The sequence below is a fragment of the Lycium barbarum genome, chromosome 6 (assembly GCF_019175385.1).
Source record: "Lycium barbarum isolate Lr01 chromosome 6, ASM1917538v2, whole genome shotgun sequence".
NCBI classification, from domain to species: Eukaryota; Viridiplantae; Streptophyta; class Magnoliopsida; order Solanales; family Solanaceae; genus Lycium; species Lycium barbarum.
In genome coordinates this window covers 11,046,087-11,118,175 of record NC_083342.1, presented here as the reverse complement: position 1 = coordinate 11,118,175, position 72,089 = coordinate 11,046,087, and the positions used below count along the sequence as shown (strand labels likewise).

Genomic DNA, 72,089 nt, shown 5'->3' with positions numbered 1-72,089 from the left:
GAGGTTCCATTGATTATTCTTTTAGTATATATGTGTATATATATTTTGGGCACGACGGGGTCCTGTCCAGTCCCTATGTTTAGCACTCCAGTAGAGGCTCGTAGATACGCAGTGTGGGTAGTACGGTCTCACAAGTTCCTCATTGTATATATATATATTATTTGATAGCCGAAGTGCCCATGTATATAGCGTAAAAATGTTTGAAATGAAAATAGTCTTTCTATGATTATGAGCTTAAGATATATGAATGAAAGCAGATGAGTAATAGAATGAGTGGTACTCGGCGGTTAGCCCCGGGTACCCGTCATGGCCCTAGTCGGGTCGTGACAACCCCGTTGTGTTGTGACTTGATTGTTCTATCGTTGTTGGCTTAATGTCGCATGTTGATAGTAGATATTGGGAACTGTTGTTCTATTGTAATTGTGACATTGTAGTACCTTACTTGTTGATGTCGAAACGAGGATATAGTTCTATATAACTTGTGTAGTCTTTCATGATATTGTTGGTGTATCTATGTTTGGTACTTGTGATATTGATTTGATTATTGATGTTGATACATACATTGCACGCATTCTCATCCTTCATGATATACTGTTGATACACTGTTGGTACTTGATGAAACACTGTGATAAGCTAGGCTCAGTTTGGATCAGAGTGATGTGAGAGTCTGATATCCGATGTTTATCCCGGAATCGTGGATTGAGTGACTGCATGGACTCCACGGGTCCCTCGGGGTTAGGGCTGCTCAAAACTGAACCGTAACCGATAACCCAACCGTATAATTGGCTTATTGGCTTTTTAGTATTGGATTACCGGATTAACGGTTGGTGAACGGATTAAGATCTTACAGTTAATTGTTTATCGGTGCGGGGGCGGATTACTCAATTTCCTTATCGGGTTAACCGTTAACCCGTTAAGAATTATTATATTTATTTTTTAGTCCTAGATATATAAAATATCTACCGTAAACCCTAATGCTAAAGCCCCATTCACTATTTTATTCACTTGCTTAGGAAATAACTGCCACTAGATAAACATTATTCGGTCTCCTGCAATATACTTGAAATTAATTTCAGCTTAAAAGAAGAGTGCTAAATTGTTCTAATTGAACTTTGTCATTTAAGGTGGTGATTCTTTTGTTTGGTCCTCCTTATACAGGAAGAACCATGATTGTTAAGGTTGGGGGCACTGGAGCTCGTATAAATTTCATCAATATTTTAATTTCCAATATTTTTCAAATTTGCATCAATATTTCATTGTCTTTTAGATTTAGCCGATACACCGTCCGTTAACCGCCCGATAGTTGCTAATCCGATATCGAACCAACTGATATCTTATCGGTTGGCTAGCGGATTAGTACATTTAAAAGCCGATAACTGATAAGCCGAACCATTAACATAATTAACTGCGCGATACGCCCGATAAGCAGCCCTACCCACGGTGGTGCTGATGAAAATCCTTCGTGGGCAAAGATCCAAAGTCTTGTCTGTCTGTTGGGCAAAGATCCGAGATGAGTAACACTTAGACTTCGCGAGTCACCTTGGGTTATCCTATCGAGACGTGGAGGTATTCCGTCCGGAGTACATGTGTACACAGCATTTCATGGCATTGCATTTGCATTTGCATTCATACATTATTGCATTGCATTACATTATGGCTTATATTGTGATGATCCGGTGCTTTACTTGTGATGTTGGTTTCGGATTGGTCATATTATGACTTGGCACACTTGGGTTTAGATGCTCTACCTAGGCGATGACGTGTACTTGGCTCCGATTATGTTTGACTTATACCTGTGGATTTATTTGCTTATCTTGCTTTATTGGCTGAATTATGTTAGCTATACTTAGTCGGCTTATGATACCTACCAGTACAGTGGTTTTGTACTGACCTACACTTGCAGCATTCTTTTATGAGTGCAGAGTTCTAGGTTGGGTCTTCTTCCGTCTCCCTAGTCGCTATCAGGACTGCTTCGAGTCTGCAGGGTACGAGATGTCCGCTGCCTTAAAGACTCCTCCTTATTTATGTCTTACTTTTCCATTCTGAGACATATACAGATTTGATGTATTATTATATTTTCAGACTTGTATATTTCAAATTCTAGATGCTCTTGTATGGCTTAGACCAAACCCTGGGTGTATTTTTTTATTTCCGCTTCTTTTATATTATTATCGCAAGACTTACGTTATTTACCCTCTTCCGCTAAATTGATTTATTTACTTACGCCTTTATTATCGTTGTGTTGAGGGTTCGCTTACCGAAGTGGAAAAGGTAAGTGCCCGCACGGCCTAGCCAAATTTGGTCGTGACAATAAATTGGACTATTAATTGATCATTTCAATTATAGCCATTCCATGCGCAATTTTCAGAATTTATGACAATTAAATACTCAATTAATTATGATAAATTCTAATAAATAGATTAAACAAGAATTGAGGGGTAAAATGATTAATTTGTTTAATTAACCAGATTCCTTACATTAAACAGAGTAAAATACTTGCAAATTGACATTTTAGCAATTTAGACAATTAAGTAGATAATTGTGGTAAATTTATGAAATGTGTAAATTAATTTATAAATGATTTATAATATTTATAGAAATTATCTTACCAATTAAGAATGGTAAAATATTGTTCGAACAATTTTATAAAATCATTTTGGCTTCTAAAAATACATGTTTCACTCTATTTGATATCCACAGACTATGAGTGACTAAATTTAATTATGGGATGTCAAAAATTAGGTGTCAACAGTTTGTTCTTGTTTAGTTTTTCGTTGTGTTGGCTCTGTAGATGCGTTGAAAATCACATGTGGTATCAGAGCCTCCCTTTAACTATTTATTAAGTGCTTAATATGTTAACTCGATATATGAGGGTTCAAATTCTTGTATGACTGAGTTGCTGGTCTTTGGTGTTATATGGTCTTGTCTACGCTTTCCAAAAAATAGTTCAGAAGGGTTAAATGAAAGCATGGTAGAAATAACTTTTATTGGTGATACACTGTTCCATGTTATTTGCTAAGATTTTTGGTCATATTACTATGATTATCACTAATAAAGGATTATCTTATTATAATATGTGGACCAAGAGGGAGCATGTGAGAATAGTTCTTTTTAGAGTATTTAATATGGCTCACATATTATGGTAATAAATTATTTACCTTGCCTTTCAAGTAAATAATATATATATATATATAAATATATATATATATAGTAGATAATATTTTTTATGCATATCCGGAAGATACCTTGATGGAAGGAAACGATTTATTAGGAGTCCCTAGGGCAATCATATTTTATGGAAAAGTCCCTAGGGTTAAAGGTTTGTCCTAAGAGTCCTTAGCCTATCTATAAATATGATTGTGATTCCATCAGTCCAGCATCCCTTTTGTGATAGGCATAGAGTTTTTACCATTCTTTTTAGGGTTATAAATGTTTAGTTTTCCGTTGCATTGGCTCTGTGTGTACGTTTAAAATCAACAGTTATAACTCCTTAGGGTATCGACTTAATTGATTTGATTTTATCTTAAGCAAAAAAACCAAACCAAGTTAGATCAAGAACACCCCCAGATGTGAGTAAGTATTTACCTTTTTCTAAGAAAAACAATCAATGAATTAAAATACATCGGCATACATGATAAATATATTAAGTGAATTCTTGATATTCATTGGCGATTAAGCCTTCTGAAAGGATAATTCTTGCAATGAAAATATTAACATGATTTCACAAAGCATTTAACAACTTTCTAAGATTTATTTGGATAAACCAATTAAGTTTTTCTCAATTTTTCAAAATGGAAGCCTTGAGTTAAACATGAAAAATTCGAAAAATAGGACGTAAAGGTCATGAGGCAATTCGCAGGATGCCCTTATTTTATGGTGCTCTTTAATATTTTCCCATCAAATTGGTGGTCTTTAATTTTTGCCCTTTGTTAGAACTCTTTGGTTTCGGGTTCGAACCCCCGCTCAGTCAAAAAAATTTTAAAAAAAATCTAAAGGTAGAGTTTGGATTCGCAGGCAGAGTTTGAAACTCTCCCTTAAGGTAGCATTTGGAGTCAAACCCTACCTGATCAGGCAGAGATTGTAGTCAAACTCAAACTCTGCCTGATGAGGGATAGTTCTGAGGAGTTTTGCCTTCACGCATGCTAATACTCTACCTTAAGGCAGAGTTTTGCCTTATACCTGAAGGTAAAACTCTGCCTTAAGGCCTAAATTTGGCTCGAATAGGCCTAATTTTGCTACAAAACTTTGCCTTGTAAAATTGTCTTTTTTTTTATTTTTTTATCCTGAGCCGGGGTTCGAACCCCAAACCTCATGGTATTAGGCGAAAGGGACAGAAACTAAAGACCACCAATTTGAGAGGGTAAAAATTAAAGACTAGTGCATTTGAACGGCACTCTGCACAAAAAAAAAAAAAAAAAAGAAGGTCGTGGGAATAGAACCATAGGCTGGTGTAATGAATAATTATCACTTTTGGGGACCCGTTTGGCCATGAATAATTATCACTTTATTCGGAATTTTATTCAGACCATATTGGACATAAAATTGCTACTCTCTTTCGAAATTTAAGTTGAACTCTGGAATATTTTGGAATTTGAAAAATTCCAAACATCTGTTGTCACATCTTTCACTCTAAATCACACACAAAAATTTATTATTTTTTCAAGTTGTTTTTATGTCCAAACACAACTCCAATTTTCAAATATTATTTTTAAACTTTTCTTTCAAATACTTCTTTTCAAATTTCACATTTAAACACTACTAAAAAACTGGCAAAATTCGACGGACAAAAAACCGACGACTGTGTCGCTTTGAAAAATCGACGGAAAACCGACGCAGTGCGTCGGTTTTGTGTATTTCTAATTTTATTTTTATTTTTTTAATTAAAAATCCGACGAACAACGTCAGTTTTTTCTGCAAAATTTTGAAATTATATTTCCGCCAAATGTTTTTTACAAAAACCGACGTCCCACGTCGGTTTTATTAAAAAAAATTAATTAATTTTTTAAAAATATATGAAATAATTTATAATTCATTTTGTTTTGTAAAATATTAATAAACTAATTTTTTATAAAGAAACCGACGAACTACGTCGGTTTTTAATTATTTTTTTTGGTCAAAGGCTAGTCAACATTTTAAAAAAACCGACGGACCGCGTCAGTTTTTCCATCGGTTTTTTTGTTTTTGACATCAGGTTTGGCATATCATTTGCCATCTTCCCCAAAACAAAACCCACTTCTCTCTAAAATAAAAAACCCTAACCCGCCGCCCATCCCCCTCTGTCCACGCCTGCCACCTGCTGCTAGCCGCCACCCACCCGCCGCTACCTACGCAGCCCAATCCCACCTACCACAGCCCCGTTTTTAACTTGTAAGTTGAGGTAGTTTCTTTTAAATTAGGGCTTTTAAAATTCTTTCAATTTTAGTTCTATTTGTAGATTTTAGGCGTCATGTTAGTCTATTTAGCTTTGTTAAACATCATTTGTAATGTTATTAATGTTGAATTTGTGAAAAAATGTAAACTTTATTTGACTAGTTTACTTTTTTTTTTTTTTTTTTTTTTGGGATTGTGCTTTTTGTTAGAATCCATAAGTTAGTAGAATTTTTATTGAGCATTCAAAATTAGAATTGGTTGAGATTGTGTTTTCCAAAGTTAGAATTGTTAAGTTATAGTATTTCTATAACCTCAAAACTAAAGTGTAGACTTTATTTGATTAGATTTACTTTTCAATTTTTGGAATTGGTTGGGATTGTGTTTTTCAAAGTTATATTAAAGTTAAAATTCATAAGTTATTAAAGTTGGAATTGTTATTGAGAATTCGAAGTTAGAATTGTGCTTTTCAAGATTAGAATGTTAAGTTAAAATATTTCTATAACCTCAAAACTAAAATGTAGACTTTATTTGGCTAGATTTACTTTTCAATTTTTAGAATTGGTTGGGATTGTGCTTTTCAAAGTTATATTGAAGTTATAATCCGTAAGTTGTTAAAGTTAGAATCCATAAGTTATTAAAGTTAGAATTGTTATTGAGAATTGAAAGTTAGAATTAGTTGGTGTTGTGCTTTCTTAAATTATTGTTAAATTTGTGAAAAAATGTAAACTTTATTTGACTAGTTTACTTTTCATATATATATATATATATATATATATATATATATATATATATATATATATATATATATATATATATATATATATGCTTGAGATTGTGCTATTTTTTATGTTCATTGTCAATGTATTTGTGTTAGAATTGGTTAGGATTGGTTAGGATTGTGCTTTTTCAAGTTATATTAAAGTTAGAATCCATAAGTTATTAAAGTTAGAATTGTTATTGAGAAGTCAAAGTTAGAATTGGTTGTGATTGTGCTTTTCAAAGTTAGAATTGTTAAGTCATAATATTTCTATAACCTCTAAACTAAAATGTAGACTTTATTTAACTAGATTTACTTTTCAATTTTTAGAATTAAAGTTAGACTCCATAAGTTATTAAAGTTAGAATTGTTATTGAGAATTCAAAGTTAGAATTGGTTGGGACTGTGCTTTTAAAAGTTATATTAAAGTTAGAATCCATAAGTTATTAAAGTTAGAATTGTTATTGAGAATTCAAAGTTAGAACTGGTTGAGATTGTGCTTTTAAAAATTATTGATGTTGAATTTGTGAAAAAATGTAAACTTTATTTGACTAGTTTACTTTTCATATATATATATATATATATATATATATATATATATATATATATATATATATATATATATATATATATATATATATGCTTGAGATTGTGCTATTTTTTATGTTCATTTTCAATGTATTTGTGTTAGCTTAGTTAGAATTGGTTGGGATTGTGCTTTTCCAAGTTATATTAAAGTTAGAATCCATAAGTTTTTAAAGTTAGAATTGTTATTGAGAATTCAAAGTTAAAATTGGCTGTGATTGTGCTTTTCAAAGTTAGAATTGTTAAGTCATAATATTTATATAACCTCAAAACTAAAATGTAGACTTTATTTGGCTACATTTACTTTTCACTTTTTAGAATTGGTTGGGATTGTGCTTTTCAAAGTTATATTGAAGTTATAATCCATAAGTTGTTAAAGTTAGAATCCATAAGTTATTAAAGTTAGAATTGTTATTGACAATTGAAAGTTAGAATTGGTTGGGATTGTGCTTTTAAAAGTTATATTAAAGTTAGAATCCATAGGTTATTAAAGTTAGATTTGTTATTGAGAATTCAAAGTTAGAATTGGTTGGGATTGTGCTTTTAAAAGTTATATTAAAGTTAGAATCCATAAGTTGTTAAAGTTAGAATTGTTATTGAGAATTCAAAGTTAGAATTGGTTGGGATTGTGTTTTCTTAAGTTATATTTTAAGTTAGAATTCTTAAGTTAATATATATTTTTATAACCTCAATAATTTGTGGGGTATATTTTTGTAGATGGATCGTATGTGGATGTATAATATAAATAATAGTGATCATGTGGGTGTACACGATGAATTTGTTGACAAGTTTACACACATACAATGTCACTTCACCCTTTTAAAATGAAGGGGTAATTAGGTGTAATTATTTATTGAGCCTGGTGTGGAATCACCATCATTACACATTCATTCTTGGTGCTTGTTCTCGTTGCCGGAGTAAGAAGTATTTGAAACCGGAAGCGGTTAGGGTTCATTTATATAGTCGTGGGGCTTATGTTTTAGTTTGGATTTCATAATGGACTTATGTTTTATGCTTTATGGACTTATGTTAAAACTATGTAGAACTAGTTAATGGTACTTTTGGTTGGACATTTAAATATTTTTGAACTTTGAAGGTCTATTTAGATCGTATTTAATGTGTTTAGATAGTGTTTGATGTGTTTGATTGTTACTTAGGGTGATTTTATGTGTTGTAGCTCTTTTAGAATTGATTTGGAGCATTTTAATGCTAGTTTTGAGCAGCTTTTGGTACTGGTTTTTGAGCAAGTGTGGCTGCAGAAAATGCAGCAATTGCATGCATGAAATTTTCCAGAAAACCGACTCAATCCATCGGTTTTCCGGAAATTAATTCTTAAAATTTTCAAGAAAACCGACGCACAGTGTCGGTTTTTTATTTAAAAAAAAAAAAAAAAAACCGACACACTGCATCGATTTTTTCATAAAATTTATATTTTTTTTTATTTAAGAGAAAAAATCAGAAATTAAAAAAACCGACTCAGTCCGTCGGTTTTTTAATTTTTTTAAATTATTGGATAAAAACCGACGGACCACGTAAGCGACACAGTCTGTCGCGAAAAATTTACGCGGGCTGTCGGTTTTCAAAAAGCGAGGCTATGTAAACCGACGGACCGTAAAGGGTCGATTTCCCGTCGGTTTCATTGAAAAAACCGACGCGGTCCGTCGGTTTTTGGCAGTTTTTTAATAGTGTTTTTATGTCCAAACACCAACTTAGATAAAGAGTCTGATGAGTTAGGCATGAAATATCATATCTTGAACAGTTTAGGGTCTTCACACCTAAATAAATACACAAACATAAATTCTTCCAAATGGTAATTAGACAATTTGATTTCATCAATTATTTTGGAAATGGCAATAGAGCAGGGCAAAATATTAATGAGACGGAGCAAGACATGTGAATTACATTCAAATTTTAATATTAAACGAAGCATGATAGGGCGGGTTCAAACTTGAAGAAGGGGCGAGGTAGAGGGCAAAATTTTGAAAAGAATGTTAAAAACGGGACAGAGCAAGAGCTTGTTTGGATGGGCTTATATATAACTTATGGCTTATAAGCATAAGCCATAAGTTAGGAATAATAACTATGGATTTGACTTAAAAATAAGTGGATAAAAACACGTTTTTATCTTACCCAAAACACTACAAAAGTGTTTAAAGCTATTTGGACGTCAAAACACCTGAAATAAGCCAATCCAAGCAGGCTCTAAGACTTTCTTCTTCCACCCGCCCGCCCTATTTACATTCCCACTCGTCATGATGTAACGGCTGCTAACACTACCGGACAGTACAAGATGGCAACTTTTTTTTTCTATTAGCTTATCTTTTCCTTTTGACATAATATTTGGAGGGGGGGACCTTAATTAGGGGGTATAAGATAATGTTTTTCCAACAATTATTAGAATAGTGAATTATTTGACAAAGGTTGTCTTATTAACATTTTTTTTAATTAATTATTTGGTCTTATTAACATATTAATAACTTTGAGCAGTTGTTTCATTTGTATATGGTTGTCTTATTAACATATTAACATGTTAAAAAAGCACACGGAAGCGTTGAAAACGATATCATACAAGTTGTGATCTATAAAAAGAGGAGGTACTATAAGGTGTGTTAAATAAATTAAATTGAACGCATTAAAAAACGAATTAAATTAATAAAAATGTGCGGATTAATAAACCGAAGCATTCAAAACTATCATACAAGTTGTGTTGTGATTTAGAGAGTTAAGTAGGCGGATTGAGCTACATTAAACTGGTGACACAACTAAGAAATTACTATTTTCCCATTGAAATATGTTTAGTAGCTATTCCCTCTGAATGTCGGTTGGTAAAACCTAAGTAGTAGTATTTTCACATTGAAAATTATGAAGTGATCCATCATTTCAATGAGAACTTGTTTCTCATCATGTGTATTCCCAATGAGCTAGGTTGGTGCGATAGAGGTGGAAAATCATGTTTTATAACACGAATTCCCACTTAATGTTGGTGGGCAAAACCTTTATTTCTGGTAGTGTGAAAATTGACTTGATAATTGGCAGGTCATTAAACTGTCAAGGTTATTTGAAATGAGATGAGTTAGGTCAAGACGAGTGAAAAATGGGTTGTACCCAAGACATGCAGTTCGCTCAACTGTAGCCTTATCAGATTTTATTTCTTAAAATTAATTTATTTAGTTACCAAATAAAACTAATAAAACTATATACTATATATATATATATATATATATATATATATATATATAGTTCTCCTATATATCCTTGTCAAAAAAATAGCTATGCACAAATTAACTGGGCTTTTTGGTCTTTTCACTCATCCAACTTTTTTCTACCCAACCCACCGGGCTTTTCTCCCTCAGCAAGAAAAGATATCCAATTTTACTTCATTGCAAATGCTTTCCGAAAAATAGTTCAAATAGGTTAAATGAAAGGATGGTAGAAATTACTTTTATTGGTGATACACTGTTTCATGTTATTTGCTAAGATTTTGGTCATATTACTATGATTATCACTCATAAAGGATTATATTATTATAATATGTGAACCAAGTGGGAGAATGTAAGAATAAATTTTCTTTTAGAGTATATAAGAATAAATTTTCATTTAGAGTATTTAATGTGACCCACATATTATGGTATAAATTATTTACCTTATCTTCAAGTAAATAATATATATAGCAGATAATATTTTTGTTATTCATATCCGGAAGATACCTTGACAGAAGGAAACGATTTATTAGGAGTCCATAGGGCAATCATATTTTAAGGAGAAGTCCCTAAGGTTAAAGGTTTGTCCAAAGAGCCCTTAGCTTACCTATAAATATGCTTGTGATCCCATCAGTTCAGCATCCCTTTTGTGATAGGCATAGAGTTTTTACCATTCTTTTCATGGTTATAAATGTTTAGTTTTCCATTGCGTTGGCTTTGTGTATACGTTTAAAATCAACAATTATAACTCCTTAAGATATCAACTTAATTGATTTGATTTTATCTTAAGCAAAAAAACCGAACCAAGCTAGATCAAGAACACCCCTAGATGTGAGTAAGTATTTACCTTTTCCTAAGAAAAACAATCAATGAATTAAAATACATCGGCATACATGATAAATATATTAAGTGAATTCTTGATATTCATTGGCGATTAAGCCTTTTGAAAGGATAATTCTTGCAATGAAAATATTAACATGATTTCACAAAGCATTTAACAACTTTCTAAGTTTGATTTGGATAAACTAATTAAGTTTTTCTCACTTTTTCAAAATGGAAGCCTTGAGTTAAACACGAAAAATTCGAAAAATAGGACGGAAAGGTTATTTTGGGATGGTCTTTAATTTTTGCCCATTAAATTGGTGGTCTTTAATTTTTGTCCTTCGTTAGAACCTTTTGGTTTCGGGTTCGAACCCCCGTTCTGTCCAAAATTTTAAAAAACAAAATCGCAAGGTAGAGTTTGGATTCACAGGCAGAGTTTAAAACTCTCGCTTGAGGTAGAGTTGGCAGTTAAACTCTCCCTGATCAGGCAGAGTTTGCAGTCAAACTCAAACTCTGCCTGATCAGGAAGAGTTTTGAGGCAAACTCTCCTTAAGGCCTAACTATGGCTCGAACAGACCTAACTTTGCTATAAAATTCTGCCTTGTGAAATTGTCTTCTTTTTTTTAACTGATCCGGCGTTCGAACCTCAAACCTCATGGTATTAAACGAAAGGAGCAAGAACTAATGATCACCAATTTGAGGGGCAAAAATTAAAGACCGGTGCATTTGAAGGGCACTCTGCACAAAAAAAAAAAGGTCATGGGAATAGAACCCATAATGTAATGAATAATTATCACTTTGGGGACCGGGCCATGAATAGTTATCACTTTTTTTGGAATTTTATTCTGGTCATGTTGGACATAAAATTGCTACTCTTTTTCGAAATTTAACTTGAACTCTGGAATATTTTGGAATTTGAAAATTTTCAAACATCTATTGTCACATCTTTCACTCTAAATCACACACAAAAATTCATTATTTTTTCAAGTTGTATTCATGTTCAAACACAACTCTAATTTTCAAATATTACTTTTTACAGTTTTCTTTGAAATTTCACATTTTATGTCCAAACACCAACTTAGATAAAGAGTATGATGATTTAGGCATATCATATCTTGAATCGTTTAGATTCTTTACACCTAAATAAATACACAAACATAAATTATTCCAAATAGTAGTTAGACTATTTGATTTCATCAATTATTTTAGAATTGGCAATGGGACCTGGTGCAATAGAGCAGGGCAAAATATTAATGAGACGGAGCAAGACATGTGAATTACATTCAAATTTTAATATGTAACGAAGCATGATAGGGCGGGTTCAAACTTGAAGAAGGGACGAGGTAGAGGGCAATGTTTTTTGAAAAGAATGTTAAAAACGGGACAGAGCGGATTAAGAGCTTGTTTGGATGGGCTTATATATAACTTATTGCTTATAAGCATAAGTCATAAGTTAGGAATAATAACTATGGATTTTGCTTAAAAATAAGTGGGTAAAAACACGTTTTTGTCTTACCCAAAACACTACAAAAGTGTTTTAAAATTATTTTGACTTAAAAACACCTAAAATAAGTCAATCCAAACAGGCTCTAAGACTTTCTTCTTCGTCCCACCCGCCCTCTTTACATCCCTACTCGTCATGATGTAACGGCTGCTAACACTAGCAGACAGCACGAGATGGCAATTTTTTTTTCTATTACCTTATCTTTTCCTTTTGACACAACATAATTGTTTTGGGGGGGGGGGGGGGGGGGGGGCGCTTAATTAGGGGGTATAAGATAATGTTTTTCCAACAATTATTAGAACATTGAATTATTTGGCAAAGGTTGTCTTATTAACATATTAATAACTTTGAGCAGTTGTTTCATTTGTATATGGTTGTCTTATTAACATATTAACATGTTAAAAAAGCACACGGAAGCGTTGAAAACGATATCATACAAGTTGTGATCTATAAAAAGAGGAGGTACTATAAGGGTGTGTTAAATAAATTAAATTGAACGCATTAAAAAACGAATTAAATTAATAAAAATGTGCGGATTAATAAACCGAAGCATTGAAAACTATCATACAAGTTGTGTGGTGATTTGGAGTGTTAAGTAGGCGGATTGAGCTACATTAAACCGGTGACACTACTAAGAAATCACTATTTTTCCATTGAAATATGTTAAGTAGCAATTCCCTCTAAATGTCGGTTGATAAAACCTAAGTAGTAGTATTTTCACATTGAAAATTATGAAGTGTTCCAGCATTTTAATGAGAACCTATTTCTCATCATGTGTATTCCCAATGAGCTAGTTTGGTGGGATAGAGGTGGAAAATCATGTTTTTTAATACGAATTCCCACTGAATGTTGGTGGGCAAAACCTATATTTTGGTAGTGTGAAAATTGACTTGATAATTGGCAGGTCATTAAACTGTCTAAAGGTTATTTGAAATGAGTTGAGTTGGGTCAAGACGAGAGGAAAATGGGTCGTATCCTAGACATGCAGTTCGCTCAACAGTAGTCTTATCAGATTTTATTTCTTTTTATTTCTTATAATTTATTTATTTAGTTACCAAATAAAACTAGCAAACCCCATATATATATATATATATATATATATATATATATATATATATATATTGTAACATAAAGTCTAATCCGATGACAAAGTCTATATTTATATTCAAGTCTCTTACCCATATTTTATCCATTTTATAACTAGGTTTATAAAATTCTGAACAAGTGTTGATAAAGCTAATGTATGCCTTATGAACATAATGTTTATATATATTATGAGTTCCATCCATTTGCATGGCTGCAACTGGTTTGTCTAGAACTTTTATTAAATTTGGTGGAACTATTCGTTTATTTATTATACATTTAGTACATCCCGAATCTACTAATGCTAATGTCTCTATTTCATAGTCATCTATTTTAATTCTTGCAAGTATTTTTATTGTTCCTAATTTTTTATCTTCATTACATACTAGGGCTCCATGGTCTTCTATACTCATTAGTTCAGCTGTTGAATCTTCTGGTATTGTTCTTAGCGGTTGTATATTAGATAAACCTAAAGGAGGTAGTAAATTTGATACCAAACTTAGAAGGGGGTAGTAAATTTTTCAATATTTAGACATATAAGAAAAAAAATAAGAAAATACATATAAGAAAATACATAACAGACATATAAGAAAAAAAATGAAGATTACCTAGTACCTTTTGTCCGTAAATGTCAGTTCTCAGACAGCAGACAAGGGAAAAGGCAAAATGAAACTCTTGAAACAAGCAAGACTGTTAGAACAAAGACTACAAGCAGTTAAGTTCGTTTCTATACACATGATACATCCTTCTATAAAACATGTTGTATTCTATGTCCTATTGACCATTTTAAATTAGTTGTTCTTGAAAATTGTCCTATGTTGTATAAAGTCTTTGGATTTTTGATACCATTCTGTACTACTCTCCCTATTATGTAAATTATTTTGTGATTATATGAATATTATGTTTAAGTAATTTCCTTGTCATCATTATATCTTTAATAGAATCCAAAACTTCTATCCAGGTCTAGATAGAATTTGACTATAGCTTCAGAGTCTGTTCTTACCAATATCTCTGGTTTATGTTGTAATCCATGGTAGACCTAGATGTGGAAGACTTTAAAGTACAAATAAAATAATTATTTAATTTAGGAGTAATAAGAAGATCTACTTCTAAACATAGATGTGCAGCATTTATGGTAAGAAATCATAGACTTAAGAATATACCCAGAAAAGAAATATAGAGCATTAAAAGATCATAGTATTATAAAGTGTAATTTCAGTAACGGAGACCATATATTACATAGTGAAGACAAACAATTGAACACATTAGTAGATTTAGTCATAAATTTTAGTGAAAAAATACAAGAAAATAATAAAGACATTACTAGAATAATAGAGGTGGTAGAAGCATCCCAGACTAAGCAAAAGAAAACTTTCGAAAAATTAGAACAAAATCTCGATTACTTAAAAACACAAGAATTAGAATTAGAAAAGAAAGTCCAGACTCTAGTTAACAAATTTAATCTAGAAAAATTACCTACAAAGAAGGAAATAGAAAAGTTAGTTAAAGTTGATAAACAATAGACTCTTACAAAGTCAGATTAACGAAGAGACAATCTCTGCTATAACGTGGGAATTACAAGGTATAAGTGAAGATATAGAAAGACATACAACTAGTATAGAGTACCAGAAGAAAGTTTGTAAAAAATAAAAATTCCGTTAGGGTAATAAATAAGGCTAGAAAAATAGATACATTAAAAAATCTAGAATACTTAAAAAATACCAATGATTGATAGCTAAATCCCATTAATGGAATCTAGTGCGTCTAGTTCTAGTCCATTTCAAAAAACAACAGGAGAACAATACACAGTAGACACGAGCACAGGAAATGTACCTAGAAGAAGAGTTTTTAGAACAGCAGGAGAACCTATAGACAATATAAAACCATCAGGGAAAAGAATGCCTATAGAAGAACCTATTATTCTCCAAGAAGGAGGTAATAAAGGAAAAATATTAAATATAGCAGCTCATGATCCACAAAGATGGAATTCAGTAATAGATCTTTGGAAAGGAATAGTAGTAGCAGACTATATAAAAACTTATAATGATACAGATGCTGAAACTATGTATAAATACTTAGAGACATTTTTAGGAGAATCAGCTAAAGTTCTATGGGAAGTGTAAGAGTCTATTGTTTATTAGTGACGATAATGTTTCTGAATTTATTATTTCTAAATACACACTTAAGGCTTTTTCTACTAATGGAATTTAGCTATCAATCATTGGTATTTTATATATATATATATATATATATATATATATATATATATATATATATATATATATATATATATATATATATATATATGAAGGTTGTAAGATAGCATCAACCCATTTTTTAGTTCTCATATATATCCCTGTCAATAAAATAGCTATGTACAAATTAACTGGGCTTTTTAGTCTTTTCACTCATCCAACTTTTTTCTACCCAATCCACTCCCTCAGCAAGAAAAGAAATCCAATTGTACTTCACCGCAAATGCTTTCCGAAAAATAGTTCAAATAGGTTAAATGAAAGAATGGTAGAAATAACTTTTATTGGTGATACACTGTTCCATGTTATTTGCTAAGATTTTGGTCATATTACTATGATTATCACTCATAAAGGATTATATTATTATAATATATGGATCAAGTGGGAGAATGTAAGAATAAATTTTCTTTTAGAGTATTTAATGTGACCCACATATTATGGTATAAATTACTTACCTTATCTTCCAAGTAAATAATATATATAGCAGATAATATTTTTGTTATGCATATCTGGAAGATAACTTGATGGAAGGAAACGATTTATTAGGAGTTCATAGGGTTTGTCCGAAGAGTCCTTAGCTTACCTATAAATATGTTTGTGACCCCATCAATTCAGCATTCCTTTTGTGATAGGCATAGAGTTTTTACCATTCTTTTCATGGTTATAAATGTTTAGTTTTCCATTGCGTTGGCTCTGTGTTTACGTTTAAAATCAACAGTTATAACTCCTTAAGATATCGACTTAATGGATTTGATTTTATCTTAAGCGAAAAAACAAACCAAACTAGATCAAGAACACCCTAGATGTGAGTAAGTATTTACCTTTTTCTAAGAAAAACAATCAATGAATTAAAATACATCGGCATACATGATAAATATATTAAGTGAATTCTTGATATTCATTGGCGGTGAAGCCTTCTGAAAGGATAATTCTTGCGATGAAAATATTAACATGATTTCACAAAGCATTTGACAACTTTCTAAGATTGATTTGGATAAACTAATTAATTAAGTTTTTCTCACTTTTTCAAAATGGAAGCCTTGAGTTAAACACGAAAAATTCGAAAAATAGGACGGAAAGGTCATGAGGCAATTCACAGGAATACCCTTATTTTGGGATGGTCTTTAATTTTTGCCCATTAAATTGGTGGTCTTCAATTTTTGTCCTTCGTTAGAACCTTTTGGTTTCGGGTTCGAATCCCTACTCAGTCAAAAATTAAAAAACAAATTGCAAGGTAGAGTTTGGATTCACAGGCAGAGTTTGAAACTCTCGCTTGAGGTAGAGTTGGCAGTCAAACTCTCCCTGATCAGGTAGAGTTTGCAATCGAACTCAAACTCTATCTGATCAGGAAGAGTTTTGAGGCAAACTCTCCTTAAGGCCTAACTTTGCTATAAATTTCTGCCTTGCGAAATTGTCTTTTTTTTTTTTACTGAGCCGGGGTTCGAACCCCAAACCTCATGGTATTAGGCGAAAGGGGCAAAAACTAATGACCACCAATTTGAGGGGCAAAAATTAAAGACCGGTGCACTTGAAGGGCACTCTGCACAAAAAAATGAAGGTCATGGGAATAGAACCCATAGTGTAATGAAACATTATCACTTTGGGGACCTGGCCATGAATAATTATCACTTTTTTTGGAATTTTATTCCGGTCATGTTGGTCATAAAATTGCTACTCTTTTTTGAAATTTAACTTGAACTCTGGAGTATTTTGGAATTTGAAAAATTCCAAACACCTATTGTCACATCTTTCACTCTAAATCACACAAAAATTCATTATTTTTTCAAGTTGTATTCATGTTCAAACACAACTCTAATTTTCAAATATTACTTTTTAAAGTTTTCTTTGAAATTTCACATTTTATGTCCAAGCACCAACTTAGATAAAGAGTCTGATGAGTTAGGCATATCATATCTTGAACCGTTTAGATTCTTTACACCTAAATAAATACATAAACATGAATTATTCCAAATGGTAATTAGACTATTTGATTTCATCAATTATTTAGAAATGGCAATGGGACATGGTGTTATAGAGCAGGGAAAAATATTAATGAGACGGAGCAAGACATGTGAATTACATTTAAATTTTAATATTTAACGAAGCATGATAGGGCGGGTTCAAACTTGAAGAAGGGGCGAGGTAGATGACAATTCTTTTTGAAAATAAGTGGACAAAAACAACTTGTTTTTTCTTACCCAAAACACTACAAAAGTCTTTAAAAATTATTTTGACTTAAAAACGCCTGAAATAAGCCAAGCCAAACAGGCTCTAAGACTTTCTTCTTCCTCCCACCCCACCCTATTTACATCCCTACTCGTCATGATGTAACGGCTGCTAACACTAGCAGTCAGTACGAGATGACAATTTTTTTTTTGATATTTCCTTATCTTTTCCTTTTGACATAACATAATTGGTTTGTGGGGTGGGGTGGGGGGGCAGGGCGGGGGGTGACCTTAATTAGGGGGTATAAGATAATGTTTTTCCAACAATTATTAGAACAGTGAATTATTTGGCAAAGGTTGTCTTATTAACATATTCATAACTTTGAGCGGTTGTTTCACTGGTGAAAGGTGAGCATGCAGTTAAAAAAGCACACGGAAGCGTTGAAAATGATATCATACATGTTGGGATCTATAAAAAGAGGAGGTACTATAAGGGTGTGTTAAATAAATTAAATTGAACGCACTAAAAAATGAATTAAATTAATAAAAATGAGCGGATTAATAAACCGAAGCATTGAAAACTATCATACAAGTTGTTTCGTGATTTAGAGTGTTAAGTAGGCGGATTGAGCTACATTCAACGGGTGATACTACTAAAAAATCAGTATTTTCCCACTCAAATATGTTTAGTAGCTATTCTTCTGAATGTCAGTTGGTAAAACCTAAATAGTAGTGTTTTCTCATTGAAAAAAATTATGAAGTGTTCCAGCATTTTAATGAGAACCTCTTTCTCATCATGTGTATTCCCAATGAGCTGGTTTGGTGGGATTGAGATGGAAAATCATGTTTTATAACACAAATTCCCACTGAATGTTGGTGGCGAAAACCTGTATTTCTGGTTGTGTGAAAATTGACTTGATAATTGGCAGGTCATTAAACTGTCTAAAGGTTATTTGAAATGAGATGAGTCGGGTCAAGATGAGCGAAAAAATGAGTCGTATCCCAGACATAGTTCGCTCAACTGTAGTCTTATCAGATTTTGTTTCTTTTTATTTCTTATAATTAATTTATTAGTTACCAAATAAAACTAATAAAACTTTTTATATATATATAGGGTTTTGCTATCCTACAACATGAAGGTTGTCGGATAGCATCCTACTCATTGTTTTTGTTTTCATATATATCCCTATCAACAAAATAGCTATGCACAAATTAAATGGGCTTTTTAGTCTTTTCACTCATCCAACTTTTTTTTGGCCAACCCAGCGAGCGTGCGTTTCTCCCTCAGGAAGAAAAGAAATCCAATTTTACTTCACTGTAAATGCTTACAGGCGTTTCTCCCTCAAGAAAAAATTTAGTGTCTCAATTTTTGTTGATTTTCTTACAGGCTTGAACCATTAAATTATTCTCAAGAATAAATGTATTGAAAAAACAAAAAAACAAATCAGACCCATAGTGGTTAAAACTCAAAAGTGAGTATTAATTGAACTTATAATCTTGTAGCAACTTCGTTGTTGATGTTCTTCTTAATATGCATTGTCCTCTCTTTTGGGTTTTCAAAACAAATGAAAGAAGCCATGAATGTGACTTGTTCCACCAAAATGATTTACTAAATCATCACTAATAATATTTTATTATCGTCTTAAAACACACTGATTGCTGGAAGATTTTATTGTAAAACATTATTTACAGCTTATATGTTTAAGTTTGCAATTATGTTTAAGAAATTGAAGTTGAGAAAGAGGGAGAAGGCGTTTATGAAAATGGTAGAAGTATTTGCAGTGAAGTAAAATTGGATTTCTTTTCTTCCCGAGGGAGAAACGCCCTGTGGGTGTTGTAAAAATAATTTGCATATCTCAAAAAAGAAATACTTTTACTAATATCTATTTTCATTATTTTCAATATTAAGTTAATGGCTCTTTAATATGCTAATAATTTGGTAATACTATAATGTTGGTTTTGAAGCTTAACAGACCATTTGATTGGTCATTGAATTCAAAGTCTTGCAAAATATAACAGATGATTTAAATTGTTTTGAATGACCTTTACTGTGCCTTGAATGATCATTACTATGCTTTTAAGTATTGGACGTTTTCAACATTATTAAGATGGCTGTATTTTACCGCTTGGTTGGTTCTTCTACCATTATATATAGTTTCAACTAATTTGTGAGGATAGGATATGAGATAAAAAAGAAAAATTTCTTCTTCCTATAATTTATTATGCTGGATTTTCTATTTTATGAAATCTTTGTTAGTTTCTGGCTCCTAGTTTTGTGCTAGAAGAGCTTGTTGAATCTTGGGGGATATACCCATACCGGGTGAACTATCCTTAAGGATAATGTCTTCAGACATGCCTCAAGCTTGCAAGAGTCCCTTACAGTATTCATGATCAAGTATTTTTCGTAAGATTTCCAATAATCTGAAGGATATTTCTTGCTCTATTCTTATGGAAAATTTATAGATGATAACTTAGTACAATCTGTCTAAATTCCAAACATGTTTCTGAATGTTAATCGTACATAGATCTGTGTGGTTGTTGAAGTCATTGGGGAAGAATAATATATTTATTTAGGCCCACTTTATGCTAAAGGCTCATAGACGCATTCTTTCATGATTTATAATTAACAAAGGAGCTTCACATTTATTTTCTTCTTCTACTACTACTACTACTATGTTTCCAAAACGTGAAGTGGTTAGATGGAACATTATAATTTCCTGATATAGTCAAAACGGGTTTCAAGAAAATTACCGCACTTGTATAATTAAATGGTTCCTCAAGCTATCAAGGAGAATTCATGTACTTTGTCCTCTATATTAAGCATATGTGCTAACGCAGGTTTTTACAAATTAAAGGAGGAGTTGAGATTCATAGTAGAATAGTTGTTTTGGGATTTAGTATGAACGTATATATTGCCAGTGCACTTGTTAATATGTATATACAAATGCTCCTTATAGATTTTGCTTTCAAATTGTTCTATGACTTACCTGAATTTCGTTTCACGTGGAATTCATGAATTGGGTCGGTCCAGTGAGCTTTTAAGGTTGAAAGTGAAAATGTGAGAATTAGTGTGGATGATTAAGACTTGTGACCTCGAAAATTTAATCTTCAATGAAAATATATATTATTTTTTGTGTGGCAAAATAAGCCATCTATGCACTAAATGGATGAAGATTCAGAGAAATGATAATCCCGCTAAGCGAAAATAAATTTGAGTAAGTGGATGATATAATTATTGTGGTCATTTCTCAAGCACATCTTATGGCTAATGTGAGAGATTGGGTGTTAGACTTTGATGCTATTAAACATATTTGTGCTAACATAATTTTGTGTTATACACACAAGTTGAAGAAGAAGAAGAAAGATTTAGTTGTGGTAGTGAGTCTAGAACTACTCAAATTATTTGAATGGAAAAGTTCTTCTTAAACTCACATCTGAAAAACATTAACATTAACTGAGGTGGTACATGTTTCTAATATCTGAACCAATTTAGTTTCTATGAGATTATTAGAAAAAAAAATGTTGTGTGAAAATTTTATTTGAGTTTGATAAGGTATTAATAAAAATCAAGGTTTTGTCGGCGATAAATATATATTATAACCATTTTTTATCTGTGCATAGTATTTTTCAGAGAAGAAAATGCTAGTGTGCATTTTCCACCTCTGTAGGCTGAAATTGATTGCATGGTTCTTGGCATATATTTTAATGTCATGATTGATATCTTATAGGGGCTATGATATTCATCAGAAAAAGAAAATAAAAATGCTTTGAATTCTAGTGATTTAAGTGTAGATCAATTCTATTTATGTTGTCGGTGAGGTTTGTACTGACCTTGTTTTGCCTTGTTAATGGTGTCTCATAGGAAAAAAAAAAATAAAGAGTTGTTTCTGAAAATATAACTATAGTTTTTAGGTTGCTTATATTTCTGTGATGAAGATATTATTGTTGTCTTTTTTTTAGGTTGCTTATATTTCTGTGATGAAGATATTATTGTTGTCTTTTTGTTAGACTTGAATAAACTTTTGATATGTTTTAGTGTATAAATTTGTGTATCACATACAAAATGTGAATACCTTACAAGAATTTTCTTTTGTGAATTTTGAAAAAATTATCCCCTTAGACTTTATATTTGAAAGTGTGAGGGTGTCGTGTAATGTTATGCTATTCGATTTGAAAAATAATGAGAGATACCATAGTTATGGTACTAAATATAGTGACTAGAAGGATACAACAATGCTAAGTGGATCTCAAATTAAGATGAGATCAAATCAATAGGTGGTTATATTATTACCTCTAGTTGGGGTGCCATAACATGAGAATTGGATTAACAAAACTTGTTTTGCAGTTTGCAGGTAATGAGGCTAAGTGTTTAAGAATCATAGCGAGGATTGAGGTTGAAACAAAACCAATATGTCTAAAAATTGTGGTTGCCAAGCAGCATTAGCTGTAGTGAGAAAATAAATATTTCATTGGCAAAACGAGACACATTCGGTTGAGAAATAAAGTGACAAGACAGCTGTTGTGAGATGAAATTATTTATGTAAATAAATTATGCGAAGTCAGAGGTGAACTTTATCAATTCACGGACTATAAGAAACATCGAAGGGAATGGATTCTTAAGTCAATGTGAGAAGATCAACAATGATGGCAACCCAACCTATATGATTGGAGATCCCATGAATTAGGTTTATATGGGTAATAACAAGTTATTAGTTGATCAAGTGTGCACTATAAAAATTATGTCCCTTCCTATGGTGTGTGAATATAGTGCAGTTCTGCAAGGCAAAGTGAGGCTGAGTTGTAAACTCTTAATCCATTACCATATCCTTTATAGGTGGTGTATTGCTCTGCAGAGTACACTTGATGGGTGGACCTATATGAGTGTGGAGTGGTGCCGCTCCTATGAAATTGTGACGGATTTCTAGAGCACTCATGAATACCAGGACATGCGCATGGCCTGTTAGCGCAAAACTGCGATAACGATAAAGATTGTGCGAGTATAATGTGATAGAATAAGACCATGGGCTTACAAAAGAATTTTTGGTTCATAGAAGGTATAAACTCCGCCCGTGTGAGCTCGCTCACATTGCCGGTCCCAAGCCCGGATAAAGGAGGAGGGTTGTCGAGGGTCAATCGGAAACAGCCTCCCTACCCAGGTAGGGGTAAGGCTGCGTACATCTTACCCTCCCCAGACCCCACTATTGTGGGATTACACTGGGTAGTGACCAAGACCAAGAAGGTATAAACTTCACCAATTATTCTGTAAGTTTAATCTTATTTTATCTAGGTCTAGTTCATATCTACGAGACACCAGATTCGACGCATTATGCTCATATGTGAAAACCCAACAAAACTTCTCATTTTATCTATTCCAAAACTTCTTATTTGATTTTATTCCTTATTATTCTTTTTGAGATAGTGGGGGATTGTTGTAAAAATAATTTGAATATCTCAAAAAAGAAATACTTTTACTAATATCTATTTTCATTATTTTTAATATTAAGTTAATGGCTCTTTAATATGCTAATAATTTGGTAATACTATAACGTTGGTTTTAAAGCTTAACAGACCATTTGATTGGTCATTGAATTCAAAGTCTTGCAAAATATAACAGATGATTTAAATTGTTTTGAATGGCCTTTACTGTGCCTTGAATGATCATTACTATGCTTTTAAGTATTGAACGTTTTCAACATTATTAAGATGGCTGTATTTTACCATTTAGTTGGTTCTTCTACCATTATATATAGTTTCAACTATTTTGTGAGCATAGGATATGAGATAAAAAAGAAATGCTGGGTTTTCTATTTTATGAAATCTTTGTTAGTTTCTGGCTTCTAGTTTTATACTAGAAGAGCTTGTTGAATCCTGGGGGATAGACCCATACCGGGTGAAATATCCTTAAGGACAGTGTCTTTGGACATGCCTCAAGCTTTCAAGAGTTCCTTACAATGTTCATGATCAAGTATTTTTTGTAAGATTTCCAACAGTGGGGTGCCAGAAAAAAGTTGGATGAGTGAAAAGACTAAAAAGCCCATTTAATTTGTTCATAGCTATTTTGCTGACAGGGATATGTATGAAAACTAAAAAATGGGTAGGATGCTATCCTATAACCTTCATGTTGTGGGATAGCAAAACCTCATATATATATATATATATGTTGACACCCAATTTTGTCCCTCCTTTATTCCAATTTATTTCCTCGGGCTTCTAAATTTACTAACGAGCTAAACACTTTATTTTCACTATTATTTTTATTGCTACTACTATTAATATCGTTGCTTTCATTTTCACTATTTTACTATAAACATTACTAGCGTTACTTTATCACAAATTTCAAAATGGTTCGTCATCATTTTATTTTCAGATTTTGTATTCGGTAAATTAATTATACTTTATCAAGTCCTTTATTTTCTACATATTAATCACTAATTATCATAGTATATATTGTACTAGTTATTAAATTAGAAGCCCAAAAATAATTAAAATAGAGGAGGAAGGATCAATATTTTTCAGCCAATTAATCAGTTCACCCGACCCGATCAGTAACTTACATTAATAGCTACCTTTTAGTAGCTTGTAACAAGAAATAGCTATAAAATTGTTATTTACTAAGCGTAGCTGGTTTTTCAGTTAAAACGCGTGTATTTCATTTTTTTTTTAAATATAGTGAAATACACGGAAATACAAAATCCGGCAGAGTTCGTATTTTTGAAATACACTGAAATACAAAATCTGGCAAAGTAAAAATAGGCTGTATTTATGGAACAGATTCTCTTCTTTCATTTTAAATGGTAAGTCAAATTAAATCAACCATGTATCACGCATAACTGTTGAAGTTCCATAACAACCCACGTTTCTCTCTCCAAATTACTCCATTCCAAACTTTTAGAAATACTTCCAAATACATAAAAATATACACTGAAATACAATGAAATATGGCTGATTGTTTAAGAAATATAAAATTGTAGTATGCGTATATACATTGGAATATAATGAAATATATCAGAAACTGTTTCACAAATTAGAAATACGTTGAAATACAACGAAATATACTGAAACAGTACACTGAAATATACTGAAACGTTTTATCAAACACTTGGTGAGCATGAAGCTCCACAACTCTCATTGGTGGAGTATGCATTGGATTCATGCCGGAGGGGCGGTAGAATCGCGCCGTTATCAATGAGAGAAGAGATTCAACATTGTGAAACAACACAGAAAGTACTGATTTTAATGGGCTTCCGACCTAGCTTTGAGTTTTCGTGGTGGCGGTCATGGTGGTATTTTCCCGAAGATGAAGACGATGGTGTGGTTCCAGACTTGGAGGTTTCTGGTACTTCTTTCTTTTTCTTTGTCTTTGTTTGTAATTTTTCCTAATTTCTTTGATTCAAGCTGATTGATGGGTCTTTTATCACCAGAAATTCATCGGTAAAGGGATTGGTCTGAGCCGGCAAGTTCAGGCAACAAATTATTCAAATTCTAAAATTCAAGTTTAGATTTTTCTTGCTCCAATCCCACTGGAAATGGCTCCAATCCCTCTTTCCGGTGGTCGACTTTTTTGGCTCAGGCACCTGGAACTGCCATTGGCCACCACAAGAGCAGGTGGAAGATGAAATTTTGGGAATGGATCGGACCGGGTTATCAATGAGAGGCTAATGTAACGCAACGTCGTCGTTTCTTATCATCTTCTCATCGTCCCAACCAAAAAGTTGCAAACTTTCAACCCATTTTCTCAAAATTGGAGCAGAGAGTCTTACAGCAAAAAATGGCTGTTCAACCTCTCTCCACTTCAAAAGGCATCAACCATCTTAATTACGGAATACCCACTTCATATCTCTCCATAAAAAACACATTCGAACCAAAATATTTGCCACCACAAGAGCAGGTGGTCGACTTTTTTGGCTCAGGCACCTGGAACTGCCATTGGCCACCACAAGAGCAGGTGGAAGATGAAATTTTGGGAATGGATAGGACCGGGTTATCAACATTGTGAAACAACACAGACCTAACTTCCGTTCCCGTTAGAAAACAAAATTGCGTAAGAGACCTTCATTTGGGTATTGATTAATGATAAAATTGAGAGAAAAAAAAACATGGAGGGTCGAATAAAATCTCTTCTTTCATAGGGATTTGTGTAAAGAGAAAAGATCTGGGGCAGGAGAGGGAACGGAGAGAGAGAAAGAGAAGGGTGAGGGAGAAATAGATTTGAGAGGTGAGAGAAAACCAATTTAAAAGAGAAATTTGTGAAATACAGGACACTAGTTATGATGTGTAATTTAAGAAAATATTTTAGTTATGAACAATAAATAAAATAAAAGGTAGTTACTATTCATAAATAGGTTTTAGAAGTGGCTATGATAAGTAAATTGTTATATCCCGTATTTTTTAACGTCAGATTATTTGCTGAGGTGGGGCCCACACATCGAGATTTTTTTGGGACATCTGAAAAGTCATATGAATCACATATGTGAAGTTAAACACAACTCAAGAAGGACCCTTGGGCCAAATCAAAGTGGAAGTCCTCCAAACGAATATTTTTAAGAAAACGTTTTCGGGTGATCTGATTTCTAGGGGCAAAAACGGTATTATAAGTTTGGAATTTGGAAAATACCAAGAAATAGAAGTTGTAGATAATTGAATTAGCTTTCCAACCATAGGTCGTGGGTTCCAAGGTGACATCGGTACAAGGAGATATGGACGTTTTAAGGTCGAAAGGTCAGTGGGCTAGGCCCAACTCGGGATCAACCGAGTTGGCCCAAAAAAATAAAAAACGAATTAAGGCCCAAAGGAGAGGGGTGGCCGGCCATCTTATGGCCCAAGCCCACAAAATTAATAAATTTCCCATGTGATAATTAATATAAAGGATCATTAAATTGTCTTGAAACATTTAGAAGTTTCAAGACAATTGAGAAAGAGAGAAACAAGAGAAAGAAGAGCAAGAATAAGAAGGCCATTTTCGGCCAAGCTCTAGACCAAAAAAAAAAAAAAAAAAAATTCAAAAATCATTTTCTACCAATTAAAGGGCCCTTTACAACTTGGTGTAATTATTTTGGAAGAAAGAGCACTTGTTTCTTCAAGTTGACAACTTGGTCAAGTGAAGAAGATTGTAGAAAAAGGAAAGAATTAATCCCTTTTTATTATGTTATGAAGGTTGGTTTATGTTGTAGTATGTAGAAATGAGTAGAATTTATGAAAATATGGAAGTTTACAAAGTGGGTGTGCATATATGTAAGTGGACATATATGTATATTGTTGTATAAATAATATGAGTTGAATTTTATGTTGTATTCTAGTTGTGGTTATGGTGAAATTTATATTGGAAATGGAAGAAAATGGTTCAAGTTGGCATGGAAAATTATTGGGAATAGTTATAGGAAATTATATGATTTTAATGAAGTTTTTATGTAATTATAGAAGTGGAGTTTTAAATGTGAATTATTATGTTAGTTGGTGAATTTGGAAGGATAATAGTCCATATTGGCATGAAAGATTGGTTGTTAAGTGGTTATGAGAAGTTTTGTGATTTTATGGTAGATTTATGTAATTATGAAAATGAAATTATTAAGGTGCAAATTATGATTATGGTTGATGAAATTGGAAGATGGAAATATGTTATGAATATGTAGATTGAAGATTTGAAGTTTTGGATGGATTATGGTTTTGGTGGAAAGTTTGTATATTTTGTGTATCTTGTGAATATTTGGTAGAAATGATATGAAATGCTTCCGAATTATATTGTAATGATCTTGATTAGTAATGAATGTAAAAGCATTGAGATTGGTTTGGAAATGTGAAGTTGGAATGAAAACTATTGCATTATGTTGGAAAGAAGACTAGTTGTGTTATATTGTGTTTTGTAGTCATGGTTGTTGTCATTGTGTTGATAGTTTGGCCGGGTTGAATTCCCGGATTGATATTGATTAAAAAATTGGCTAAGTTGAATTTTGGGGATGGTGTATTTATAGGGGAGATGCTGCCCAAATTTTTGTAGACAAGTATTGGTTAAGATTGAAATCTTAAAGCCTTACAATTAACATTTGGTAATTGTGACCAAATTGTAGATTTTGGCGAACTTGAAACTTGATTTTGGAGACGTGTATGAATCGGAAAAGGTATGTAAGGATTCACCCTTCCTTCTATGGCATGTCTTAAACGTAATAAGTTGGATACGAGCCTCGGGGACAACTCTATTCTCCGAAATCCGCACCCAAAGTTTCCCCTTTTTCATTCAGTAGAATTGAATTAAATATTGTATGAAATGTTGAAAAATTGCCTAAACATCTAGAACTTGCACAAATAGGACCCGACTACCTTAAAACTCTCACAAGTGACGTCATGAAATGTAACGTATGTAAATCGTGTACGCCACCTCATTTGACCCGAGGTGGGCCCGTTATTCCCGGATTTTCTTAATTGTTTCGTTTATCGAACGATAAGTATATGTACATGTATATGGGGAAGATTGGGAAAGAGAAGGCGCTATAGACGCATAGCCACCTGATCAGTTGGAGTATGGTACATGATATCGTCCCGGACGCGGGATGCCCGGACGCGGGATATATGGTTAAATGGATCGGAGCCGACGCCTCGGCAATATGATATGTTCTATGTTATATATATATGAAAAGAAATGTTTTCCAAGAAAGCAAAGTATTATACGTATATGGATCGGGCTGCACGTGCCGCAGCAATACGTTATAGTATATGCACATATGGATCGGGCTGCACGTTCCGCAGCGCTAAGCATGCATGGTATCCGCCAATGTGCACTTATATGTACAGGTTGTGTTTCTACTTCATGACATGCGCTATATCTCTTTTATGTTATTATTCATGCCTTACATACTCGGTACATTACTCGTACTGACGTCCCTTCTTGTGGACGCTGCGTTTCATGCCGCGCAGGTCAACAGGTAGACAGATTTGACTCTTAGAAGCTCCATCAGCAGTACTGTGGCAGCGCTCCAGTTGTTCCAGAGCCTCAGTTTCTTGGTACTACTTTTGTGTACATATTCGGGCACGGTAGAACCGGTCCTTCTTGTATATGTAGATGTACTCTGTTTAGAGGCTCGTAGACAGATATGTACAGTCAGATGTTTTGTACTTTTGTGGTCCTCGTCGTTGTATAATGTGCTAGCAAAGTTTATAAGTCCATGTCTACAATTATGCCATTAATGTTAGCGTTAAGCAACAGAAAAAAAAAAGATACGGTATAGTCTATACGGCCCACCTAGTAGTAAAAGTACGATACGAGATAAGGGGTGCTCGGTACAAGTATCGGGTACCCGTCGCGGCCCCTAGTTGGGTCGTGACATAAATTTTCCTTTATTTTTATAGAACAGCCCACTATCTAATTACCGATCCAGCCCACTCCTTCACCCGACCGGCCCACTTTCTCTTAAACCTATTCATCATCTACCCTAACTAAAAGAAAACATCAGCCGCAGCCCTCTCTCTCTCTCTCATCTCTTTCTCTTTTGAACAAAGCTCCACCTGCTTCAACAATGGCAGGTTTAAAATCATTCCATTTTCGTGCAAACAATTCTGCTCTCCTCTCCATTTCCAGCAACGAACCAAACCCCCTTTCATCCTCACAGACTTTGCCACCCCCATTTTCGGATTAAAGCAGCCACGCCTCTCCTCTTTCCTCTTCCAAACAAGAAACCATTTTGTTTTCAACCATGGCAGATTTTGCCTTGCCTTTTGTACACGATCTGGTCAAACACAAATGGCCAAAAGTACTTTCTGAATTTTCCGAAACAAATCAACTTTAAAGATTCGACTCTTCACTTCCAACGGCTCCTTGAACTTTGTTTGGAGCCAAAATCTCAAGTTCAAAACAAAACCCTAGTTTTTTGGTCTACTATAAAATGGCCTTAAGTCCATAGCCGAAAAGGAGAGTTCTTTCAATATACCTAACCCCTCTTGAAGTATTCATATTTCTATCACTATATCTGAAAACACTCATTTGGAGTGTTAAATTATTCATTTTTATAAATTCGGCTTTTACTTTGGAGTCGAGGATAGATTCGAGGCTCGACGCCCCGTTCACTGTACCCAAAATAGGTTAGCAATCACCCATCTTCCTTGTAATACGTTTTATTCCCTATTTGATGTTCATATGAGTCAGTTTTCTGAAGTTAGTCAATCATAGTTTAATCTTATTCAGTGAATTTCATGCCTGCTTAGTGTGTTAATCGTGTCGTTTGATTGTTAGTTGATTTAGATTAGGCATCAAACTTGCTTGCGATTAATATGTGTCCTGTTTTTTAAGAGCACGATAAGACCATATTTAGGTAATAATGTTTCATGAGTTTAGATCTGGATAGATGACCTGTGGTATGTTAGCGATGCTGTCGCCTCAGTTAAGTATGCATATATTGAATGCAGCCCTGTCTAAGTTAGATTTTCTTGTTTGAAAGGCCACGCCAACAGATTTTCATGAACTTGAAATCAGAATACCGTGTATGATCAGTGTTGTCCATTTTGTTAAATGTGCTCAGGCAGTTTGGTGATGAGTTAAAAATGTTCCTACATGTCTCTGGATTTAAGCTAAAGCTCTTTAAGTTCCTCTTATATGATTTTAATTTGAGTATGTCTTTGAACGACTAAAGATGAAACTCAGTTATGAGAGAATTTTAAAACTTGTTTAAACTGTTTGGTAGTACTTTAAGATTAATCTCTCCCTACAGCTTGTCGAAACCTGATTTCTGAGTTTGTTCAAATGGAAATGGAGAATCTCTGCTTTGAATAGATTATTACTCAGAAGGTGTTTTTCTGTTGCAAAGTGTTAAATCATTGGTATTTCAAACATAAAATGTCATCTTCTGTTCAAGCTACCATCTGCTCCGCTGAATTTCTTCAGAAGATTGCCTGCAAGAACAGACTGCATGCTATGAACTGTGTTGCTGGCTGCTGTTTTCTTTGTTATCCCATGTGTTTCCCTCTCATCTTGAATTGATGAAAATGATGTAAAAATGAGTCGGGCTCTTCTTTTTTTTCCTGCATCTAGTGGTGAATGTTAGGTTCTGCTTTTGTGTGTTAGATCTCCCTGTGCTGCCCTTATATATAATTTGAATACATGTTAACATTTCCTCTTTCTATATGCAATGTGATCCTTATTGTCACTCTTGGACCATGAATTCTCACCAACTTGAATAAGATTGTTTTCATATTATTGTCACCATCTGTTTTCATATTCTACACTCTTATTCAACTTATATTGTGCTTTTGTTGGCTGCCTATATGAAAATAACTAAGGCTAGGTTGTGCAGGCAGCATACCACATCTTTATAAAATTAGAGTGCTATTTGATCTTATATCTTTGAAAGTAGATGAAATCCCATTTCTTTTTGATGTGCTTGATTGTAAGCTTACTTAGTGACGTTAAAATTTGGTATAACCATTAACTTTGGTTTAAGGAAATCAATTCTGTTAGTTAGATATGTTGGGCAGGACCTCTAAATGAATGCATTTTTAGTTTCAGATCTGATTGTGTTAAGTTTACATATGCTAATTTTCATTTTTTTTTCTTTCCTTCTTTGCATGAACCGGAAATTTCGAATCCCAAACATCCTCGAGTTGCTTCGACAACCTTGCTGCCACATTCATAAGACAGTGTTGCGTATCGCTGATGTTTCTTTGTGACAAATTGCCGTGACAGCTTAGGCAAACAGTTGACGTTTTAAGGCTAAGCTGCTGCTTGCCATCAGTTGCTGTGCGCCACTGTTTTTCCACGTTCGGGCTGTACAAAAGGCCATGGAATTTGGCTAATTGTTCCATTTTGTTGGTTTGTTTGCTTCCATTTGCTTATGTGATATTTGTTGAACAAGAAGACTAGCAATTGGTTTTATTTAGTCATGCTAAATTCCATCTATAACTAGTAATTAAGGGAGTAATTTTAGCACATATAGCAGTACACGTCCCCAACAGCAGTAACTAGAACATTAAAATCATGTTAAACAATTGGAGTTGCATGAGTTAAGATGCATTTTCAACCAGCTAAGTTTTTCGAAAAAAATTCAGACAAGCTTAACATTCAGATTTCATTAGGATCCAAAGTTGTTGAAATCTAATGAAATATTACCAAACTTTGCTAAGTCTTTAAACCAAAGTCAATTACTTCCTTTTGAGATATATAATTATTTTCCAGCAAGTTTAACTTTTCTCAACTATTGCACTTTTTTTATTTTAGTATTTTTATCATCTACGTATAAGTCTTATAACTTCCATTCATATTTGGCATCAGTCAACTATTTTCTTCTCAACACTTGGACTTCTAAAATGTATGTTTATGTTGTACTTACACTTAGCCTCTTAATAACATAAGTCCGGTCGGTTAACCATTATTCATGGAATTTAAAGGATGCCTAATACCTTTCCTTTAAATTAGTTGAACCCTTACCTAGAATTTTAAGTTTCGTAGACTTTAAAATGGAGTTAACTTTAGACATTTACTTTAATTAACTTTAGGTGTCCTAATTCACCCTAAATAATTAGATGGCGACTCCCTAACTTTAAATAACCCCGGAATGTTGTAAACTATTTTGACCTCGGTTAAAATAGGGTATAACAATAAATAAATAAATAAATAAATAAATAAATAAATAAATATATATATATATATATATATATATATCATGTGCCAATTCGGATTATATATTTAACCCAGATCAATCCAACTATTAGAGGGGTTAAATAGGGAATATTAAAATGAGTTAAGTTAATTAATGAATAAATTGACAACAAACAACATACCCAATATAATTCCATGAGGTGGAATCTCGATCATGAATAAATTGAACGGATCATACATTCATAGGTTATTGTTGTTATCTCATACTATGATCACAAAAATTCTACTTCATCTAACTCTTTAACATTGCACCACTTTTTTCTTTCCGGTCTATTCTAAAATAAATATAAATATATTCCTTGTTTGAACTTTTTTTAAGTTTCAAATTTTATTTGATCTTTGTTGATATGCTTATATAGTCATAAAGTTGTAATAATATTTTTAATATGTGTCAAAAAATTATTTCTCAATCTTATGCCCTATTAAGGATTATCATATAAAATGAAACCGATAGGTAATGAACACTATTTCCCACAAATGCGGTGGTTAAACATCACATTACTTAATTTTTAAAAGAATACAACTTGAAGCAATCTCACATTATATATAAAAGTTGATACAAGATGTACAGTACTCGACTTAGTGCAAGGAGATTTTTTCCCTCCGTTTTAAATTATCTGTCGTGATTACTAAAAACAGTTGTCTCGAATTATTTATCGTTTTAGAAATTCAAGACATAATTAATTATTGTTTTTCCATTTGACCCCTAGTAAGATTTTGTGACGAAAGGGAATGACACCGAAATAGTGTAAACATTTAATCGAGAGAGATTATAATTTAAATATAAATAAGGGTAAAGTTAATGTAATACCCCTCCTAATTAGTACTTCATAAGGGACGTACAAAATGAAAAGGCGACAGATAATTTGAGACAAAAGAGGTATTATATTAACAATTTGTTCAAGCAAATTCCTTCACACGGTATGGAGGACACTAGCCAATGCGTGTTTAATTTAGGTAATATATTTTGGGGTAATAATCCAAATGCGATCACTCTTATAATAATCATGCCATTTTTTGTCATGCAGTAAACATGTTTTGTGATCATTTAATATTACCAAAACCTATTCCTTTTTATTAAACTGTTGTTTGTTATTCGTTTTTGTTTTCAATTTCACCGCTAAATTTGACATGATTTGAGAAAGATCTAATGAAGATTTGAAATTGGCTTCTTTTGTATCCACGTTATTCACAATAATATAGTTTACCCTCAAATCTCAAATATCTCCATAAAGAAAAAGACGTGTTTCCTTGAATAAACAAAGAAAACGATAATAGTCAGCTCATGAATAATTATTTATACATATTAACTAAATTTTCAAACACAATTGCACGATCTAGGCGAAAGCAATTGATACAGTCGAAACCATAGAGAGGCTTGTAACTCCGCCCCTGATTGTGGCCAATAAATTCTCTTTCTGTTTTTCCGTTTTTCATTGCAGGATATTTTTTATAAGATGTTTTAAAAAGAAGATTTTACTCTACACGACAACCTAATAAAACCAACAACAAAACATTAATATAACTAATGTAGAACCATTTTATAATTTGTACGAATTATATGCTTGTCGTATATTGAATATATATACACCAACAATAACTATAAACTATTATGACTAGACAGGTAAAATTTCTTTTTGCCGGTTGGCTAGTGATGTTAAGATCTCTTTAATATAAAAAGGTTAGTAAGATTTAGCCTATTGCATGTAAAAAATCATTATAAATAAGTCCATAACACAGCCTTGGAGCTCACAAAGAAATTACTATCTAATTAAGATAGGGGAAATTATTAGTTTAAAATGGCATCACTAGTTTCAAGTTTGTCTTCAGAAGTGAATTCTGTCCCTGAAAAATATGTTGTTCCATTGGAGAAAAGGGTATCTGCAGATGTACCAATTGGTACACATATTCCAGTTATTGATTTAACACAACCTTCTGCTGAATCTATTCACCAAATCATCAAAGCTTCAGCTGAGTTTGGTCTCTTTCAGGTTCTCTCATTTCTTGATTTTTAGTTTTTTTTGGTTTTCCGCCAGATGTTCGATATTCGTATTAGGATCCGACTAAATTCGGTTTTACGCCGTCTCTCATTTCTTGATTGTTGACTTCTTCTTTTTTTTTTCCCTTTTTTTTTTTCACCCTGTGTCTGATATCTAGGGCGCCGACTAATTTTTTGTTTTTTCACATTGTATTCTAGTTATCTATCTCAAAAACACATATAACTTAAAAGAATAAGGTGGAAAAATGTTGTATACTTGGCAAGAGAGATAGGCATTAGGAATCTCACTTGTTGTACTGGTATACTAAATTTTTTTTAAACAGATCAATGAGTTAATGGGGGAAAATTCTTAACTTCTACGGTTAGTCCAGCCTCTGGTATCTGCTTTGTAGCTTTGACTACTTTTTGATCACTTTTAAGAGTCATTTGATTTGCGAACAAGTTCTATTGGGATTGTGATATGGGGTTTATAATACGGGGACTAAATAATAATGGGAGTACTTAGTTGATATAAGACTTTTATTTTTATTTTTATTTTATTTTTTATTTTTTATTTTTTTTAACTTTGAGTATTTTGTTCGTTGTATTAAAAATGAGATATACAGTTGCTTGGTTTTATTAATTCTAACCATAATCTTCTTACAAGAACTTGGGAGGACACTTTTGTTATTTGGTTTGTTTTATCAGATTGTTAGACCACATTCAACGTGGTATAAAAATAATACCACAATTATGATATAACTAAAGGACAATTTTGTTATTTGGTTTGTTTTATCAGATTGTTATCCCACATTGAATTTGGTATAAAATGATACCACAATTATGATATAACTAACGTAGAATTGCTTTTACCGAAAATAAAAATCCAAACAAACAGGGGATCAAAATAGAGATAATTACACTCAGTATCAATTGGGGTACCAATGCTACCAAATTTAGCTTATATTTGAGTTTCTTGCTCACAGTAGCCCATCTTCAGTTTAAACAAAAATTACTTGTCAAAATATGACCCAGCCTTCTCTCTCTTCTCCCCTTTCTCTACCTACAGTGCTGCCACCCACCACTGCACATCGCCGTCGGCGCCGGCGCCAGCGCCGAAGAAGTCCTTCTCTCTCGCTCTCTATCCTCCCCAAACCCTAGATCTAGCTTGCGGCGGTGGCCACTACACATCACAGCCGCCATCATGGAAATCCTTCTCTCTCGCTCTCTCTCCTCCCCAAAACCCTAGATCTAGTTCGCGGCGATGGCCAAAAATGTCGGCGAAACCCTAGATCTGGTTCGCCTCTCTCTCCCCCGCCTCCTACTGCTACCGAAACCCTAGATCTATTCCGCCGACGTTGTGTTTGGTCCAGGTTGTTTGGCCGGAGAAGGAGCAGTGGCGGCGGCGTTGTGGTTGTTGTATATGGATGTATAATATTGTATATGGGCGTACAATATTGTATATGGGTGTATAATATTGTATAACATTGTATAGGATTGTATATGGGTGTATATAGATATATGTTATAATATTGTATATGGGTGTATATGGATATATGTTATAATATTGTATATGGGTGTATGTGGATATATGTTATGATATTGTATATGTATATAAGTGTGGGTTAAAGCTTAGCAATGTAAGTTTTGGGCTATTTTTTTGCAATGTAAGTGAGCAAATTGTATATTTATGAAATTTCCCCATCAAAATAACCTCCCATTTTATCAGAAATTATTATCTCATCAATGAACAAAATGACCCCTTAAGATTAATTTTACGTATGTCACTGCAATAAACGCGCTATAATAGTAAAGCAATAAAAGTATTTGTTTTTTTTGTCACATACTAGATTTTACCCATTATATAACATAAAATTGTCAAAATTTCTTTTTATTATACTAAAATAACTCAACTTTTCCCACTATAACAGGTGATCAATCATGGAGTTTCAGAAACCCTGATGGCTGATGCCTTAGCAGTTTGCAAAGAGTTCTTTAAGCTGCCAATTGAGGACAAAGTAAAGTTTGTTGAAAAAGATGAAGGCTTAAGTGACTTTGAACCATCAATTGACCAAAGGCCAAAGCTTTACATTGAAAAGGAATACACACCAAAGAAGAAAGGTTCAAACACTAATGAGAAGGAAACTGTCTTTTGGAAAGACACTTTTGGACATGGATGCCATCCTTTGACTGAAGATACCATAATGTCATGGCCTGAAAAGCCACAAACATATAGGTATATTTTGTTTTCCGATTTTCCACCCAGTGTTTAGTATTTGTATTGGGACCCGACTAAATTCAAATTTGTGCAGGAGAGTTCCACATATGGGGTAAAACATTCTCTAACAACGATAAACTCCATACTTAGGGCTCTAACCCGAGACATTTGATTAATGATGGAGGAATATTTATCGCTCCATCACAACTCTCATTGGTAACATATGTATTGCTCATACTAATTAATGCATGTGGTAAAAATTTGGATTAGAACCGTCAAAATGAACTTGGCCCGTGAGACTAACGCAAATCAACTCATTAGCTAGTTGAATTGGGTGGGGCTAAAAAATTTCAGTCCATTTTAGACCTAAGGCTTTTAAGGTCAGGCCCAATCAACCCACGACCTCATTGGCTGGATTATCTCAACTTCAGGGAGGGACCAACATGAGGGGAGAATCGAAGGAGATTCAATTAAACCAGTTTCGTTACTAATATACACTTAATTTAAAATAATTAAGTAAAACTATGTGAAAGCGCACTATGTTTCTTGTACATTTGAAGAGAGAGAAAAGGTAAAAAAAAAAAAAAAAAACACGAACAGATCTACTAATTCTTCAATTCCAGTCAGTAAGAGCTATCTTGGACTAAGAATATTGTTTCTTGTTACTACTAATGATAAAATAGTTGAAAGCTTCTCACTAATGAAATAAATATTAATCTTGCTTATTTATTTTATTTTCAGAGAAGTGATAAGTGAATATGCATTAGAATTAAGGAAATTGAGCTTGAGGATTTTGGACCTTATGTGTGAGGGACTTGGGCTTGAAATAGGGTATTTTGGCAAAGAACATAGCCAAACCCAACTAATGGTGACCCATCACTACCCACAATGCCCTGATCCAAATTCAACAATAGGCATAGCTGAACATTGTGATGGTGCACTCATCAATTTGGTCCAACAAGAACTAAGTGGATTGCATGTGAGACAAAAAGATGGGAAATGGTTTGGTGTTGAACCTATTCCTGGGGCACTTGTTGTCATCAATGGTTTGATCTTAAAGGTATTGTATATTTCTTTTACTTCAAAAACACATATTTATTTCCGTTTTTCTTCAAGTATTCGAAAATTTGTATTAGCGATGTAGAAAGCTCATTTTAGCCGATTTTAGTGCTTCCTACCAAAAAGAACGTGCTCGAACCCGAAATCTCTAGTTAAGAGGAAAGAAACCTTTACCATTCCACCACATCATTTGGTGATAGACATATATTAGTTTCTTTTTTTTTTCCCCTTTAAGCACTCAAAAAGCTACTGACCAACTAATTCAAATTCGGTTCAAAGAAAGTCCACTATGGTCGGTTTTAGCATTCTATACCTAAGAAGATTCTACTATCAAAATTTGAACCTAAAATCGTTGATCAAGGGTAAAGAAATTTTTCCATTTCACTACATTCTTAGGTGATAAACACATATTAATTCTTTTTCCTTTAAGCATTTAAAATTCACTATCGACTAATATGGATTAATGCCATAGAAAGTCCGCTATGATTGGTTTTAGCGTTTCCTATCAAAAAGGACTTTATTTCCATGTTTTGTTTTAAAAAAAAGGTGATTGTGTATAGATTGTCAGCAACCGCAAGCTATCAACTTACATTAACCAACCTGGTAATATGACTCAGTTGCAAATGCATCTCATGTATTTTAAAACCAAACACTTATGTCCCGCTATGAAATCCTGCACTAATATTATCTAGCTCTGAGTCGTCAATTTTTTCTTAATGTGATTGTGTATAGGTTGTCAGCAACGGAAGGCTGCTATCAAATGAACTTCTCTAACTATCCCTATTATATGACTCGGTTGAAGATATACCCAAATCAAATACTTACATCCCCTATATTATGAAAATCTTACGGTTAATATTATCTGGCACGTATAGTTATTTTTTCTTCTTTTTAATGTCGATTTTATATAGGTTGTCACCAACGGAAAGTTATCAGCTGGAGTGCATAGGGTTGTGACAAATTCTACTTCTGATCGAACATCAGTTGGCAGCTTAATAAGTCCAATTGAGTGCATTATAGAGCCTGCAAAAATACTTATAAATGAGAGCAATCCTCCATTATTCAAGTCATTTTCATACACAGAGTACTTGGGATATTATTTCAGTGACACCACTGAAATTGAAGCAGCACTAAAACCGTACAAGCTCTATGATTGAAACAAATTATAAGTTTATGTTTGTGTTTGTTATAACACAAGTTTCTATGTTTTCGCAAGTGTATTTGAATTTAGAGTGAATAAATTGGTTGTGCCACATATGACAATGTTCAAAATTTTCAATATTATTTCCATCATGCATAAAAGACTGTGGTGGGATCAGACGCGGATCCATGATTTAAGTTTTATGTCTTTAACTTTCAAGGTCCTTAGTGTTGAACACGTTGTGTTTTTAAAGTTATGAGTTCAAATCTATTATTTGTTATAATTAGTGAATTTTTACACATAAATTTATGTTCCGCAATGAAAGTAGTGGATTTATACCCCGCTACATCTACCTTTAGGTGGGGTGATAAGTACCCTTATAAATCCTTAACTAAATGTCTCGAGTTGGAGTAATTCTGGATATGAAGTTGCTTTAATGAGGAGCGTTTCATCTCCAAAATGGTTCTTACTTCTTAACAATGAACTGCATTAAACTATTGTAATTAAATAAAACCTGATGTTTGTTACAATATTAGCCATATTATTTTGGCATATAAATAAATTTATGCTCCGCCCACATCGAAAAGCCTAAATTTCCAATGACGAAACATTGCATCTGCCTCTCTTCCCCTATGCTATGGAGATGGGGAAAAAATGTTGAAAACAACATCTCATGATATTCTCTTATTGAGATATAGTGAAAGAGTTCAAGAAAAGAATAAAAGAAATAATTCTCTTCAATAATTAATTGATTCTCTTCGATAGTTAATTCCATGAATGTAGATGTAGCATTTTTTTTGGTGACTAAGGGGCAATTGGGTAGAGGAGGACAAGGAGCACCTCTCATAGGATGACAATGACAATTTTTTTCAAAATCACAATAACTATAAATGTCACCTACCCCTTTGTAACATGAATCTATACAATATTTTTCACATTCATTTGATGAATCTACACAACCAAAATTCTCAAATATTGCTTCGCACTTGTCATAATTAGGGGTGTACAAAGTAAACAGACAAACCGCACCAAACCGATAAACCGAGTCAAACCTAGAAAAAAACCTGACTAGTGGTTTGGTTTGACTTGGTTTGGTGTTGAAAAAAAAAAAACCCGACCATAATTGGTTTGGTTTGGTTTTAACTATAAAAAGTCAAACCGAACCAAACCAACCTGGCATTACATGTATTCAATTTTTAAAATATTTTATACATAAAAATATTTATTTGTAATGTAATTTATAAATATTTCTTAAATTTTTTCGTAGTTTTTTTTTTATCTATTATCATATTATTCAAGCTTGAACTTAGAATTTTGAATGTCAATAAGTTTTGTATCCTATGGATGTTAGTAACTCAAATTAAGTCCAAACCAAAACCAACTCAACACTAATGCTAACAAAAGAAATTTAATTTAGCACTAGGAATAACAATAATGTTGGATATCTATTCTTTAGTTTTGCATAATTGATTTAGAGAGTGAAAATACCTAACTTAATTTTTTTTTCTTTGTCATGTAATTAATACTTATTTTCCGTACTTATTTTAGCATGACTTAGTATTTTTAGATTATGGTCATTTTATTTATGGCTTGAATAATTAGCAATATTTACTTTAACCGATTTTATTAGCTTTTGTTGAATATTTTAATACAGTGTCATCACTCTTCTCACATTTTGTGTTATTTTCTTAAGAAACACCTTAATTGTATAGTTGTATCTTACTAAGACTAAAGAAATATTTGAAGTAAAAGTTATATATTACTATTCCCAAAACAACCCGAAAAACCCAAGAAACCCGAGTAACCCGAGAAAACCCAAGGTTGAAAAACCCGAATTTTATTGGTTTGGTTTGGTGTATAAATTTAAAAACCCGACGCAATTGGTTTGGTTTGGTGTTTAAAAACTCTAAGCCAACCCGGTATATGTACACCCCTAGTCATAATCATAGTCACCATTTGAGGGATGATATCTGGGTGCATTCGCTTCTACTGCCATAAAAACATAAAATGTTAAAAATAAGTTTGGTAACTTACTTTATCATTGTACTATGTAAGTATTGTATTCATTATTAAGTTTCTTTAAACGCCTTGAATGTGTAATGTACGAGAAAAATACTTCTATATATGAATGAGGACACATCATATACGTTCATCAAAATTAACTTATGTTGTGTTTGGTATGACGGAAAATCTTTTTCACGGAACATATCATCTTGGAACATATTTTGACCAATCAAACACAAAGAATTATAAAAAATGTTTTTATTATACCAAACACACCCTTGTTACAGCTTTTAAGAAAAAAATTGTTAGAAGGAAAAAGAAAGACAAAGATTGTATAAACCATATACCTGAAGCCACAACTAGCAAAACTAGAAGAACGCTACAACTGATCTTCATTCTTAGGCAGCAGATTTTGCTTGGATACATGTGTAAGTTCTTGAGGATATAATGGAAATTGGAAATCTTCTTTAGGTAATAAGTTGTTTTCAGTTTTAAATATTACGGTAATTTGGCATATTTAGATAATCTAATATAATGATGTTGCCTATTGGATTCACTTCTAGAATTTTCGGAAAATATTGATAGAAAATCCCGTCGACACACAATTTATATTATTGACGATGTTCTGATAGTGCTCTAGTTTTTGTAATCCAACTCGTTGATAAAGTTTTGTGATGGTCAAAGTTTCCCGTTGAAACATTTTTTAATGGATATTTCGATTGTCGTTGGTGTAAGATTGAGCTTGTGAGTTTTGGGAGTTCTTGATGGCAATAAGTAGTTATAGCTATTCGATAACTCGTCTCTATCGAAATATTATATTTTCTGACAATAAAAGAATACTTAAGCTAAAACATCTACCAATTGTATAATAAAATTCTCAAATTCCATTATATGATATAAAAGTTATGACATGAGATGGATAATTTTTATAATTATTACTCCCTTCGTCTCATTTTAACTGTCGTTTTAGTTCAAGAAATTTGTCCCAAAATAATTATTACTTTAGGAATTTAAAATTAAAGTTGATAATTATTTCAACTATACTGTTAACATTAAAGAAGTAGGCACAATATGTAAGAAGATAAATCAGTTTACCTTTATTAAATAGGGTAAGTTAGTGAACTATATGTTGTATTTATTATTTTTTAATTGACGTGAAAAGAGCTAAAGTGACAATTAAATGGGTCTGCGGGAGTCTAATTCATTAGTGTTCATGTTTTATTCTTTTGCATAGCCAAGAATATGTCTTGTGCATAGTCTTTCTTTTGTACATCATAGAAGTTCCATGAGACACTATGAAAGGCCTAGACATATACATATAACCTGCTAATCTATGACGTCCATTACTTAAAGTTAAATTTGAAAAAATGAATATTTGGAAGTTGAAGTTGTAGTTGAACATGAAAATAAAGTTGCGATTTTATGCGTGGAAACTTAAATTTTTTTTCTAAAACTTGTTTTCAAATTTCAAGTTTGAAGTTGAAATAATGAATCAATTACTCTTGCGCCTTCTCCTTAAAAAAGGCATATACATCTAGGATTTCAATATCGTCTACCGAATCCATAGTTATACCCACGCCCTAGGGGCACTGTGGATATTTGAAAAAAAAAAATTAAGTATTTGGAAGTTGAAATTGTGTCTGAACATGAAACACAACTAAGCTTTTGTGACTGGAAATTTTAAAAATTACTAAGACGTATTTTTCGAATTCCACATTCAAATATTTTAAGTTTAAAGTTAAAATAATGAGCCAATTAACTAATAAATAATATTTGAAATAATCCTCAAATATTTGGAACCAAATCTATGGACAAAATTAGTTTTAGAGGAAAGTCTTTAATTTTCTCCCCTTTTTTGTGTGTCCTTCTAAATAGTCTTTTCTTTCGCCAACCAAAAGGTTACAACCTCATATCCCTCTTTCACTATCAGATCTCGAAGAACTTCTTTTATGTTTTTGAATTAATTCTAATCTTCAAAAAGAATTAGTTATCAGACTCTACTTATTATGTAACGCTAAATTATTGTACAACTGACTTCTAATCATCCTAACTTAATAGTTGTATCGTGCTATAGATTGTTGTTGTTCCAGATTTATTTGCTTTTGCCTATAGAGACAAATTCAAGTTTTAAACTTGATCGATTCGACCTTTAAGATTCTTATAAGTTCACTTATGAACCACATTTCACTTTAAAACTATATCAAATCTAGTACTTGTTACAATATTAGCAAGATCATATTTTGCATATAAATAAACTTATGCTCCTCGAAAATACTAAATTAATGAATCAATTGACGAAACGTTGCATCCGCCTCTCTTCCCCTAGGCTATGGAGATAAGGGGGAAACTTCGAAATAAAATCTCATGCTATTCTTTTATTGAGACAAAAGTGAAAGAGTTTGAGAAAAACAGATAATTCTCTTCAATAATTTAATCAATGAAATGTGGATGTAACATTCTTTTTAGTAACTAAGGGGCAGTCAGGTAGAGGAGGACAAGGACCACCTCTCATAGGGTGACAATGACAATTTTTATCATCATCACAATAACTATAGATATCACCTACACCTTTGTAACACGACTCTATACAGCGTTCTTCACATACATTTGATGAATCTACACAACCAAAATTCTCAAAAATTGCTTCACACCTGTCATAATCATAGTCATCATTTGATGGAGGATATCTTGGTGCATTTGCTTCAACTGCCATAAAAACATAAAAGTTAAAATAAGTTTGGTAACTTACTTTATTAATGTAATAGGTAAGTATTGCATTCATTATTAAGTTTCTTTAATTAAAGGTTTGGAACAGGTAACATACGAGAAAAGATACTTTGACAAATCTGGACATATCAGATAGGTTGAACTAAATTAACTTAGGGTGGGTTAAATTTTTTTCATGGAACATATCATCTTGAAATATATTTTCTCAAAAATAAGTGATTTTCTTACTTATTTTTTGGCATTTAATAAGAAACAAAAAATATCTCCTCAAGAACCGTTATGTAAAATATAGGCAAAAATTATAAAAGATTAGGAGGGGTGGTGGGATTGGGTTCAAGAGTGGAGGCCAAGGTGGGGGTGAGGGGCCTGCATGGGGTGGGTGAAGGGACAGGGTGGGTTGGGGGCTGGGACGGGGGGCGACTGGGTCAAGGATGGATTGGGTCGCACAGAGGCGAATTTATGATTTCTAAAACATGGATGCACCATGTAAAAAAAGAAGGGAAAAAAAAAAGGTAGCTAGTGGGAATCGATTTCTAATCCTTTGAGTAAATAATTAAGAATTCAACCAAGTGCACCATTCAACCTTTTTGGAACATGGGTGTCAATAGTTAATATTATATCAATTATAGTAAATATGTACATAAAAAATCTAGCTTTATGGGGAGACAATGGGTTCATGTGCCCCGTAATGTACATGTAAATTTGCCCATGAGGTCGGGGCTATAGGTGTTGGGGTTTGAGAGGAGACAATCAATATGCTACATATGAAATTTGTTTTTTCCGACTCCCATGAATGGAGCTATTTTCATCAATTTTTCTTAGAAAAATATTTGTATCAATCAAACACGAAAAAATTGCAGAAAATATTTCTATCAATACCATACACACCCTTATTGTAGCTTTTAAGAAAAAAATTGTCGAAAGGAAAAAGAAAGACAGATTGTATAGTCCAAATACCCGAAGACACAACTAGCAAAAGTAGAAGAACACTACAAATGATCTTCATTCTTAGGCAGCAGATTTTGCTTGGAATAAAACGTGTGTAAGTTTGAGAAGGGTAAAAATAAAAATAAAAATTGATGTCTATCTTGCTTTATATAATGAAAATTGAAATTCTTCTTTAAGTAAAGTTGTTTTCAGTTTAAATAATATGGTAAGTTGAGTTGAATTAGTTTAACGAATTTGCCATATTTAGAAAATCTAATAATGATGTTCCCTATTGGATTCACTTCTATAATTTTCTGAAAATATTGACGGAAAATTACGCTGAGACACAATTTAACAATATAGTAAGTAGTAAAGATGATTTTTTGACAGTGCTCTGAGATTTTGGAATCTAGCCTGTTAATACAATTTTGTGGTGGTTAAAGGTGCTAGTCGAAATATTGTTAACGAATTTTCTTCAAAAGTACTTCTGGAAAAAAAATTACGACTTTTCTTTAGCTTTTGAACAACAACTTATGTTACTCCCTAGAAACGCTTAGTAGGCATTTAGCCATAGAAACCGGAAAAAAAATCACTTTTTTTGGAATTTTTGAAGTTGGAGTTGGAGTTGAAGTTGTGTTTGGCCATAATTTTCGCAATAATATTTGGTTGTACTTTTTCTGGAAAAAAAAAAACATAAAATATGATTTATACCCCCAATTTCTAAAGCAATTAATAAATATAACCAGTGTGAAACACTGTCCATCAACCCCACCTTGCACTTGTATAGATTGTTCTCCATATAAATCCCAACAAGGTTTTATAAAAATAGCTGTAAAAATAACAATTTGAGGGTTATTTTTATAAAAATAAAAACTTTTTGGGTAAAATTGAAAACAGAGAAATAAAAGTAACGGTCCAAAATAGAAAAAGTGAAAAATAAGGCTTGGGTTGTTTTTCAAATTCCAAATACAACTTTTGTACTTGGAATTTTTATGGCCAAGCACCAATTTTTGAAAAAAGTGAAACAAAATTCCAGGATAAAGTGAATAATTCGCTTGTCCAAATGGGTCATAATATTTTCTTCCAAAAGCTTGGCCAAACACTTTACTTTTTTAAAATAAGCACTTTTAGCCTCCCAAAAACTTGGCCAAACGGGCTATAAGTCGTTATAGTTATCCGACAAATTTTTGATAACTCATTTCTGTCAAACTATTATATTTTCCAACAATAAAAGAATAAGCAAAAACATCTGGCAATTATATGCTACAAAAGTTATGATATGAGATGAATATTTTTTATATTTTATGAGTCAACCAACACCCCCCCCCCCGGCAACACACCCAACCACATATTGTCTAAAGTCTCCCCCTATCCTTGAGTAAGGGAGTCAAGTCGGGAGAAATAGTTTTTTAGTCCATTACAAAAAAAAATAGTTTTATGATCCTTTTATAAGAGATATTCATTTTTTCACATAAGAGATTTGAAAAAAAAAATAAGAGATCTGGAAAGACCATTTACTTCTATTCAAATTGTAAGAGGGCAAGAGATCTTATTTCCTTAGTCAATAACGTTTATTGTGCATGTAGTTATGCCTCGCCCTTTATCAATTAATGTTATTTTATTGTTGTAGGTTCAGTCTATACTCTGGTGGTTAATTGTTCATGTTTTGTTCTTTCGCATATCCGAGAATAAAAGGGTGTTTAGATTGACTTATTTTAAGTGCTTATTGGCTTTTAAGCTCTTTTATACTTTTTGTGGTGTTTGAGAAAGATAAATCGTGCTTTTAAGCTCTTAACTTTAGGTGAAAAAGGTACAAAAATAAGTCAAAAGCCAAAAGCCAAAAGTTAGTTATTCTAACTTATGGCTTTAATGTTAGCTTTTAGTTTATAAGCTACTTTTAAAAAGTCAATCCAAACACTTAATATGTCTTGTGCATAGTCTTTCTTTTGGTTACATCATAGAAGTTCGATGACTTGCATTCACTACTTAAAATTAAATCAAAAATGAATATTTGGAAGTTGGGGTTGTAGTTGAGCATGAAAATATAATTGATATTTGTGAGTGAAGACTTTGAAATTTTTAAAAACTTATTTTTCAAATTTCAATGTTAAAGTTGAAAGAATGAGTCAATTTCTCTTAAGCCTTCTCTTTCAAAAAGACATATACCTCCCGAGTTTCGATAACGTTTTTTTTTTAAAAAAAAAAAATAGATACTACTGATATATATTAGCTTATAAATATAACAACGTTAGAGTTTATGTCATTTGAGCAATTAAGTTCTCCAAAAATATCACCCTCATGGGTGTTACAATGCAAAACACTTTGTTCATAAACAGTTTCCGACATATCTGTCCAATAAAATGCCTAACAAAAACTGGTAGAACTGCTAGAATCGTCACTGCATCAAAAAGCTTCTGCTTTCAACCTTCTTTTGCCAGTATATCTGCAACCTTGTTTTGCTCTATGTAGTTATGCCTTAGCACTGGATGTCCCAGCCTTCTCATCAAGCATCCGCAATCAGAAATAATAGAGTTATAAGGCAAATGTCCCTCGTTAATCATTTTTATTACCTCAGTTGAATCAGTGTTGATCTCTAGAATAGGTTATGTTCCACAACAATCCTGAGACCCTGCATAATAGTTGTTAGTTCAGGAAGATTATTAGTGGTATGTGGGAGTCCCTTCATGTAACCCAAGATCCAGTTTCCACTACTATCCAAAATTACCCCTACTATTCCCCCTATTCCTGGATTTACTTGACAAGCTCCATCAATATTAAGCTTATAAAAGGGTGTGATCTGTGAAAGTGCAAGAGGGGGGGGGGGGTGAATTGTAACTTTTTCGATCTGTTAGTCGACTAAGTAAGACTAGTAGTCGACTGTTAACTCAGTGAATGCTAAAGTAAAATGCAGTAGGTAAATGACACCAGATATTTTATACTGGTTCAGATTCAATGTGAATCCTAATCCAGTCCCCTTGGGCTGCAAGGGTGTTCTCTGCAGCTCTTTGGTAAAATGTTTCGTACAAGGGTGATTTGAATGAAGCTCCTACGTCTACACTCAAAACACTCGTAATCTTTTTGATACAATGCCTCACACACTATACTATGTCTCTCCTTTCTTTTTAGTTTGCACCATAGATCACTCAGAAATATAATGTTTATGAAAGTAAAGTAGAGAGCTTGAGATAATGAGACTAACGTATATTTGTCTTGTTTTGTGAAGCCGCCTTTTATAGTTGTTTGGGCTCTTCACGCAGAGATATCAACCCAAGGGATTTGATCATTGGAAAAAGAAATTGGTGATCCTATTTCCAAGAATAAGGTTAGAGCTGTTTAATGCGTCTTGATACTTCTTGATGGTCTTTCCTTGCGTGATGGAACTGCATCTTCAATCAAAAAGATTGTTACACTTGATTGAATATTTCTCCTTTAATGTGGCAGATCCTACACTCTTTTTTCCTTCCTTGAACTTGATTTGTACTACTTCCTTAGCTGTAAGTATTTTCTTTAGCCACCGAAATATACGCCGTATATTTGTGCCTTGTTGAGGGTTGAAGAATATTCCATGTGTAAGCCCATCTTGCATATGCGTCTGTTGGGCTTCTTACTGGATCTGTGGCCTTTTTCATTCCGTGGTCCACACATGTAGTCAACTTCCTTGATATCCTTGCTTCTCGTACTTAGTTTAATTTTCAAAATTGTCATCATTAAAACTTGATACTAACAATCTCCCCCTTTTTTAGGATGACAATTTTAGATAATATGCAATCAATCATGTAGTCAACTTTTCTGTTAACATGGCGGATGCTCCCCCTGACTAGGTGGACGATCCCCCTGAATAGTTGACTTGTCCTTCGACTTAGTTGACTGTTGTTCTCCCCCTTTGGCATCACTCAAAAAAATAGAAAAAGCAAACAAACAAATAGAACAGGCAAACAAACAAATGGCAGAAGAGATATAGACCTATAACTAGCAATTAAGATGCTGACTATATCAGCACAAGAGTAGCAAAAGACATAGCAACACAAAGGGAATTAGGTCCCACAAAACATATTGTTTGAACAAGCCAAAGCACCAAAACTAACAGGAACTACTCTTGGCGCTTGAACATTGGACGATGAAGAAAATAGGCCAAAACATTAACAATAGCATCTTTCATATCAGTCAACGGTGTAGTGAGACTGTCAGGAATGGCACCAACACTAGCTTGGAGCTTTGCGGATAGTTTAACAGCCTCCTTAATCATAGCATCCAGCTTAACCCGCAGCCTAGAGACATCAGCATTAGTTCCTTAATCAAATCACGAATCTTCTCTACTTGAAATAATGTGGATGCCATTAAGTCTTTGATGGACTCAATTTTGTCATCCATAGCGGAGAGTTTAGAGAGAAGGTCAGCATAGCACTCAGCAGAAATGTCAGAGGGATCAGATTTTTTGACTTTGGTAGAGGGACCAGGGTTAGATTCGTCACAGGCTTCTTTGAGCACCTAGGATTCATTGCTCAAGACATAACCCATGCTACCAAATGCTCGAGAGTTGTAACACTGCTTTACAGGAGTAATGGGATAGTCAACAAGGTCAATTTTGTGGACTTCAAGTATGCGAGAGATGAGCATACCATAAGGAAGGCTAGAAGGAATTGGAGGCACACTCAATCATGTAGTTGATAACAATGGAGGACAAATTAATTTTCTTTTCGGAGGGGAGGCAGAAAGCAAAGATGGAATCACATTAAGAGATAGTGGAGCAGGACCCAGCACGAGGAACAATGGTAGTTGCAACCATATGGGCCAGAACACAAGCTTTAAAAGAAATGTTTGAAGGACTAATTTGAGCAGGAACAGAGGAGGAATTGGAAAGAGTTTTCTTAACATCATCAAAAGACACTTTAATAGACTCAGGCTAGAATTTTTTGGGTAATTCGGAAAAACCAGAGCAAGTGCAACCAAGAATAGAGTCAAGAACTGAGCAGTTTAACACAATGTGAGTACCAAGGACTATAGTTTCGAGTTCATTAGGCTTAGGGGAATGAAGATTAGCATAGAACATACAAACAGGGGTTTCATACACATGAGCGGGGGTTTTGAAAAAAAATTCCCAACCTTGATAAACAAAGAGATGTTTTACTTTACAGCAAAGAGACCGTATATGATCAAGATCAACAATCCTACCAGAGACAATTGTTTTTTCTTCAAGAGACATGAAAAGATCCTGATGTTGGTCATCCCAAATTTTTTTGCGAAGATCAAGAAGTTTTTCACAGATAGTTTTGCATTTCTTTGAGGAATTGGATCATGCAGCATCAAAAAAATCCCTCTTACCAAGATTGCAAAGAAGAACTGAGTCAGAGGCGTCAGATGAAGAGGAGTTGCCGGAGTTTTCAGAGCCCTGAGGAATAGGAGAGGAGCTTTTACCATTGTCCTTGAGCCTAGAACTTTGACGCGTAGAGAGAACTTGGGATTTTTTATTTTTTGCCATAGTGATGGAGAGAAGGAAGACGGCCAAGAGGATTTTGAAATTTTTTTTGGAAGAGACGAGAATGAAAAAGAGGAGATGTGTATGGAAAAGAGGAAAGGTTTTATGGGGAAAGGAAAAGGATGGAGTAAAAAGATGGAGAATTGTGTTAGTCATTTAAGAGATGGGAAAGTAATTATGGCAAGTATTTAGAATGGAGCGAAGAATTAGGCACATATTCCTACACGATTTATTCAAACAAATTCAAATAAACACAAATAAGGAAAAAATAATTTAGATAGATTTACCAATAATTTCCAAAGATGTTCGAAGCATGCAAAAACGTTCTTCAAGAAGGGGTTTAGTAAAAATATCAGCGAGCTGATTTTCAGTGTTCACAAAAACTATTTCAAAGTCCCTTTGAGCAACATGATTTCTGAGTAAATGATGTTTAATATCTATATGCTTAGCCCTAGAATGATGCACAAGATTTTTGGACAGACAAATAGCACTTGAATTATCATAGAAAATTTTGATAGGTTTAAAAGACAAGTTGTAATCACTTAATTGATAAGACATCCAAATTAATTGTGTGCAACATTGACCAACGGCAATATATTCAGCCTCAGTAGTAGAGAGAGAGAGAGAGAGAGAACGATCCCTGTTTGTTGCTATTCCATGAAAAAAGGGATTTTCCTAGGAACTGGCAAGTACCACTGGTACTTTTTATATCATCCTTGTCACCTGCAAAACCTACATCTAAAAAGCCTTCAAGTGTAAAATTGTTAGTGTTGGGATACCATAAACCATAATTAGTTTTTCCATGAAGGTATCTAATAATGCGCTTGACAGCAGTAAGATGAGATTCCTTTGGAGCAGCTTGAAATCTAGCGCACCTGCACACACTAAACATGATATCTGGTCGACTGGTAGTTAAATAAAGTAATGATCCAATCATACCACGATACATAGTTTCATTAACAGGTTTTCCTACCTCATCCTTATCAAGAGTACAAGTAGGACTCATTAGAGTTCCCATAGCTTTTGAGTCAGCCATTCCAAATTTTTGAACAAGTTCCTTAGCATACTTGGCTTGACATACAAATATTCCACTGTCAGTTTGATGAATTTGTAGTCCCAAGAAGAACTTTAATTCTCCCATCATGCTCATTTCGAACTCACTTTGCATAAGATCAGAAAATTTCTTACCCATAGAGGGGTTAGAACTTCCAAAAATAATATCATCAACATATATCTGAATAATGAGATTTCCCATAGAGGATCGTTTGATAAAAAGAGTAGTATCAATTTTTTCTCGAGAAAAATCATGACTTACCAAAACAAAGAGCTTAAGCGATCATACCATGCCCTAGGAGCTTGTTTAAGACCATATAAGGCTTTAGTCAACTTAAAAACATGATAAGAAAACTTTGGGTTTTCAAAACATGGGGGTTGTTTGACATACACTTCTTCTTCAATGAAACCATTTAGAAAAGCACTTTTGACGTCCATTTGAAAAAGTTTGAATTTTTTAAATGAAACATATGCAAGCAAAATTCTAATAGAGTCTAACCGGGCAACATGTGCAAAGGTTTCATCATAGTCGACTCCTTCCTGTTGTGAGTATCCTTGAGCAACAAGTCGAGCTTTGTTTCGAACCACCTCTTTGGCCTCATTTAACCTGTTTCTAAATGCCCATTTTGTTCCAATGATTGATGTATTTTCAGGTTTGGGAACCAGATTCCAAACTTTGTTCTTTTCAAACTGATCAAGTTCTTCTTCCATAACTTTGACCCAGCTTTCATCTTTTATGGCATCAATAACCTTCTTTGGTTCATATTGAGAGATAAGAGCCAGGTTTACATTATTTTTACAAGATGCTCTAGTTTTCATCCCTTCATTGATGTCTCCAATGACAAATTTCTTTGGATAATCAGGTTCGCTTCTCCATTCGTTTGGAACTATCCCAATAGTAACATCAATTGACTTGGATGTCTCAGCAGTCAACTCAGCTAATTCATTTTGTTCACTGGATCTTGTGAGCACAACAACTGGCAGTTGACTATCTTCTTCATCTGCAGTTTTTCCTTTCTCAGCCATGTGATTAGTATCATCAAATACAACATGAATAGATTCTTCAATAGATAAAGTACGTTTATTGAAAATTCTATAAGATCTACTAGCTGGAGATTAACTAAGAAATATACCTTCATCACTTCGAGGATCAAACTTACCAAGATTGTCTTTTCCATTGTTGTGAACAAAGCATTTACATCCAAATGGATGAAAGTAGCTAACATTTGGTTTCTTACCAGTCCATAACTCATAAGGAGTTTTCTTAAGGATTGGTCTGATTAGGCACCTGTTTAAAATATGACAAGTTGTACTTACTGCTTCAGCCCAAAAATGATGTGGTAAGTCTATTTCTACGATCATTGTCCTTGCCATATCTTATAGGGTTTTGTTCTTTTGTTCAACCACTCTATTTTGTTGAGGGGATTGAGGTGAGGAGAAATTATGAGTATATCCTTGGTTATTGCAAAATTCCTCAAAGGCTTTGTTTTTAAATTCTTCTCTATGATCACTTCTGATAGAAGTGATGTAATATCCTTTTCACGCTGAACTTTCTCACAAAAAAAACTTGAAATTCTTTAGAGTATCATCTTTATGAGCAAGAAATATTACTCATGTAAACCGAGAGAAATCATCTATTATAACGAAGGCATACCTTTTTCCTCCAATGCTAGCAGTTCTAATAGGACCAACAAGATCCATATAAAGTAGTAGCAAAGGTTTTGAGGTAGACACGATATCTTTAGAATTAAAAGAGTTTCTGGTTTGTTTACCTTTTTGACATGAGTCACATATATGATCTTTGGTGTAGTTGAGTTTTGGCAGTCCAACTACTAGATCATGTCTTACCAATTTTTCTATTAACCGCATACTAGCATGACCGAGCTTCTTGTGTCACATCCATGAATCTTCTCTCACTGAAGCCAAGCATATATGACCTGTTGGATTTTTCATAGAGTCCAAAGTATACACATTTTTGCTTCTGCTTCCAGGAAGAATTTTTGCCCCAGTAGAGTCTTCTATGATACAACCTGTTTTTCTAAACCTTACCTCAAGTTCTGAGTCGCACAGTTGACTTAGACTTAAAAGATTGTACTTGAGTCGCTTTGCCAGCCAAACATTAGAAATATCACAAGAGTTATCGAAAGAAATAGTACCAATACCAATTACCGTTCCAGTCGAGTTATCACCAAATGTTACTAATCCTCCATCAAAGTCAACGACTGATTTGAACAAGCTTTTGTCGCCTGTCATATGTCTTGAACATGCACTATCTAGATACCATTTTCCCTTTTTTCTTTTCTTGTGGTGTTCCTGCAAGCCAAATTGTTTACTTTTGTTTAAGTACCCAAGGGTTCTTAGGTCCTTGATGGTTAGTTTCAAGACACATAGTTTTCTTGGGTTTTCGTACCCAACTAGGAGCAGTTGAAAAGCGAAATCTATAGTTATAATAGTCATGACCAGTTTTTTGACAACAAAAGTATGTTTGAAAGGATTTTCCCTCAAAATTACAAAGGTTGGTTGACTTGCTCACGTGTCTATTTGTAGTAGACTTCCTTTCAGTTGAATTCAAAAATCTAGTCGACTGATCTGTCTTTAAATGAGCAGTTGGCTTACCTTTTAAATTATTTGTCATAGACATGGGCTTTTTCCCAGTTGACTTACTTGTATAAGTTAACTAGTTAGGCTTGATATAACTATGACTTGAGGGTTGGACTAACATATCCATTTTAGATCGTAAATCATAAAATTCATTTTGAAAAGAATTCTTTTCCTGTTCACAAACTTCCAATTTTGATTCCAATTTTTTTTTTCTCTTTTCAGCTTCCTATATTCATAAAAAACATTATTCAGGTCTATAAGAGTTTGATCTAATAATTCTTGAGTTTCTTCACATTTGGAGTAAGAATAGGAACTTACCTTACTACTTTCTTCAAGAGCCATGAAACACACATTTTCAATCTCTTCGGGTTCTGATATTTCATCTTCACTCCAACTACTGAAGGTCCGTGTTTTTGATAGATTCTAGTTGGCTTTCTTTTTGTCTCAGCACATTCAGTAGCGATATGACCATATTTTCCACATTCATAACATTTTCCATCATTCTTTTGCTGAAAAGCCGAAGTCTTACCTTTTCTGAAATTTGAACCTCCTTTTCTATTGTTCCTTGATCTTCTCATGACTTCTACCACATGTCTAGAAATCATGGAAACTTCTTCTTCTTTAAAGTCATCATCAGGTTCTTCAGTTTGAGCCTTGAACACAACTACCTTTTTCTTTTCATCCTTCTGATATCTTTGAATATGATTCTTTTCAAAAGCTATCAAATTTCCTCTTAATTCATCATAAGTGAATTTATCTAGATTTCCATCTTCCAGGACAATTGCTTTGGTTTTCTAAGTTTTTGGTAGACTTCTAACAAGCTTTCTAACTTGTTGAGTATTGGTGTAAGTTACTCCAAGGGATTTGAGTTCTCCAATAATTTTGCTGAATCTAGTGAACATTGATTCAATGTTCTCATCATCCTTCATTATAAATGTTACACCTTGGAATTTTGTGTTGCTCGCATTATGAACATGCCAATGTAAACCTAAAATGGGCATGAAGCCCTTGTAAGATGAAGAAGGATGGTTGATAATTCTAATTAAGATTCCAAAGACAATTGAGGCTAAAGAATTAAGTTCGTCGGAGAAAGTTAATGTTGAGCCATGTTTTGGGAAATTTCATATTATTTGAGCTATGCATTGCCTAGAATCACCTTGAGAGAGAGTTATAAGGTCCCTTATATGGTTAATGAAGTGTTTTATAAGTGTCAAGAAGGTTTCATAAGGATTGGAAGTCAAACGAATCGACGAGAGAAGTTTTCGGAAAAACTGTGGGTTATACGACCACTTATACGGACCGTATATGTTATACGGCCCGTATAAATGGTCCGTATAACCATGGCAGAAAGTGGTGTTTCCATAGTGCGATTACACGGTCCATTTATACGGTCCGTATAACTTATACGGACCGTATAATGGTCCGTATAATCAGGTCGGGTCAGCTTTTTTAAAAGTTATATATGGACGACCCTAGTGCATTTAATTCATTTCCAACTTTTCCCTAAGTCTTAAAAGCCCTAGAACCCTCTCTCAAACTTATTCTCCACAAACCCAAGGGAGATTAGAGATTAAATAGCAAGAATCAAAGGATCCAAGTGTTGGAAGGCTCAATAGGGTTTGTAGAACTCAAGAATTTCTTTGGTATTGAAGCTAGGGTTTTCATACAAGTGGGTAACTTGATCCAAAGCTCATCTCTATGAGATAAAAGGTTAGTTTCCATGACTATTTCATGTTCTTGAGAATGTTTGGTTGTTGGGTAACTTGGATGAGGGAAATAGTAGAAGAAGAAGTTCAAATGTAGAATTTATGATATTGTGAGTAGCAACTTACCTTGGGTTATCATTGTTAGAATGTTATGATTATAATCTCGTTGTTGACACCCAATTTTGTCCCTCCTTTATTTAATTTACCCGGGTTTTTAAATTTACTAACGAGCTAAATACTTTATTTTTCGCGATATTTTATTGCTACTACTATTAATATCACTACTTTTATTTTCAATATTATGAGCATTACTTTATCACAAATTTTAAAAACAGTCAGTCATCGTTTCGTTTTCAGGTTCCGATTCGTTAAATTAATTACAAGACAACACTTTGCAAAATATTTATTTTTTACATATTAATTATTTATTGTCTTTACATAATATATATTTTACCAGTTACTAAATTAGAAGCCCGAAGATAATTAAATAGCGGAGGAAGGACCAACAAATTAATGGCCCAAAATACCAATACAATATTATTCCCTATCCAAATAAATAACCTACATTTTTATACCCAACCCACATTTTAAACCCCACATTTTCAGACCATGTTTAAATTAATGGGCCAGCCCAAACGGACCAGCCCATTACCCGCGACCCGACCCAGTCCAATTCTCTTTTCTTTACCCTAATCCCATTTCTCCTTCTTTCTTTCGACTTCCGCCTCCTTCATCGTCTTCTCCCTTTTCTCTTTTCTCTCCGCCTCATCTCTCCCTTCATCTCTTTCGCCGCCGCTCCTCCTCTCTCCCCTTCCTCTCTCTTCATCGTCGTTCTCTTCCTCCCCTTCACCCTAAACCCTAGCCGCCGTACTCACACCCCATTGTTTTCTCCATCACTTCTCCTTCTCTCTGACACCTCCACACGCCTGTTCCCCACGTTCTCCCCACCACACCTCTGCCATCTCCATGCGTCTGTCACCTTTGTCCCCCACGCCTCACGCTCCTCTTTTTCCTTTTCATCATCACCACCGCTCATCTCTATGGAGAAAGCCCTATAAATAATCCTAGTTGAATCAGGAGATTGGGGGGGGGGGGGGGGGGGAGGAAAAAACAATCCGAACATCGAAAAGGGATCTGAAAAAGGGAAAACCCCCACAAACACAAGTTTTAATCAACAAAGACAGCGAACGATTACTCTTTTTTTCGTTAAAACTTTAGTTTCTTCAACCGATTTCGAGCTCGTCGAGTTCGAGTATAGATTCGACGCGTCGACACCCACTTCACTGCACCAACAAAAGGTCAGTATTATCTTCTTTTACTCTTGCCATGTTTGCTCAGATTTCAAGGTGTATATTAGTGATTCTGTGATTATGTGGGGCTGTAGTTTGTGAGGTGCTCATTCATGTCGTAGATGTCATTAGAATACGGATTCTTTTCCATTTAGATCGTATAAGCTAGAATCAGTAATTCTCTTGGCATCAGGTTCTGTTCCAACTATTTGTAGTCGACTTGGCAGCTTAGTTCATTTTGGGGTTCTATAGGTTATCTATGTCATTTAGTTGAACAAGTCGATTAGTGTAACACTCATGGCAAGATTTAAATGCAGTCAGTACCCGTAAACTCGTGCCGATGTTCTGTTGAAGTCTGATAATAGTGTTTGAAATCACCTGTTGACGAAATCTGTCAGTCGTGTGCCATATGACTTAAATGTGATTCTGTATGGTTGCTTCATTACATATATGCTTGTTTGCCTTTGTTGTGTCTGTTAAGCTGGGAACAGATGTATAAACTTTATGAGAATGAGTAAGCCTGAATGTTGTCTGTCTTCAGTTCCATAAAAAGAATTTCCTATAAGAGCATAATGTGAAAAGAGAATTAATCTCAGACACCTGTTTCATCTTGTTTGGTATTTAATTTTGCTTTGTGTTCGTATGATTAGTTTAGCTCGTTTGATAGATGTTGTTTAGTTTGGCATGCTAGTCTATTAGATTAGTATATTTTTAGATCAGATTAGTTGCATTTAATCCTGCATGATCTCACCATCAACTCAGCTGCTATAATGATTAATCTCAATCTATCATCTCACAAGTTTAGCTTATTGTCTTAGCTTAATTATTAGACTAGCCTTGTGGTATTTCCTAGTCTAATCTGGGTTTCTGCTTCATAATGGTTGCTGTGTGTGTAAATCAGTTCATTTTATTGATATTGTTTGGTTTAGCCCAAACTTATCCACGCCTAATTTAGCTAGTCTGTTCAGATTTTCTCCCTGTTTAGTATTACTGGTAGTCTGGTTGGGCATATAATTATGGTATATTTGTTGAATAGACTTTGCCCAAGCCTGTGAAACTTGACTTATTTAAAAGGGATAGACATATTTCTGTTGTATACTCATAGAAGCTTAGGTAATAAGGCTGTAACTCCTTCCTCTCACTCAATTAGTTAAAACCAGATAGAAGAGGCAGAAGATAGTGCAGTACCAAAATCTGCCCTGTTCCTTCCTTATGCTTTTGAACTTTAACAAAGAGGATTTAACTATTTTAACCTGCGTGTGCCCTTTTGAAAAATATGAAAAGGTGTTAACCTTGCCTATAATTAAATAGACTGAATTTTCTCTGGTTATGATGGGTCCTCTTTAGATTTCATATGGGCCAACATTTGGGTTTTAATGAATTTCAGTTAATGTTCTAGAATTCCATTATCATGTTTAAAAGGGCTGTTCTATTAATGTTTGACTTAATTTGGTTCTGGAGCAGCCACTGATTTCTGCTTGAATCTTACCTTGTGCTTTTTTATATAATCCATTCCCCAACTTGAGATTAAATGAATACACAAGCTGTTTCAGTTGATATTCTGGAGTCTGTTTGGATTTTAAATATTCTTATATGCCAAGTTGCCCTGTGTGTGGAGAGTCTTTATTTGGTAGAAGTGTTCAATTTGCTAGTTAGCACTATCGGACTTAGAAAGAAGTGAGACATTTTGGGGATTGCTAAGACTCGTTGGCAAATTCATTTGCTGATCTTAAGAGATCGTTAAGTCATTTCTGTAATCAGTCTGCTCTCTTCAATGTGTTGTCTTACAAAGCTGCTATGAAACTTATACATAGGATATACAGGTATTATGTTTGGTATATGTTGCCCTGTATATAGGGTATTACATGCTTGTGCGTCTTGATTTGAGTTTTGAAATGGAAATGTTATCTAGATGAATCCCTGCTGCCATACATCACTTTGGCCAAACATTGTTGGCTAGTGTAGGTTATTGCTCAATCGATATAGGCTGTTATTCAGTTGCTTGCGCAGCTAATAAACTCTTTATGTACCTCTGATCTGAACATGGATCCATTATGTTGGTCTAACTGCCTTTCTCATTACATAATACACCCTGTTTTAGTTGAAAGCTGTTGGACCTATGCTATGAATCTGCCCAGTCTTAATTAAGCTTAGCAAATTCCTTTAGAACTTCAATATGTCTCCCCTCTAAAACTGGTTTAGCCCAAATGCATGAATAAGTTAGAATGAATCTGCGAGTTTTTTTTTTAGTTATCATATTCCTTATCCAATCCCTTATCATATTTTAGTTGTGAGATGTTTCTTCTATATCCCTTCGTTCATTAAAACTCCACTCATATTCTGTCAGCCTAAAACAGTTTCTCCTATACAGATCTCGATCCATTTTAACTTTTATTATCACATTCTGGTTTTGTTTTCTCTGATGAATTTGTTGAAATTCTGAGGTTTGACATTTTAAGTATTTAGTATTGATTTCGTGTTTCAATCGTCTGTTCAGAGCTGTGTGTTTCTGATTGCTGCTTAAATTGAGTGGTCTGATGTTTGTACCTATTTTCAGTGTTTTTTTTTTCCCTCACCGACTGTGTAACTCAGTACAAACACATGAGTCTAGTGATTAGATCTTAATCTAGGCTTCAACGCAAATGAAAATACTTTCTTCACATACGCTCTTGTGAAATACATGTTTGAATCTATACGAAAGAAAGGATCACTGCAGCTTACTAGTATGCAAAAAATGATACTTAATCAAGGGTTTTATTAATGAAAGAAAAGAAACTAAGTTGTGCAAGATTCCAATGTTTGACATAGCATCCACATCCTGTACAAAGAAGGTTGCGCCAAAGGATATCATAGAGGCAAGCTAAAGTTAAATATTTCTCTTTCCCTAAAACTTATATGGTTCCTTTGGGTCCAAACTGTCTACAAATGCTATTCTGATTTTCGTGAGTCCATTTTGTACTTTTTCACATCTGTTTTGGCTGGTCGTATTTGATATGGGAATTCGTTTGTTTCTTCATATTGCTTACATTACAGTAAATGCAAATGTTTTAAATTTGTTTGGCATATGTTCTTTAGCTTTCTTCCTTATCCTTCACAATCGTTCTAATCCCACTTTTCTTTCTTTTCTTTTGCATGACACACCGGAGCCGAAGAGTCTCATTTTGAGACTCAACGACACCGCTACCGCATGAAATTCGCAGCCATATACTAAATTTACTAGGCCAAAGCCCAATAGCGAAATAGACCGCAGCAGCAGTCCGGAAAATGGGCCTAACCTCTTTACTCTCTTTCTTAATTTTATTGTTGTGTATTTTGTTTGATTTGTATGACTAACATTCTGTTTATTAATTTAGATACACTTTAGTAACATTAAGGGTTTTAGCTTAGTTATGGGTAGTTAATTACTTACAAATTACATTCACTTCTATTTTTAAAACTATTTATAGTACCTATAATATTTATTTGAGTAATCGATTTTCAAAATAGCATGACTACATCTTTGGCTAACGGAATAATAATTTATGCTTACTATCTTAGAAGTTTTAAAACGTCACGAATTTTGCATGACATTAGCTCATCCTAAATAAAAGGCAAACTAATTTAACGGATAACTCTTTTACTTTAAGTTCATTTCAAACACTTGAAATACACATTCGCTGAAACATCAATATAAATCTTGCAATAACTCTACAAATACATTTTAATTTGCTAGTTAGCGTAATTCATATTCGGAATATATATGAAACATCACTCATCCCATTTCTTTTGGTTTATTTATAATTAAACTCTTATTAAATCACTATATTTTCTACAAGTATATTTTAAAACATTATTATTATACTTTCGTTTAAAATTTCAACAACATTTATGGGTCGTATTTCAAAATAGCATTAAAAGTACCTTTTTTTACAAATTATTATTATTTTTTACAAGTTCTATTTTAAATAGCATTCTTACATATTTATCTATAACTTTAGTCATACTTACAAAGTTACTTTCTTTTTCTATAATATTATATTTACACCTAGCCTAATTAAATTTTAGTCCGGTCGGTTAACCATTGTTAATGGGTCTTAAAGGATGCCTAATACCTTCCCTTTAGACTAATTGAACCCTTACCTAGAATCTTAAGTTTCGCAGACCTTAAACAGAGCTAACTTTAGAAAATGACTTTAATAAACTTTAGGTGTCCTAATTCACCATAAATAATTAGGTGGCGACTCCTTTAACAACAAACACAAAAAATAGGAATCTCCAATACGTCATACTTCTTTACTTTAACCTCCGGGTTAAAATGGGGTATAACAGCTTGGCGACTCCACTGGGGAACTATACCTAGGTTCTAACCATAACGGACTTAGTTTAAATAGGTTGTGTGTTTATTTTTATTACTTGTTAACTGTTTTTACATGCTATTAATTGTTTGTTTGATATAAACTGTTTGTCTGATATAAACTGTTTATGTGTTACTGCTTTGATAAACTGTCATTCCGTTCATGTTTCCTCCACTTCTGGAAAACTCACACATATTCACACACTTAAAACGGCTTCGCGGTTCGCGCCCGTGCACTACTAAATTACCCCTTTATTTGGATTGATCTTGTGGATTTAGTCGATCGGCGGTGCAGTCGACGGCCACGGACTTTCCACTCCCAAGTTGTCCGCTTGGGAGAACCTTGTGTCATAGGAAGCCAACTCTTAGTCAGCCTAAGATAGAGCTAAACCAACACCCTTTATTAAGAGCATACATTTCATGACCTACGAGGTTTAATACCCTTGGTGTATTAAATCCATTAGATGACTTAATCCAAACGTCCTAGCGGGTTCACGACCCCGAGTGACACCAATCATACTTTATATGCATGTTTGGAGGATAACTGTGCCTAAATATTGACTATTTGCTCTAATTAATTAAACTTTAGGAGGGAGGGTATAACTAACGTTTCTATGACAGGTATGGATTTGCATTGGAGTACAACAAATGATGAAGATCAAGGACATCAAAAATAGAACTAGAAGTTAGGCACAGAAATTTTATTTACTTTACTTAGATTAGGAAACACTTCTTGTTGTATTCATTTGATATGTAATAAATGTTACACAATTTTTTGTACTTTATTTTGGGGAAATAGAATCCGTTTAATTAATCAAAGCAACAGGATGACATATTATGGCACACTTTACCCTTCAAACAAACGTTAGGCCTACCTCTGGCACAAAGAGGTCACATGCATATTAGGACGCGTTATTTTATATAATCATTTACATCTGTTTGACAACTTGTTTGACTCTCTTTGATAAATTATTTGCTACATGCCTTACTTGACTTTACGTGATCATGACTTTACCTAGATATGTTCATGAAACTAACATCATTTATACTGTATGTTTATTTTATCTTATTCCCAAAACAGAGAGTTGGTTCGTGTTGACACTCAATGGCCGACCATCCTTACATCACAAGGTCAAAGACATCATCGTTACCTCAACGCAGCTGGGTTGTTCAAGGAAAGGCAAATATTACCGCACCTATTTCGACTGGTCCGGAAAACATCATGGTTTCTAATGATCCCCCTGAGACTTCTGAACATAGCAATACTATCCAACGGGATGAACATATCGCCCGCCTAACTCAAGAGATTGAAGATCTACGCAGAGAACTGAATCGGGTTAGAAACATGATCAACTCATCTGTTACACTCCAAAGTCCGCCTCCTGAACCTAGGAACGTCACACCAAACCCGCCTCGTTTTCCATCACTTGAATCTCCAGCCCCTGAACATTTTCCTCCGCAAAACACTATACCTACCCACAACAACTTACCTCCAACCTGCACTACCCATGCTACTCCTGATCCATCACCCGTCAACCCACCAAACCAATCACTAGGTCATACTCCTTACATTCCTTTACCCATCAACACTAACCCACCACCTACAATTACTCCTCTAAGACAAGCCATTACATACTCTGACCATCCACAACAACCTTTCTATCCTTACCACTACGCCAAACCCTACCAAGTTCCACTATTCCATTACCCTGTCTACAACACCCAAGCAAACTATTGCCAACCTCGAGCACCTCACTATCAAAACCCACTTGTCCAAGCTCCCACTTACCAAAATCGACCACATACCACACATAAAGTCCGTCCAAATCCTGTCATAAAAAACACCCGTAATTATACTCGGTTTGCTGAACCTTTGGCTCAACTATTTGAAAGACTGAAAGCGGCAGGCGTGGTACAACCTATTGAAGGAAAAATTCTCAATCCTATTCCAAAATGGTTTGATAGTTCCAAGCATTGTGCATATCATTCTGGAGTTCCTGGGCACGCCACTGAGGATTGCTATGGCCTCAAAAACAAAATCGAAACCTTGATTAAGGAAGGAGCGATCCAGCTCACTGGAGCTCGACCCGATATGGATCCCCATCCCTTTGCCTACTCACGAAAACGCCAACGTGAACATGATAATTATCGAAAAGTTAAGAATCGGAAGGAGGCCGTTGCGCCAATTGGAAAAGATGGAGAGAGGCATGTCATCAATGTTCGTTGTGCCTGTGGGGATGATCCGAAAACAAGTGCCAGTGAAGATTGCTGAAACAACTACTGAGACACCAACCATCCAGGGTGCAGAACCAGGAGAGACTCTGAAGAACTGGACTTGTACTCCGTCCCTGATTCGCCAGGAGTCTTGGTGGACTGAACATGTAGTGAACTTTTATTTTTAAAAGCTTGAATCATGCTCAAAACTTTTGTTTGCTTTGCTTCATCTTTTGGAGGCTTAATCGTGAAAACTATGAATGCATTTCTGATTTTCCTTAATCATCTATTATTGTTATCAAATCTGTCAACTCTACGATTGTGACATGAAATGTACGAACAGACAAACATACATCCCGAGAGAGTAGCAAAGAAACTAGGGGACAAGACAAGATTCCACTCGAAAGAAATTGAAATAGCCGCTAGGTGTGACATAAGCCTGAAAGCTGGCAATCCAAGAAGAAATCAAAGTACGACATTAGGTTAGACAACCTAGTTTGCAACCTTTCCTTCAACAACCGTGCGAACTACGCTTGACCTGATTCCTCGGTGGATACGTAGGCAGCCCACATAGGGACTCGGTCATACTAGGTTAGAATTTTTGCCATTTTGCATGCGTACGAACTACGTTCTGACCTGATTCTCATGGTGAGATATGTAGGCAGCCCACATAGGGTTCGGTTGTGCTATAACAGAAAATCAAAAAATCCTTATACAAGGAGAACTATGCTTAGCCTGATTCCCTCGGTGGGATTCGTAGACTATCGACATACAGATCCATCACACCTAGATAAAAATTCAACAAACCTTTTATCATTTATATAGCAGAACTACGCCGACCTGATTCCCTTGGTGGGATACGTAGGCAATCCACACCGGGTTCGGTCCTTTTATTAGAAAACTTCAGACCATTTTTTGTTATGAACCTACGAACTACGTTCTGACCTGATTCCTTGGCGGATACGTAGGCAACCTATATAAGGTTCGGTCACACCACAACATAAATTTAGCATATTCTTCTGAACCCAAAACTGGGGCATATTTTGGAAAAGATATAGACGAAAGAACGGTTGGACATCGACAAGATTTAGGCTATCAAACAGGAAGTATTATAGACCAATTACTTTAGAAGCGTCACAATCTAAAGTTGGCAGAATATTTTACAACTTATATATGTATACGTTTACATATATATCTTTCCTTACATACATACATTTACATATACATATTTCACAACCTATATACATATAGTTACATTTTTATATACATATAGTTACATACCTACCTTTCAAATCAAATACTTTCGTGCAATTATTTCACTATTGTTCACCTACCGAGGTTTGAACGGAGATCACGAGATCCAAACAAGCAAGACGAATGGAACGCCAACAGCGTCAAGCTCCGAGCCAACACGAATCAACTTCCCCCTCCCAAACTAAGAATTTTTCTTTGAGTGCAGGAATCAAAAGACCGCGAGATCAACAGTCAAGTCTATCACAACCAAAAAGCATCATCTGGCTCAATATGGCCTCGCCTCAAAAGCCAAACGGCTTTATTTCTAACTTTATCTTTAATTTTATTTTATCAGAACAACTTTATGACTTCATTAACGAATATACCTGTTTTGCAGGTTAAAGACGAATCAAATCAGGATTACGCGTCATTAATTCAGCCTGTCGCGATACCGTCAACATCATCAGCCGAACGGCTACACTTTTACTTTACCCCCTACGTTATCCATTACTTTATCATTCACTTTACCTACTTTAACCACTTTACCCTGAACTCTACAGGAATCAACATCAAAATCTCCGAAGACAACCGGAGACATCATACAACTTCACCCTGGACTTTACAGGAATCATTATCGAATCTCCGAAGACAACTGGAGATGTCATATCATCAAGTCTCCGAAGACAACCGGGGGCATCATTCGGCTCCACAGCCTCACATGCATAAGCCATACGGCTACATTTTGACATTACTCTCTACTTTATCATTTACTTTACCAACTTTACCAACTTTACCCTGAACTTTACAGGAATTATCATTGAGCCTCCGAAGACAACCGGAGACATCATCCACTTTACAACTTTATCATGGACTTTACGGGAATCAGCATCAAATCTCTGAAGACAACCGGAGAGATATCGTCAAGTCCCGAAGACAACCGGAGACATCGCATGGCCACACGGCCTCATACGCATAAGCCAGACGACTACACTTTGACTTTACTCTCTACTTTATCATTTACTTTACCAACTTTAACAACTTTACCCTGAACTTTACAGGAATTATCTTTGAGCCTCCGAAGACAACCGGAGACATCGTTTGGCTATACAGCCTCATCAGCATATCATTGAGTCCCGACAACCATCGGAGACATCACCCGGCTATACGGCCTCACCCGCATAAGCCAAACGGCTACGCACTTATTTTACTCCTTACTTCATTCCTTTATTTCATCATCTACCTTACCATTTACCTTAAAATTCGCAGATATCATTTAACATCGAGTCCCGGAAGACAGCCGGAGACCTTATCACTATCATCTGCAAATGCAACTGGAAATATTATCACATCCTCAGCATACGCATCACGCATTCATTCAAGTTCCTGAAGACAATCAGAGACAACATTAGCCACACGGCTTCACTTTCATTCCCACACTCATATTTACTATCATTTTACACTCTTTACAGTTTTACACTTTCAACTCTATTACTAATTTTGACATGAATTTCAGTTTTGGCAGAAAACACAGCCTGCAGGGACGCAACACAACGTGGAACTTTATCTTACGCAGTGAACTGGGGCAAATTTGCTGAAGAGGAATATCAAACTCATAAGCAAGGGTCACGAATCTACTCTCGAACTCAATTCCGCCTATGTCCACAAACACGTGATACGTAGGTTAATTTCTCTTTCACATCTCCTGCTAAAACTCTACTAAATCTACTCTTTTCACAATCTCATATTCCTTTCTACACCCCCAGCGTTTCCATAACTCAACACTGGGGCATCTTTGAAGAATTTACGCCGTGTCTAGTAGAGTCCTGCTTATGGGCGTATTGCACGCCACGTTTATAATTAAGATACTATAAGCCTATGTTCCGTTCTCGTCACCTGTGCACTACCCTTACAAAGTTATAAATCCATTCTCTCTACAGGTTTGGCCACGATTCTTTCCATACCATCATATTTTCCATCAATTTTCCTAAACCGTACTTTCTTACAAACTCATATTCGTCAGTCCAAACAAAATTGGCTACTACGTCAACTTCTTCGCCCGAAGACTCTTACATCATCTCCGGTCGAAGAGGGGCATCTGTTGACACCCAATTTTGTCCCTCCTTTATTTAATTTACCCGGGTTTTTAAATTTACTAACGAGCTAAATACTTTATTTTTCGCGATATTTTATTGCTACTACTATTAATATCACTACTTTTATTTTCAATATTATGAGCATTACTTTATCACAAATTTTAAAAACAGTTAGTCATCGTTTCGTTTTCAGGTTCCGATTCGTTAAATTAATTACAAGACAACACTTTGCAAAATATTTATTTTTTACATATTAATTATTTATTGTCTTTACATAATATATATTTTACCAGTTACTAAATTAGAAGCCCGAAGATAATTAAATAGCGGAGGAAGGACCAACAAATTAATGGCCCAAAATACCAATACAATATTATTCCCTATCCAAATAAATAACCTACATTTTTATACCCAACCCACATTTTAAACCCCACATTTTCAGACCATGTTTAAATTAATGGGCCAGCCCAAACGGACCAGCCCATTACCCGCGACCCGACCCAGTCCAATTCTCTTTTCTTTACCCTAATCCCATTTCTCCTTCTTTCTTTCGACTTCCGCCTCCTTCATCGTCTTCTCCCTTTTCTCTTTTCTCTCCGCCTCATCTCTCCCTTCATCTCTTTCGCCGCCGCTCCTCCTCTCTCCCCTTCCTCTCTCTTCATCGTCGTTCTCTTCCTCCCCTTCACCCTAAACCCTAGCCGCCGCACTCACACCCCATTGTTTTCTCCATCACTTCTCCTTCTCTCTGACACCTCCACACGCCTGTTCCCCACGTTCTCCCCACCACACCTCTGCCATCTCCATGCGTCTGTCACCTTTGTCCCCCAAGCCTCACGCTCCTCTTTTTCCTTTTCATCATCACCACCGCTCATCTCTATGGAGAAATCCCTATAAATAATCCTAGTTGAATCAGGAGATTGGGGGGGGGGGGAGGAAAAAACAATCCGAACATCGAAAAGGGATCTGAAAAAGGGAAAACCCCCACAAACACAAGTTTTAATCAACAAAGACAGCGAACGATTACTCTTTTTTTCGTTAAAACTTTAGTTTCTTCAACCGATTTCGAGCTCGTCGAGTTCGAGTATAGATTCGACGCGTCGACACCCACTTCACTGCACCAACAAAAGGTCAGTATTATCTTCTTTTACTCTTGCCATGTTTGCTCAGATTTCAAGGTGTATATTAGTGATTCTGTGATTATGTGGGGCTGTAGTTTGTGAGGTGCTCATTCATGTCGTAGATGTCATTAGAATACGGATTCTTTTCCATTTAGATCGTATAAGCTAGAATCAGTAATTCTCTTGGCATCAGGTTCTGTTCCAACTATTTGTAGTCGACTTGGCAGCTTAGTTCATTTTGGGGTTCTATAGGTTATCTATGTCATTTAGTTGAACAAGTCGATTAGTGTAACACTCATGGCAAGATTTAAATGCAGTCAGTACCCGTAAACTCGTGCCGATGTTCTGTTGAAGTCTGATAATAGTGTTTGAAATCACCTGTTGACGAAATCTGTCAGTCGTGTGCCATATGACTTAAATGTGATTCTGTATGGTTGCTTCATTACATATATGCTTGTTTGCCTTTGTTGTGTCTGTTAAGCTGGGAACAGATGTATAAACTTTATGAGAATGAGTAAGCCTGAATGTTGTCTGTCTTCAGTTCCATAAAAAGAATTTCCTATAAGAGCATAATGTGAAAAGAGAATTAATCTCAGACACCTGTTTCATCTTGTTTGGTATTTAATTTTGCTTTGTGTTCGTATGATTAGTTTAGCTCGTTTGATAGATGTTGTTTAGTTTGGCATGCTAGTCTATTAGATTAGTATATTTTTAGATCAGATTAGTTGCATTTAATCCTGCATGATCTCACCATCAACTCAGCTGCTATAATGATTAATCTCAATCTATCATCTCACAAGTTTAGCTTATTGTCTTAGCTTAATTATTAGACTAGCCTTGTGGTATTTCCTAGTCTAATCTGGGTTTCTGCTTCATAATGGTTGCTGTGTGTGTAAATCAGTTCATTTTATTGATATTGTTTGGTTTAGCCCAAACTTATCCACGCCTAATTTAGCTAGTCTGTTCAGATTTTCTCCCTGTTTAGTATTACTGGTAGTCTGGTTGGGCATATAATTATGGTATATTTGTTGAATAGACTTTGCCCAAGCCTGTGAAACTTGACTTATTTAAAAGGGATAGACATATTTCTGTTGTATACTCATAGAAGCTTAGGTAATAAGGCTGTAACTCCTTCCTCTCACTCAATTAGTTAAAACCAGATAGAAGAGGCAGAAGATAGTGCAGTACCAAAATCTGCCCTGTTCCTTCCTTATGCTTTTGAACTTTAACAAAGAGGATTTAACTATTTTAACCTGCGTGTGCCCTTTTGAAAAATATGAAAAGGTGTTAACCTTGCCTATAATTAAATAGACTGAATTTTCTCTGGTTATGATGGGTCCTCTTTAGATTTCATATGGGCCAACATTTGGGTTTTAATGAATTTCAGTTAATGTTCTAGAATTCCATTATCATGTTTAAAAGGGCTGTTCTATTAATGTTTGACTTAATTTGGTTCTGGAGCAGCCACTGATTTCTGCTTGAATCTTACCTTGTGCTTTTTTATATAATCCATTCCCCAACTTGAGATTAAATGAATACACAAGCTGTTTCAGTTGATATTCTGGAGTCTGTTTGGATTTTAAATATTCTTATATGCCAAGTTGCCCTGTGTGTGGAGAGTCTTTATTTGGTAGAAGTGTTCAATTTGCTAGTTAGCACTATCGGACTTAGAAAGAAGTGAGACATTTTGGGGATTGCTAAGACTCGTTGGCAAATTCATTTGCTGATCTTAAGAGATCGTTAAGTCATTTCTGTAATCAGTCTGCTCTCTTCAATGTGTTGTCTTACAAAGCTGCTATGAAACTTATACATAGGATATACAGGTATTATGTTTGGTATATGTTGCCCTGTATATAGGGTATTACATGCTTGTGCGTCTTGATTTGAGTTTTGAAATGGAAATGTTATCTAGATGAATCCCTGCTGCCATACATCACTTTGGCCAAACATTGTTGGCTAGTGTAGGTTATTGCTCAATCGATATAGGCTGTTATTCAGTTGCTTGCGCAGCTAATAAACTCTTTATGTACCTCTGATCTGAACATGGATCCATTATGTTGGTCTAACTGCCTTTCTCATTACATAATACACCCTGTTTTAGTTGAAAGCTGTTGGACCTATGCTATGAATCTGCCCAGTCTTAATTAAGCTTAGCAAATTCCTTTAGAACTTCAATATGTCTCCCCTCTAAAACTGGTTTAGCCCAAATGCATGAATAAGTTAGAATGAATCTGCGAGTTTTTTTTTTAGTTATCATATTCCTTATCCAATCCCTTATCATATTTTAGTTGTGAGATGTTTCTTCTATATCCCTTCGTTCATTAAAACTCCACTCATATTCTGTCAGCCTAAAACAGTTTCTCCTATACAGATCTCGATCCATTTTAACTTTTATTATCACATTCTGGTTTTGTTTTCTCTGATGAATTTGTTGAAATTCTGAGGTTTGACATTTTAAGTATTTAGTATTGATTTCGTGTTTCAATCGTCTGTTCAGAGCTGTGTGTTTCTGATTGCTGCTTAAATTGAGTGGTCTGATGTTTGTACCTATTTTCAGTGTTTTTTTTTCCCTCACCGACTGTGTAACTCAGTACAAACACATGAGTCTAGTGATTAGATCTTAATCTAGGCTTCAACGCAAATGAAAATACTTTCTTCACATACGCTCTTGTGAAATACATGTTTGAATCTATACGAAAGAAAGGATCACTGCAGCTTACTAGTATGCAAAAAATGATACTTAATCAAGGGTTTTATTAATGAAAGAAAAGAAACTAAGTTGTGCAAGATTCCAATGTTTGACATAGCATCCACATCCTGTACAAAGAAGGTTGCGCCAAAGGATATCATAGAGGCAAGCTAAAGTTAAATATTTCTCTTTCCCTAAAACTTATATGGTTCCTTTGGGTCCAAACTGTCTACAAATGCTATTCTGATTTTCGTGAGTCCATTTTGTACTTTTTCACATCTGTTTTGGCTGGTCGTATTTGATATGGGAATTCGTTTGTTTCTTCATATTGCTTACATTACAGTAAATGCAAATGTTTTAAATTTGTTTGGCATATGTTCTTTAGCTTTCTTCCTTATCCTTCACAATCGTTCTAATCCCACTTTTCTTTCTTTTCTTTTGCATGACACACCGGAGCCGAAGAGTCTCATTTTGAGACTCAACGACACCGCTACCGCATGAAATTCGCAGCCATATACTAAATTTACTAGGCCAAAGCCCAATAGCGAAATAGACCGCAGCAGCAGTCCGGAAAATGGGCCTAACCTCTTTACTCTCTTTCTTAATTTTATTGTTGTGTATTTTGTTTGATTTGTATGACTAACATTCTGTTTATTAATTTAGATACACTTTAGTAACATTAAGGGTTTTAGCTTAGTTATGAGTAGTTAATTACTTACAAATTACATTCACTTCTATTTTTAAAACTATTTATAGTACCTATAATATTTATTTGAGTAATCGATTTTCAAAATAGCATGACTACATCTTTGGCTAACGGAATAATAATTTATGCTTACTATCTTAGAAGTTTTAAAACGTCACGAATTTTGCATGACATTAGCTCATCCTAAATAAAAGGCAAACTAATTTAACGGATAACTCTTTTACTTTAAGTTCATTTCAAACACTTGAAATACACATTCGCTGAAACATCAATATAAATCTTGCAATAACTCTACAAATACATTTTAATTTGCTAGTTAGCGTAATTCATATTCGGAATATATATGAAACATCACTCATCCCATTTCTTTTGGTTTATTTATAATTAAACTCTTATTAAATCACTATATTTTCTACAAGTATATTTTAAAACATTATTATTATACTTTCGTTTAAAATTTCAACAACATTTATGGGTCGTATTTCAAAATAGCATTAAAAGTACCTTTTTTTACAAATTATTATTATTTTTTACAAGTTCTATTTTAAATAGCATTCTTACATATTTATCTATAACTTTAGTCATACTTACAAAGTTACTTTCTTTTTCTATAATATTATATTTACACCTAGCCTAATTAAATTTTAGTCCGGTCGGTTAACCATTGTTAATGGGTCTTAAAGGATGCCTAATACCTTCCCTTTAGACTAATTGAACCCTTACCTAGAATCTTAAGTTTCGCAGACCTTAAACAGAGCTAACTTTAGAAAATGACTTTAATAAACTTTAGGTGTCCTAATTCACCATAAATAATTAGGTGGCGACTCCTTTAACAACAAACACAAAAAATAGGAATCTCCAATACGTCATACTTCTTTACTTTAACCTCCGGGTTAAAATGGGGTGTGACACTCGTTATGAAGGGTAATAACGATAACAAGAAAGTGTTGTGTACGATTGTGTAAAGGGTTGACGTGAAGTTGTCGGTATAAGTTGAATGTGAGAATGAGTTGTGAAGCTTAATGAAATGTGACTACTTGGTTACGATATTGTGGATGTTATTATAGTTGTTTTGCTATATGATGGAAATCAATAAAACAGGGGAAATGCTGCTCAATTTTCTCAAGCTCATGAATTATTCTAGTTTA

The 72,089-nt window shown here is 34.2% G+C and overlaps 2 protein-coding genes across 2 annotated transcripts; one reads left to right on the top strand and one right to left on the bottom strand.

Moving 5' to 3' along the window:
- Window positions 1–34,087: 34,087 nt before the first annotated feature.
- On the top strand, window positions 34,088–38,910 carry LOC132600767 (hyoscyamine 6-dioxygenase-like). Its single transcript, XM_060314139.1, has 4 exons — window positions 34,088–34,367; window positions 36,286–36,590; window positions 37,314–37,632; window positions 38,543–38,910. Exons 1-4 carry the CDS (start codon window positions 34,176–34,178, stop codon window positions 38,786–38,788), a joined length of 1,062 nt encoding a protein of 353 aa, XP_060170122.1. The 5' UTR covers window positions 34,088–34,175; the 3' UTR covers window positions 38,789–38,910.
- Window positions 38,911–43,192: 4,282 nt separating this feature from the next.
- LOC132599550 (uncharacterized) lies at window positions 43,193–44,548 on the bottom strand. Its single transcript, XM_060312887.1, has 2 exons — window positions 44,461–44,548; window positions 43,193–43,482 (listed from the first exon to the last, which is right to left on the bottom strand). The coding sequence occupies exons 1-2, from the start codon at window positions 44,507–44,509 to the stop codon at window positions 43,211–43,213; spliced, it is 321 nt and encodes a 106-aa protein (XP_060168870.1). The 5' UTR covers window positions 44,510–44,548; the 3' UTR covers window positions 43,193–43,210.
- Between the last annotated feature and the right edge of the window lie 27,541 nt (window positions 44,549–72,089).

What these genes read in the sequence shown, in the direction of transcription:
- LOC132600767 (XM_060314139.1), top strand. Translation starts at nt 34,176, where the DNA reads ATGGCATCACTAGTTTCAAGTTTGTCTTCAGAAGTGAATTCTGTCCCT. An exon ending in CTGAGTTTGGTCTCTTTCAG is followed by an intron (nt 34,368 to 36,285) that starts GTTCTCTCATTT and finishes CCACTATAACAG; the next exon opens with GTGATCAATCATGGAGTTTC. An exon ending in TCAATGGTTTGATCTTAAAG is followed by an intron (nt 37,633 to 38,542) that starts GTATTGTATATT and finishes GATTTTATATAG; the next exon opens with GTTGTCACCAACGGAAAGTT.
- LOC132599550 (XM_060312887.1), bottom strand. Translation starts at nt 44,509, where the DNA reads ATGAAGATCATTTGTAGTGTTCTTCTACTTTTGCTAGTTGTGTCTTCG. An exon ending in TTTGCTAGTTGTGTCTTCGG is followed by an intron (nt 43,483 to 44,460) that starts GTATTTGGACTA and finishes TTTTTATGGCAG; the next exon opens with TTGAAGCAAATGCACCAAGA.